General features: G+C 38.1%; 5 protein-coding genes across 6 annotated transcripts in view; 3 read left to right on the top strand and 2 right to left on the bottom strand.

Annotated features, from left to right (window-relative positions):
* The window catches only part of kpna6 (karyopherin alpha 6 (importin alpha 7)), a 15,688-nt gene extending 1,137 nt beyond the window's left edge, over nt 1-14,551 (top strand). Inside the window, 15 exon segments of the mRNA XM_059350286.1 lie at nt 1-41; nt 4,287-4,419; nt 4,557-4,649; nt 4,829-4,928; nt 5,017-5,111; nt 5,850-5,981; nt 6,077-6,165; nt 6,285-6,333; nt 6,335-6,385; nt 7,848-8,011; nt 8,106-8,184; nt 9,611-9,736; nt 10,934-11,061; nt 12,456-12,640; nt 13,627-14,551. The exon segment at nt 1-41 is cut by the window's left edge and continues 106 nt beyond it. Of these exon segments, the coding sequence (XP_059206269.1) occupies nt 1-41; nt 4,287-4,419; nt 4,557-4,649; nt 4,829-4,928; nt 5,017-5,111; nt 5,850-5,981; nt 6,077-6,165; nt 6,285-6,333; nt 6,335-6,385; nt 7,848-8,011; nt 8,106-8,184; nt 9,611-9,736; nt 10,934-11,061; nt 12,456-12,640; nt 13,627-13,814 (1,653 nt within the window). The 3' untranslated portion in view covers nt 13,815-14,551.
* Nucleotides 14,552-22,178: 7,627 nt separating this feature from the next.
* On the top strand, nt 22,179-36,094 carry txlna (taxilin alpha). 2 transcript variants are annotated; one of them, XM_059350436.1, is made up of 11 exons: nt 22,179-22,265; nt 23,678-23,942; nt 24,702-24,956; nt 25,114-25,205; nt 28,088-28,258; nt 29,947-30,141; nt 30,793-30,912; nt 31,040-31,114; nt 31,222-31,314; nt 32,122-32,217; nt 33,276-36,094. In XM_059350436.1, the coding sequence occupies exons 1-11, from the start codon at nt 22,179-22,181 to the stop codon at nt 33,603-33,605; spliced, it is 1,779 nt and encodes a 592-aa protein (XP_059206419.1). In that variant the 3' UTR covers nt 33,606-36,094. The 2 variants fall into 2 exon arrangements, with proteins under 2 accessions (XP_059206419.1, XP_059206418.1); XM_059350435.1 differs by having other exon boundaries at nt 22,196-22,265; nt 23,663-23,942.
* A 1,422-nt stretch (nt 36,095-37,516) lies between these two features.
* Nucleotides 37,517-45,474, top strand: eif3i (eukaryotic translation initiation factor 3, subunit I). The gene is made up of 11 exons (XM_059349948.1): nt 37,517-37,652; nt 39,795-39,887; nt 40,001-40,088; nt 40,221-40,286; nt 40,376-40,525; nt 41,827-41,954; nt 42,174-42,284; nt 43,153-43,242; nt 43,333-43,406; nt 44,530-44,622; nt 45,042-45,474. The coding sequence occupies exons 1-11, from the start codon at nt 37,650-37,652 to the stop codon at nt 45,121-45,123; spliced, it is 978 nt and encodes a 325-aa protein (XP_059205931.1). The 5' UTR covers nt 37,517-37,649; the 3' UTR covers nt 45,124-45,474.
* Nucleotides 45,475-46,109: 635 nt separating this feature from the next.
* Nucleotides 46,110-56,045, bottom strand: LOC131985414 (probable histone deacetylase 1-B). The gene is made up of 12 exons (XM_059350485.1): nt 55,948-56,045; nt 53,793-53,905; nt 52,983-53,100; nt 52,821-52,895; nt 51,012-51,150; nt 49,831-49,972; nt 49,654-49,746; nt 48,981-49,089; nt 48,511-48,891; nt 48,060-48,215; nt 47,932-47,977; nt 46,110-47,029 (listed from the first exon to the last, which is right to left on the bottom strand). Exons 1-12 carry the CDS (start codon nt 55,994-55,996, stop codon nt 47,002-47,004), a joined length of 1,449 nt encoding a protein of 482 aa, XP_059206468.1. The 5' UTR covers nt 55,997-56,045; the 3' UTR covers nt 46,110-47,001.
* Nucleotides 56,046-63,980: 7,935 nt separating this feature from the next.
* On the bottom strand, nt 63,981-66,678 carry marcksl1b (MARCKS-like 1b). Its single transcript, XM_059349128.1, has 2 exons — nt 66,372-66,678; nt 63,981-65,386 (listed from the first exon to the last, which is right to left on the bottom strand). The coding sequence occupies exons 1-2, from the start codon at nt 66,456-66,458 to the stop codon at nt 64,829-64,831; spliced, it is 645 nt and encodes a 214-aa protein (XP_059205111.1). The 5' UTR covers nt 66,459-66,678; the 3' UTR covers nt 63,981-64,828.
* Between the last annotated feature and the right edge of the window lie 4,809 nt (nt 66,679-71,487).

The raw sequence follows: 71,487 nt of genomic DNA, 5'->3' as shown, positions 1-71,487 counted from the left end.
CTTCACGACTTGATACACCCAAGCGACATAAGACATAATGGGTAAGCTGTTCGGCAAACTTAGAGTCCAGATGTGGTATGAGGCGGTGAAAGGATCGGGCTGTGTCATGGTTATAAAACCCTCATCCTGTCACTGTTGTTCAGCTAACTAGGTAGCTACGTTGTTAGCTAGCTAGGTAGCTAACTCTGCGTAGTACCGCAGGATGAGGAGCTATTTTAGGCTAGTTTACTTAGCGTCACAGAAAGCGGTCTACTTTTAGGATAGTGTTTCTTCTGATATCAGATGTCATTCGAGGTGTAATTGTGTAATTCCAGCGTTAGAAAGGAGCCAATGCTAGCTGTTAGCCAACTTAAGGAAACTTGGCTAACAGCTAACTAAGCTAGCACCGCGCTGTACCGCTACAGTCTTTCTGAGGTGGGAAGACACGTATACTTTAATGTATTAAGGTGTTATCAATTTCAAAATATCATTTGCCAGTTTCTCATGTGACTCCCGTGTTTCTGTACATGTATTGTGAGCGGTGCCGTTAGCTGTTGAGGTGAAAATAACACGCTAGTGCTGCTCAGTGGAGGTTTCTAACGTTATGTAGCATTAGCTGTGTGTCGGTCACGGTGGTATTTGGTGGCTACGTTCACTAAAACACGATCCTAACTTGTCAGTAGATTTCCAACGATTCAGAAAGGCTTTAAGGCATCACTTGTGCGATGACACTATTTACTAGTCATATGTAATAGGTGTGTGTGCGCAGTGGCTAGCGCTAACCTTAGCTTAGCTATGTTAGCTTGAAGCATTACACCTTGTTCTTTTTTTCCTTTTTTTTTTTTACAATGCTTTATTGAAAATTACACAAATAAACATTTCTGGCACGTATTTCACAGTACATACCTTGCATAAGTGTTGAAAGAGTGCTAGGTGAACATCAATCAACAGTAAAAACCTATAATAATAACATCAATATTGTAAATTCAGAGCAGTTGAAATAAAATACATAAATACAAAAAAAATGCATATAAAACAGTCTAAATGTTTGTAACCTTGTTCTTCAGCACCCTACAGTGACACTGTAGTTTTAATGCTTATATTATATTATAGGGCTGCACGATTATGGACAAAATGATAATCACGATTATCTATAGTAAAAAATACATACACACAAAACCCATTCTGTAGGGAATTGGGGTGGGGGGGAGGCATTGGATTTTTAGAAATATGCTATTTTTCAGCAGTTTACAGACCAGATGTGCTTGCCATACAATCCAATTTTTAAACATCACAACATTAATTTTTCCATGGTGTTCCAAGGATCTTGGTGTGTTGATGTACAGTGGCAAAAATAAGTATGTGCACCCTTAGGAAATACCCATTTTCTGTTGTAATTGGTCATAATATGTGGTTTAAGTCACATATATAGAGGAACACAATGTGCTTAGTCTAATACCACAGCAACAATTATAATACAATAAACATTCACAGTGCTGGTGGGAAAAAAAGTAAGTGAACAATATATTCCTAGTTGTTCTTCTTTTGAAGATTTTGACAATACAGTAAAAAAAAAAAGTGAGATAGTGATTTTCATGTGAAAGGAAAAGATGGAACATTTTTGACAGCTTGCTAACATCAGTAAGCACAATTATTCGACATATTCAACATTAAAGTGTACACTAGAATGTGCATGTGCCAGGGGTCCCCCATTGTTTCCAGACTGTTCCTGCACAGGATTTTGTTTAGGGTCGCTTTGTTTGTTATACCTTCACATTTTTCATTTACAGTGACATTACTGGTTCATTGTATTAATACAAAATAGTGTACAAACTGTCCAAAACAATCTCATGTTATTGTACATGGAAATATAACACACAGAAATCAGGCTGGACCAAAACATCTGGTCATAATAATAATTATTCATACTGTAGCAAGAATCGTATTGCCCCGCCCTTGGGTTACATTAGTTGTTAACATTAGAGTGTCCTAGACTTGAATCACCCTGGGTGCTTGATTTGTCACAAACAGACTTTAATTAAATTTCATGATTATTTCATAGGGACTACAGTATACATAGAGCGTGGCACAGTAATTGTTTGTTGTGCCGAACTTGGTCAGACAAAATTTAATCGGGTGGATTTGATTTAGCAAATAACACACAAAATAAATGATGCAGTATAGCCATTCAGGTAGTTTGTTTGAGATGTGTTTGAAGATATTATGATACATCTGCTATTGTGATTTCTGCAACCACCATATAAACAGAGGGTTTCAATTCCACGGCCTTTGTTTTGGGGACGTTAGCAGTAATCTCTGTAGCATCTAACACAAAACCTCAGCAAATAAAACTCAATCTATCAGTGTGGCCAGATATTCGGAACATAATTTTTAAAACTTTTTTAAACTCATGCCATACTGCTTTCTTTCCTCAAGACACTCCTTGCTTGGTATGTTCTCCTCTGAAATGCCAATGCAGACGTGTCCTCTGCAGGGCTATTTCTGTGCCATCCAGCCCAAACGACAAACAGTCAGCGCAGTTCACATACAGCAGCTAATCAAACTAACAGTACAGAAATTAGAGCATCCAGCCGCAACCTGTGCTCGTGTGACGTCCACGCCTGTGGCTTTACCATCTGGACACATTACACACATGCATAAGCTTTTTATGAGGCTGGTTGTGCTCATGCCCTCAAACCATAACATGACCTCAATTTTCGCCACTTGTTCCGATATTAACCTCGGAAACTCCCGCTGTTACAATGGAGGGATTTTGGCACAGAAGGTTGGCACCACCTTGTGTTGGTGGCAGGTTTCAGTGTTGTCTCTACACCTCTCTCTCTCTCTCTCTCTCTCTCTCTCTCTCTCTCTCTCTCTCTCTCTCTCTCTCTCTCTCTCTCCTCTCTCTCTCTCTCTCTCTCTCTCTCTCTCTCTCTCTCTCTCTCTCTCTCTCTCTCCCTCCCCCCCCTGTAGCCCCCGGGTGACTCAGGGATCTGCCCAGTGCCCTGTTCTGGTGGCATGACTGCACAAATGCTGAGAATGGCAGTTTGTCCTGTGTGGGCACCAATTTATGCTAACTCTGCGATTTAACTCTACTGAATAAATACGTTTGTTCTGTCCGCCAGCTGACCAGTTGATGAATAGCTTAGCTCTCTGTGTGTGTGTGTGTGTGTGTGTGTGTGCGTGTGTATTTATAGGCTGTGTTGTCCAGTTTCTATGAGCTTGTTTATACTGGGCCTTTTTATATATAGACCTGTGTACATGCTGTGTCATCATCATGACTCTGAGATTAGAGAGGAGATGTCAGGGGGAAACAAATGCAAATTTTGTCTGTCACATGTTCACTTACTCGTCCTTACACATGGTGTGCTTGCAAAGTTCAACTAAGATGAATCCAACGGGGCAGATATGCAATAGCCAGCTCTGGGTGGTCAAAAGGAATGTCACCTTGTAGAGAAAATGAACAGGATTTGCACATCATTACATTCTATTTTTATTAATAACAATATATTATGAAGTAGCATGCTTTCTGGAAATTCAATAATGAAAAGGTATTTTTGAAATTACCACACGGTAAAGCCTATTTTTGTATGTTCTGTACTCTTAAGTTGGCAAAAAAGTGCAAAGTCACTGTTGAAAACATTTAAATATTCCTGTAATGCAGTTCAGTTTCTTGTTTTTCAACATCATAATAGAAACATTGCAGACAAAAAAACATCTTTATATCATTTGATAAGATTGCCAAGCCCTAATTAATTACCGATTATAGTGTCTGTTATGAATTCAGAGTATACATGACAACTCTCATCACAGTGGTGGCTGAGACAACGGCTAGCAGCTAATGGTGCTAATGTCACCACGAACAGTCCAAAAACTGGCAACAGTGAATAGGCAGGTAGCCATTATGTTTCTGTGACAACGCTGTGGGCATTATCAGAGCAGTATCATATCAGCCATATGAGAGCAGTGTAGAGCGGCAGCGCCTGGGAAAAACACAAGGACTCGCATTCACAAACATTCACGCATGGCCGGACTAGCTTCCACAAAAATTTGTTGTTGACAAAGAAAGGAGAAGGTCAGATTAAAATGCATACAAAGTGAACTTGACTTTTCCGGTCAGGATGCCATTACTCTGCTATATATTTACATAGTACGTTATATTTAAAAAGTATTATAATGAAATAGCCTGCCTGACCTAAATATATATTCACTGGCACGCATGTAAGCTCTGAGCAAATGGTGCGCAACTTAGTTCCTGCCTTTTTTGGTTTTACTCATGATGTCTACCTATGTCTGTTGCCCATCAGAGCCGTCAGCCAGTCCGCCAAAGATAACTACAGGATGAACCGCTACAAGAACAAAGCACTGAACCCAGAGGAGATGAGGCGCAGGAGAGAGGAGGAGGGCATCCAACTCAGGAAACAGAAACGAGAACAACAGGTATTACACCATACCTGTCAATCCCACTCTTCAGATCCCTTATCTCTGTGTTTCTCTGTCGGCATGTAGCCCAAGTATATTGAACATAATCTGCTTTAACTGTGTCTCTGTGGGCTCTGATAATCTTTTAATCACAGCTTTTCAAGAGGAGGAACGTGGATGTTCTCAATGAAGAGGAGGCCATGTTTGAGAGTCCACTGGTGGACTCGTACCTAAGCTCTCCAGTAACAGTAAGTGTCTGTTTTTACAAATACCACTCACACAAGATAGACAAAGAGAGGTTCACACAGGAATATTATTTTTTTTTGTTCATGTCTAGCCACTTTTTCAGCCTGCAGTTGTGAGAATAATTAGAATAGTGTGGGCCGAGGAGATCAAGGGTTGAGTGTTTGTGCATGCATTGTTGCAGGAAGGAGTCATCACCAGAGACATGGTGGAGATGCTTTTCTCGGAGGATCCAGAGCTTCAGCTCGCCACAACACAAAAGTTCAGAAAACTACTTTCCAAAGGTATGTATTGTGTTCTTGCGGTGTTGAGGTCACCATGGACCAAGCAAAAAAAAAAAACCTACATCGATTTTACTTCTGTTAATTTCAGAGCCCAACCCACCAATTGATGAAGTTATAAACACGCCTGGAGTAGTGGAGAGGTTTGTGGAGTTCTTGAAGAAGAGTGTCAACTGCACACTACAGGTCAGTCTGTACAAGCTCACTTGCAGTTTGCACTGTGCATTAAAAGCACAATCTTCTTCTTCTATCAGGTCTATATTTAATATTTCAAGTGACAAATGCCTGTAAACTGACAAATGCCTGTGTCATCTGGCATGCTAGCTGGTAACATTATCATACAACTTTAAATGCATTTCATCCAAGTAAATAAACAAGCTGCATTAGATATTTGTGTTTTAAACCACTGTACACTGATGATAAGCAAGACAATAGCTTGACATTAAACAACTTCCTGATTGGCTATCATTTTTGCAGCTCTGTACAAAGCATTGTATAAACTTTTATCATCAATCATAGACCATGTAAAATAATTAGATGTTGTCACCGTGACATCACCCATTCAGTTGTAAAATGTTGTTTTGAAGCCCTAAGATGTGCATTTTGGCAATCACCGTCATACTCTTTTGGGGCCGGAAGTGAACTGGGAAGGAGGATGCTAAGTTATCAGCTAATGGCTCGGTTAGCAAGACGCATCAGTTATTCAAAACATTTGACTCCTGAGAGTTTAGTTCAACCGAGTGCTGAACAAAAAATTTTAGGTGACCAGAATGATGCAGTTAACTACGATGAAGTGAAAACCCACTTTGAAAGTGTCAAAGTTTTAAAATGATTTTGTTCTCATAGAAAAGTAGGTTGCTGCTTAAAAGATGTTAAATGATGTAAAATGCCCCTTTTCCCCGATGACATTTTGTGCCCTTGCAGTTTGAAGCAGCTTGGGCACTGACCAACATAGCATCAGGCACGTCCATGCAGACAAAGACAGTGATTGAGGCTGGAGCAGTGCCAATTTTCATTGAACTTCTTAACTCAGACTTTGAGGACGTTCAAGAACAGGTAAGACAAAGCGGGTTTGGCATGATGACATGATGTTTGTTAGTCTTACTCCGGTCCCCAATGTCTATTGATAACAAAGTTTGTTTTTTCTGCAGGCTGTGTGGGCCTTGGGTAATATTGCAGGGGATAGTGCGGTGTGCAGGGACTATGTGCTGAACTGCAACATCCTCCCACCATTATTAATGTAAGTCCTTCTTCTTTGCCTCTGTAGAAGGAACACTTACTGAGGCCTTTAGCTGTCCTACCTATAATAACAGTTTTTGATACTCTCATGTATTAAGTTGCCTTTCTTTATCATTTCAGGCTTCTGACCAAATCCACTAGATTGACCATGACTAGGAATGCAGTTTGGGGCTCTGTCTAATCTCTGTAGAGGAAAAAACCCTCCACCTGCTTTTGAAAAGGTACCACTTGTCCTCATCAAGTCAAAACCAAAGATTTTAAGATCAGACCTGCTAACTTTCCCAAATTTCAATATCTTGCTATGGAAGTGTGGCAATGCATGTATAATGGTTAATACAGATTGGACACACAGTCGGGTGCAGAATAAAGCCTGTCAGGATTTAACTCACTGTCCTCGCCATTCATGCAATACCCAAGTCTACAACAATAGTTATTACTAAATCATAGAAGATATAGAGATATTTGCAAAACCTGGTTGTCGACTCCCAGCTCAACTGAGCGGTTGCTGCAATATTTACACTGGAGATCGAATGTCACAGGAAAAGTATTCAAACCGTATAAGATTTATTTTCTTAACTCGGTCTCTTTGTGAAAAGATAATTCAATAACCTACACCCTACAGTTAGGTTAAACAATCTCTGAGCAGCAGTTCTGGTTGATGGGGCCAGAAAGCAGGGCTAATATTTACTCCTGATTAACTTTATAGCAGCCATATGGATATGTTATAGCCATCATTAAAGACCTGTGTTAACTTGATTAAATCAAAGCCATTCAGTGTGAGACGCATGTAAGAACCTGGTCAGGTCCATTCAAACCAACAGTAAATGCTGGTTGACCCCAGGTCATGTCTGCAGTGTGTGAAAACAAAATAATAATGGTCATAGTTGTGTATATTTAAATACTCTTACTAGGGAAATTCATACATAATTTGTTATGCACCTCAGTTTTGGGGCACTGTTCGGTATGTTTTTGGTACCACAGGGAAATCAAAACTAGAGCTGCAACAATTATTCGATTAATCGAACAATAATCGATTATTAAATTAATCGTCAACTATTTTGATAATCACATAATTGGTTTTGAGCAGTTTTTTAAAGGCAATAAGTCCAAATTCTCAGATTTCAGCTTCTTCAATGTGAATATTTCTGGTTTCTTTGTTCCTTTATGACAACGAACTGAATATCTCTTTTGGTTTGTGGACAAAACAAGAGATTTGAGGGTGTCATCTTGTGTTTTGGGAAACAGTAATTGATATTTTTATACATTTTATTGACCAAACAAGTAATCGATTAATCGTTTAAATAATCGACAGGTTAATCGATAATGAAAATAATAGTTAGTTGCAGCCCTAATCAAAACCATTTAACAATGGCTCATTGGCAGCAATAAACACGCATAGCATTAGCTACTATAAAATTATAATAATGTACAACTTTGGCATGGTTTGAATCTGCAGTGAGAAGCTGTGTGACAAGATTGAGATAATGTTCCTCTGAAGGGTGTCAAACATGTTGTTGTGAAATCTTTAGTTTCCTGTTTTTTATTTCAGTTACCTTGAAAAAACAACACTCTTTTCCTTCAATCTTCTGAAAAGTTTCACTTAAAAAAGTTTCTGTTTGGGCATTGTTGAATTCATGTTTCCCCCCCCCCATCATAAATATGTATTACGTCTGTGCTGTCTAGGTGTCACCCTGTCTGCCAGTTCTGTCCAGGCTTTTATTTAGCAGTGACCCAGACTTGCTGGCAGACGCCTGCTGGGCCCTGTCCTACCTCTCAGACGGCCCCAATGACAAGATCCAGGCTGTCATCGACTCTGGCGTTTGCAGGCGCCTTGTAGAGCTACTCATGTACGTCCAGCCATACTCTCAGGTGTCTCTGTCACAGTAAACATGACCTGTAAATACTTAAAATTCTCTCTCCAACATACCTCATTTTCTGCAGGCACACAGACTATAAGGTGGCCTCCCCTGCCTTGAGAGCTGTAGGAAACATTGTCACTGGAGATGACATCCAAACACAGGTCAGTGTATATTCAGTTTACTGTGTATATACTGATTGTATATTCAACTGAGGTTTCAGGCGCACAACTTGGTGAAACCATAATGTATGAAGGAGCCATACTGTTGCTTTAAATAGGATACACTCCGTTAGAGATTAGTTAATTCCATTTTTTTCATTCATTTTGGAATGGGGCTGCACCATTCTGGAAAAAATGTGAATTACAATTTTTTTGCTTAGAATTGAGATCACCATTCTCTGGCAAGATTTTTTTCACAAAATGTTTATTGCACTGATGAACTTTGACAAAACAAAAAATACAGTGCTTATGGCAAGGGCATAGTAGTAGTTATATCATTGGAATACAAAATAAAAATTGAGACATGCGGCTGATAACAACTTCCTCCTATCATCATATGTATATCAAACAGTCTGATTTCCTTAGAACGTAGAGTGTATGGCCCTGAACACAGCACTTCAGAACTGGCTTAAAGATTCCTGGCCAGAAACACAAGTCTGTCAACATGTTGAGGCTTCAGTGACGAACGGTGACATGTCACAATGTTCCCACCTGTACTGAACAGCTGTTCAGAAGGAGAGCTTGTCGCAGGAATACACAGGTATTTCCTCGCTAGCACAGACAGACGTGGTGGATATTGACCCTTATTTTGCCCCCACCAGATTAAGGGGTCATCTTCACTGTCGATGTTGCTTGTCAGAAGAATTGACGCAAGCTCTGAGGACACTGCTTGTTTTAGGTTGTCAGAATCAGATTTAAGGTGATTGTAGAGATTTGGGGTGTTGCCTTGCGGTGCTGCAACGAGGGCAAAACACACTTTACAATGCACCTGACACTGTTTGTCATCGTCTGGCTTAAACCCGAAATACTTCCACACCGCAGAAAGCGAACCTTTTTTGGGCACACAAGGTCGGTTCGGGTCGGCTTTTCGTCGCCATCCATTCAACCAGTCCCGCTTTAACTCACTCGTTCCAAACACTCAACTGCAGGCGGGCTTCCTCCGCTGAATCACGTGTTAACGTAAAGACTCTTTACCATTGGTTGAGGGAGGGCGCAGCGGCAATGCTGCGTTTAGGGGCGCTGGAAAAAATCCGGGAGGAAATGGGAGCACTTGTTCCTGATGCAACTCGAGATATAAAATGCTTCAGAATCAATGTGTGTAGAAATGAAATCACGTGTATGTGCGACTCGAGATCGCGATTTTTTTCCCCGATTTATCGTGCAGCCCTATTTTGGAACATCTAGTTTGTGGTATTGTTGGATCGACAGGTGTTTCTATCATTGAATTCCCAGGTACTGTTTATATATCTTTTCCAAGATTAATTTATCGTTTTTTGTTTAGTTTTACTAACAATTAGGGAAACTTTAGTGTGACCCTTTTCTTCTCATAATCATAATGTTTTTGACCCGCCTGTGTTGCTGTGTGTAGGTGGTGTTGAACTGCTCAGCCCTGCCCTGTCTGCTGCACCTTCTCAGCAGTGCTAAAGAGTCCATCCGCAAAGAGGCATGCTGGACCATCTCAAACATCACAGCAGGAAACAGAGCACAAATTCAGGTGATGCGTGCACACTGAGCTTATAACTCACCACACTATGTGACATTTATACAAATAAATTGCACTGGGAAAAAAAGTTTTTTTTTGAAAGGAGCACAATTATTTTAAGCATCTATTTAACTTAACGTGTTGAAATGTGAGCACCATACAGTATTTCTGACCTTACATAATCACAGGTAGTGTTATTTATTCTGTCTGTGTTTTTTTTCTAGTTTTTTTTCCATAACTCTGAATCATACTGCTTTTTACTATTGCAAAGAGAAACTTTTTTTTCTTGTATATCAGTGTTGTAATTTTTAATCATCTAATCTGAGTCATTGCCCAACACAAGAACAATCTGCTGTAACCCCCAAGATGATTAGTCAACCTTTGAATACTGTGGCGAGGACTAACAAGTGCTAAAAGTCGCCAGATGATGTCATACGTGCATTTGCATATTGGTGACTGGATCAAGCATCATTTGCAACAAACTTAGTGGTTGGCTGACCACCTTCCTGTTTGTGCATGGTGTAAGAAGAGAGACTCATGTTGTAGACAGAAGAGCAGCAACACTCTGAGCAGCCTGCATGGGAATTTATTACAATATAATACTTGTTTTTTTTCTGTGATGATCTGAAAAAGTTGCTAAATTTGTCGCTCGTCGATTTTTAGAAAAAAGGTTTGTTACAGTCCTTCTGCACCCAAGACACAGTAGCACTTCTGTCAGATAATGCACCACTTCTCCCAGAAAATTGTTGCAATTACAAATGCTTTGGTATACACATGTTTATTGCAACACAAAAAAGCAGCAAAAAAAGCCAAATCTCATATCATTCTACACAGAACTCCAAAAATGGACAAAATTGGTACTTTTCAAAATTGTTAGAAATAATTGTTTTTCAAGCATGTGGTGCTCCTTTAATTTGTATTTAAACTCACCTGTGGCAAGTAACAGGTGCTGGCAATGTAGAAATCACACTTGCAGCCAGTTAAAATTGAGAAAAGTTGATTCAACATTTGTATTGTGTGTCTATGTATACCACACTGAGCATGGAGAACATGTGAATACCAGTATGTGCAATTACAATAATTTTCTGGGAGAAGTGGTGCATTGTCTGGCAGAACTGCAGGGGTAATATTTTTGGCCTTGACTGCAACTACATTGAAGCTGCTTTTTGAGACACGCCCCTGATTTTATATCTTGTCGTTCCCCCACAGACGGTAATTGATGCCAACATCTTCCCCGTGCTGATCGACATTCTACAGAAAGCAGAGTTCAGGACTAGGAAGGAGGCGGCCTGGGCCATCACTAACGCCACCTCTGGAGGAACACCAGAACAGATCAGGTCAGACTTACAGTATATAAACTACAGTATATCACATGACAACATTTGGATGAGATTATTGTTTCTGTTTGTTTAGTCAGCCAAGTCCTGTCAGTACCAAGGTTATTATAGTTAACGAAAACTAACGAAATAACAAAAACTAGAATCTAAAAAACATTTTCATTAACTGAAACAAAAATAGAAACGAGGGTTTTTTTTGTTTGTTTTTTAAACTAACTGAAACTGTATTGTGTGGTTACAAAACTAACTAAAATTATAGTGAAAATGTCCTTAGTTTTCGTCTTTGTCAACTTTTCGCATACGTAAACCTTTTTGGTTGAAATGAAATCAATTTCATATATTTGGTTTTATGACTTAATAAACTTATTGGAGCGGAGATGGATAAGACAAGGGATATAAAGGCAACATTTATTGTGACTTTTTTTAAAATCTGGCACCCAAAAACTAAACTAAAACTAAGCATTTTTAATTAAAACTAACTGGGAAACAAAAAATCACAACGAAATTAAAACTAATGAAGAAATCCCAAACTAACCTTGGTCAGTACCAAGTTCTTTACATGTATTGTAGTATTTGTTAATGAATTATCAGATTTTTATCTGACAATGACAGACTGACACAATAAAGAAATTTAATTTGGATTTACCTACTTATTCCCACGGAGTAATCGTGATTTGAAAAGTGAATAGTCACGCAGCATTATGCACAAGGAGGTGTCATGGTGCTGAGCATTCTGGGCTAAATAAGATTGAACCATGAAGATATATTATCTTAAATGAACTAAAATACATTTGATTAATTAGAAGACATTTGTACTTCATTCAATCTGTACAGTATAATCAAATCTAATGTCGCTGTGTGAAAAGCACCTGAACCATATTGATGGGATGGTCTGAGTGTTTTAAACAAATAATAACAATGCAACACACACACACACACACACACACACACACACACACACTGTTGATAGTTTTTCGCTCCAATTGTGCAGGATAATAAAGCTCTAACCCTCAATTCATTAATTCGGAAGCTTTGGGGATCCAGACAGGTAGTACACAGTAATGTTGTGAGGCAGTTACCTCGCTGTTGGCTACAACTTGAGTCCTATTTTTTTTATCCTATATTTGTTTTCAAAATTGTATGCAAAATTACCTTTTTTTCGATCCCTGTTTACAATGTAAACAATGCATATAATGTAGAGATGACTATCACTGAATAACTGATACTGAAAGAAAACTCTTCTCAAACAAGTTGTGCATTTAGAATGAGCGTCCTTTTTCTGACTTCTAAGCTGATTAATGGTAGTTTATTTGTGATGTAGAGCGAGGGCGGTGTAAACATTAAGGGTCAGATCTGAAAATGCGTTGTATCTGTGTGTGTGTGTGTCCATACAGATATCTGGTGAACCTGGGCTGCATTAAGCCCCTGTGTGACCTGCTGACAGTGATGGACTCTAAGATCGTTCAGGTGGCTCTCAACGGGCTGGAGAACATCCTGAGGCTGGGGGAGCAGGAGGCCAAGCAGGAGAACAACGGCAGTGGAGTTAATCCTTACTGCAGCCTCATTGAAGAAGCCTATGGTAGGAAACTCATTACCAGTGACACATGTAGCAGTGATGTTCTTTTAATGTTGTGTACAAAAATTGTATTATATTACATTGTGTACTGCTCCCATTGTCTATACACCCATGGTCCTCAGGGGTCTAAAAGGACCACATGACATTTGACTGGTTTTAGGACATGTGGAAAAAAAATTACCAACTTTTTTTTTCACCTGTTAAGGCAACTCATGACTCACACATTGATATATCATTTTCTTTCTTTTTTCCATTGTTATTGGTCCATTTTAGTCAAAAAAAATATAAAATTAGGCCTCATTTCAAGAGAAAAAAAAGTAATAAAACCTGATTTTTTTTTTTCAGTAGTAATAGTGGGGGAAAAAATGTCTTGATGGGAATGCACAGTAGTAGTAGGTTATGACAACTTTTAGTGAAAATTATGTTTTGAAAACATTGTACATTTTTAGATGACAGCAAAATATAAAAATGTATAATGTATAAAAATGAAGAAAGATTACATTTATAAGCAATTCTATGAAAGTTAACCTATATTAATCGTATGTTGAAAATGATTTGAGGTCAAAAAAGGACCCCTGACCAGAACTGACCAGTGTCAGTTGGTGTAACCAGTATTTCCCCCCCCCATAAAAATCTGATTATACACAGGGAAATAAATGTGAACTAAAATGAGAAAAAATACATTCCACGTTTACATTGCAACATTATGATATATAACAAATTTTACATAATTTGTCTAAACTTTTGGAAGAGATGGTTGTATTTAGAATATGTTCTGCTCAATACTGACAAAATGTGTAAATGTAGAAATAATTTAAAAAAAAAAGTTAATATGATGTTTTTTTTTAAATTAAGTAATTATATGTATAAGTCCACTTAAATACACTGTAGGTGGATGAAGAATGTAATATTTATCATTTTTTTGTGGTTACACCATTTGACATCTTGCCAACCTTTATTTGTCACTGACCCATAAATTGTTTTTCCAGGTCTCGACAAGATCGAGTTCCTCCAGAGCCACGACAACCAGGAGATCTACCAGAAGGCTTTCGATCTAATCGAGCACTACTTTGGGGTGGAGGACGAGGACAACAGCCTAGCCCCTCAGGTGGACCAGGCCAACCAGCAGTACCTTTTCCCCCAGCAGGAGGCGCCCATGGAGGGTTTCCAGCTATAAGTCGGCACCCCTCTCCCCTAAAATGCACCCCCTCCATACCTCCTCATCCCATGGAGGACCCCTAGATGCCTGAGTCAAACTTTAATGCCCGCTTCCCTGATCTGCCACTACCCCCCCTGACGTCTACCATCTCAAACACACACAGACACCCCCACCCTTTGGAGGAAAGCTAAAACTGTCCCGCTCTCCAGCCGAAAAAAAATCTCCCATCTCTCCCAAACCGGTGGAGTGACTTCTTACAGGGCCATGTGTTTTCTGGCCAAGGGGAGAGCGCCACACAAACTCCGTTACACTTAGAAGAGGAAGCCCAAAGTGTGAGTCTGCCCTGGCTTCAAAATGCACACACAGACATGTTCCTGCCCTTTGATAGCTCTCATTGGCAGTAACGATGGTTTGTTGGTTAATATCTTTATATACATTTTCATTTCTTTTTCCAATGGGACATTTCCTGTTTTCAGGATTACCCATGCATCCTCATGCAAAGTCCAGACACCGGGATGCATGAGGTGAGATATGCCTAGCTCTTGATGTCAGTCTGACTTTCAAAGAAAAAAAAACCCTAGCAACATGATCCCTTTTTTTGTTTTATGATTTATGATTTTCCCTAACACTTATTTATCTGCACCTTTTTTGTGCTTGTGATTTTTTTTTCTTTTTCTACACATAGTAGAAAAAACTCTGCCCCCTTGCTTAGAAGTGATTTTTTTTCTTTTCTTTTTTTCTTTCATTGTATTAACTTTTTTTTTTTTTAGTGGGGCAAATTTCAGGGGGGGGGGGGGAGATGGGGAAAAGTGTAAAAAAAAAAAAAAAAAAGAAGAAAAAAAAATGTAGAAAATTATCTGAACTTAGGAAGGGCTCTGGATGGGATATTGGAAAAGGGTTTTTTTTTTGTTTTGTTTTTTTTAGAGGATATGTTTAAAGATCTAGAAAAAAAATCCAGTTTTTGAGGGTGGTATAGTTAGAGATCCAATGTTCGTTGTGTGCTGTGTTATTAATAACAATACATTTGAATTATGAAGTGATCTAACTATTAAACAAGGCACAGCTGGGGATTTAAGGGGGAACTGTGCCGGCAGCAGCACCAACTTATTTTTATATTTAAATAGATTAAAGAAGTTTAAAATAGGGTGAAATGCCACTCGTGGTTAAGACACATTTCTAGTTTAGTCTGATTTCATTGAAGCCCGGTGTAAACATGTTGCTGCTGGTTAGAGAGGCTCCGTACTCCCCCTCCCCAGCTGTATGTGGTAGGGTTTTTGCATGGTGTTCTATAACCCTGCGTACAGTCACTGAGTATCCCTGGCCAAACACAGACAGTTGGCTAGGAGAGTTATAAAGCAGGAAGGGGGCCACAGCTAATTGGTTTGGTGGTGTTAACAGTGATAGTGTAGTGAAGATGGTGGTGTTTTGTTTAGTGGTAGAGTTGATATATAACCTATGGCATTCGTTATCACTATCAGCGAGGAATTGGAATGACGGCTGTTGATGATTTTGCATGGGTCCATTGTGATATTGATGTAAATAGCCTCTCATCTGCCTGGCAAGGAAAGTCCGCCGCTTCTTTGTCCCCCGTGGGTCTAATAACATCCCCAGTTTGGCTAGGGATACTGTATATCTCAGACAAGTGACGAGCCTAACTGCAACCACAAATTCAAGTATAAATATATATTTGAATTTTGATGTATTTGCATTATATAAATATATATATTTGCGCACACTTCATGCACACTTGCACACAACACCAGCAGACACTGTACACACACCTCTCACAGATGAGTGGCTAGTAGCAAGTAAAATAGTTTCCGTAGTCTTTGGAGTGGAAAAAGTAGCTATTTCATTTTAGTTTTTATTTTATTTTTGCTTTTCTCCACAGTGTGAAAATTGCTATTTTGGCTGTTTTTTTGGTTTCAGAGCGCTTATTTTTGTTTATTTATATATATTAAAAAAAAAAAGTTGACCTTTGTTTGGTTTTAACTAAGATTTAAAATTTCTGTTTTAATTGAGACAATGAAAAGAGTTTTTCTCTGTGCACACGCAGGTCTCATGGAAACTTTTTTGTTGTTTCTAGCCACGTGACTTATGATGGTTTAAAACCAGCCCTGTAAACCCTGACCTCGGATCAGCTCAGAGGCTGATCTTGGATCAGGGTTTCAGGCTTTGTGGATGGAGAAGAACTGTGGTCGTGTGATGTTTGACTGACAGGCACTGTGTGAGGAAGAGGTTGATTGACTCTATGACTATGTCCCTATCTGAGTCTGGGAGCCGCTGTTCTGAGGATTACTGAAGCAGCACTAACATGAAATCATGGAACTGTGAACACACTATGTTACTCTCAACACAAATGTTATGGATTAGTCTGTTGAATATATATTTGTTTTTGCAACCAAAAACAAATTTCCTTTTATACGATAGGACGTCTCGTTTAGAGCCTGACCGATACTGTGTTTTTGGAGCCGATATTAGAAAGTAAAAAATTCCAATACATCAGCCGATAGTGTGTACGTACACATGCAACATTACTGTTGATCTTTTAATTTGTTAGAACCTAAAGGCAGAATGGGCTGAGTAGTTCAAGTTTGCTGTTTTGTGATCCGAAATGCAAAGGTCACTTTTCTTGAAGCTAGCTGTATTTTGCTGCAGTGACACAAAGCTCTTGTCCCATGTGTTGAGTGACATTATAGGGTCAACAGGAGGTCAGAAAATAGTTTTCATATGTGCATATCAGACAACATTCATGCCGATAGCTTAATGTCAGCGGATAGAATCGTCGTCGGTCGGGTTCTAATCTTTTTGGATAGACGGGCTTGGATATTGTCCATTTTTTTTGTTTGTGTTACATTTTTACGCAAGCATTTAACTTCCGTAATTTATCATTCGAAAAATGTCAGAAAATGCTGTTTCGGCCTCTCAGACACAGAGCTTTCCTGCCTTTCTCTGTTTTATATCACATTAAATTGAATGTCTTTGGGTTTTGAAATGACAAACCAAGATGTTTTAGAGACATCACCTTGGGATTTAAGAAACTGGGATGGACATTTATTTTTTACTATTTTCTGACATTTTATAAACCAAACGATAAATTGAGAAAATAATTGGCAAATTGTTCGACAGTGAAAATAATAGTAAGTTGCAGCCCTCGAGCAGAACATTACAGTGTAGTGGGCCTGTTTTACATGCTAGAGTTGAAGCATTTGAGAAGATGTTGAGATGTTATCCACAGAACACACGTGCTCCCTTTAGACATAAGAGTTGAAATCATGAATAATTGAGCATCAAGAACTTGTCTCTACATGACAGATGTGTAGAGCAGCATTTACAACTGAAGTCTTTGATTTCATGGCCGATTCTGTGCTTGGACTGCAAACAATGCCAGACTTGCAATGTTAAAAAAAAAAAAAATCAGTGCATCGACCAGGAAAAAATATTTATATTTCTGAAAAATGAAAATGCACTCCTATTCACAAAAGTGCCAATCCGACCAACAAAGACTTGAGGTTCTTATGTATCTGTCTTTGACTTATAGAATTTTTTTCTTTATATCTTTTATTTACTTGAATGTGCACACATTTTGTGCAGAACATTGCTGCTCTATTTTCCTTATCTTTAAAGTTACATAATTTGCCATTGTTTCTTTGGAAAAGTGGCATACATGACTGTGGGCGCCTAAATAACAAATTCAATTAAGGCAGAGTAATTGTCTGGAGGGGGGGGGGGGGAGATTACTTTAGTAATTGCATAAAACTGGTCTTTCCAGCTACTTATTGTCCATTGGTGTGATGATCCCCCACTATTACAGTCTTCTAATGGTTTTCACTGTGCACAGGTAAGCTGCAGATGTTTTGGAATGAAACAGTTGACTTCATGCAGTGGAAACAGTAGAGTATAATAATAGGCGTTTCTTGAGGTCGTGGCCAGTTGCCAGTCCCTCTTTCGACAAAAAGAAACTCTGCGCTGATAGAAACCACAGCCTGTTTATAAAGATGGACGACACGTCTTCACTTCCTCCCGCTGTACAAAAATGAAGGCCGAATATCCTGCTGTAGGTACCAGATGGGCTCGGCCAGTCAGATCTTCACGGGGTCACGCATTTACAGCTGACACACGTCATGACCGGCTAACGTTATTACCACTACGGTAACGATAGAAAACAGTACAAGGAGAAAAATAATTGGCCGAATGTATCATACCAACTTAATTCAACCTTTTTCAGAAGTTCATGTGTAAAATGAAGCATGGATTTGTTACTAATTTAATTCCTGGCTGGTTAATTATCTTTTTAGTTTGCTAGCAAGGAGGTGAATGAAACATTAATTTGTTAGCAGCTGGCTACGTGGTAAGCTAACAGCTAATTCCAGCGTGCTTTCATGCTTTAAGTTGTTAAATTTTAACTTAAAAGTAATTTAGCAGGTGGTTAGCTTAGCCTGCTAGCAACGGTTATTAGCCTTTTAAATAGCAATAGTACTAGCCAATAGCAGTGGGGAGGGACAAGGCAGATACTTATTTCTGAGATACAGGCAAGCATAGCGCACTTTCCAACGTACAGCCAATCATAATGTGCAACGTCATCTGTAATCGCAGAACCAGGAGCAGATCTGGTACCTACACCATCTAGTCCTGGTGACCTCATTATGAGCCAGATTCTGTACAGGAGATGGTTGGGGTTGCAGAATGGAGGTCCTGGCCATACCAATCACAGCCTGACCAATCACAGGTCAATCACAGCTGTCAACCGTGACATCACACCTCTTTTTAATAGCATCAAATAACTGCTAAAAACAAACTTATCAGAAAATTCAACACTTGAACAAACACCAACATAGTTAGAACTACCTAAATTGAAAAAAAAAAAACATCTTAAAAAAACGTTTTGACTAGCTGCAGCCACCAGGGGGCTTCACTTGATGCTCGATCCCGAACACTAACAGTAGCTTTTGTTTTTCTTCAGTAGACGAAGGCATGACCCACCTTACTCTCTCTGATTGGCCTACCCTGATACTCTAGCCCTGTCCTTAACTAGTCTCACTCCTTATGCCGAAACTTAACAAACCCACATATGTTCGCTGGTTGGGATCTACCATCTACCCTTTTGGGCTGTCATGTCCTCCATCTCTATTACACAGTCTATGACCGAAATATGTGATACTTCGAAGGGGCACATGGTGCAAATTGTGGAAACTTAAGCGACTATCATAGCAGACAATTGCAGGTACTAACCTTATTGTCATAGTTTACCAAAGTTTTGTCATCCTGAAGGCTGAAAAGAAATGATTTACTTGATGTCTTGTTTTCAATACTCAATCTCTGTAATTGGCTTGTGTTGACCCAGTCAGTATGACTGAGAGATTGCTTCAGGCCATTTAAAAAATTGCTTCTTTTCATTAGAAGCTGCAATAGCTCAGTCCCTCTCTTCTGTTTTTTTTTTTTTTCACAAGTTCAAGTACTGTTTAGGGAGTTGGAAAATTTGCTGAAGACTGCAATAAATATTGTCCAAAATCAGGCACCCCAGAGGCAAAGATCCACCTACAAACTGCTCTCAAAGGTGACACTCCTTCCACTGGGTGGAGCTAACAGAGGCAACTACTTGACATTTTTTCTAAGATAAAAATCTGGGATTCAGAAATTGTGCAGTGATTTACATTAAAAAGTATTATAAGTTAAACTATGTATGTTCTGATACATTGACAGGGATTCAGATGCAATTCTAATCACTTCTGAGAAGTGGAGAAAAAGCCTCATTAGAACACGTCACAGGAAAAAAAGAAAATAAAACAGGAGGTGAGGATTCAAGCCTTTTCTGCTTTTCTTGGTCTTTTTCCTGATCAGGATATTCTGGGCTATATTTTTGGATAATTGTGTTTAGAGTAAAAGTTTGTCCTAGTCAGGCTGCATGATCAGGAACCTTGTTATCTATAGGGGAATGAACAGACATCACTAAATATCTCAAATCTGACTTGTCTTCCGTCCTAGAAGCTGTTCATGTCTTTATCAAAATCTAAAGCCATGCTTGGCTTGGTCAAGTAATGTTGTCTATGCTACAAATGTTTACAATGCTACATGTTTGTAAAATACTTTTCATATGCCATCACTGACCAGTCCTGATGTATTCTCTGCTCTGGTCCTCTCATTTCTTTTACATGTATTTATTTTCTCTATTCTTGTTTATGATTTTCCATTTGCTCAAAATTACCCATCTTAAACTGTGACCTGACTTGACTTTACCGACGGTATGAATGAGTGACGAGAAACTTATACACTTCAACTGAACATGACACACAAACATGAACATGAAAAAAAATTACATACAGGAAACGGCAACAATATTAAAAATGTAAAGGAAAATATATGAATTTAAAATTGTTCAGTGGAAATACTGTACAAAACAAATAAAGTTATGTTGCAACCCTTTAATGAAAATGTTTCTTCTTTCATCACTGCCATGCAATGTACAAGAATTACAATTACAATATCAACAGCACTGGGTGACTTGGGAACCAGGGGCCGGATTCACAAAACATTCTTACGAAAAAGTGCTTCTTAAGTGCCACTTTTTTCTTAACTTTGCTCTTGAGACAAAATTTAAGAAGATTTGGTATTCATGAAGAAATTCTTATCTTTTCCTTAGTTTTTTTCTTAACTTTCTAATTATTTTTATCCTAGATAGAACTTGAGAACAAATGAGATTCTTGAAAACAAAGTTCTTAGATTTCTTCACATCTTTAAGAGAAACCATCAGCAGTCTTAAAGCAGCTACAGTGAGAAGGTAAGTCTTTGTTTTCAATGTAATGTATTTACTTAAACACATTTGTATGACATGTATTTGATTTCTTTAATATTTAGTTTAGCCCTAGACAATGTGTTGACAAATTGTGTTCACTGAAGTTGGTCAGAGTAGTTTTTTTTTGTGAATGTATCACATAAATATTATTTTGGCAATTGACATATAATTGAAAAGTCCTTTCAGTCTGTTACATGTAGGCCTGTTCCTAGATTACACTACAATGTACTCGTAGTAAATCACAGAGGCAGTTGTTGTATTTGATACTACTTAATTAATGATCTAGTGATCTTAAGTTAAAAATCTAACAACTTCCTAAATCAGAAAACTAAGAAGTTCCTAAGACATACGACAATTCTTAAAAAAAAAATGGTGAATAACATTTAAGAACATTTTTAGGAAACTCCTATTTTTTTCTTAAGAATTTTCTTAAGTTTTATCTTAAGAACACTTTTGTGAATCCAGCCCCTGCTTTGTGGAATGATTTTACTTATTGTACGTTTTATAGGATATATGGCCTTAAAAGCAGCATGTCAAAAATACGTAGTTAGACGATTCAGACCAACAGTATAATTTTTTTATTCTGTCATTTCATCAGAGGAAAATTACACATTAAATAAGACTACAAATGCTACATATCGTGTTTGTTACATTACTAAATATTTTAGTCCGAATCTGCATTGCACTATTTTAGACTTAATATTATAAAGTAATGTTATATTTTAGTCTTAATATAATTTTATCTCACTTTTTTTTTTACTTAATCACTATCTAGATAATAATTTCTCTTTCAAATAAACTGATAATTTCTATTATTTTTATCTTTAAATTAGTATATATATCCAAAGCAGACCGTGGTAAGTGCAATTACTGCTTGGTTTTGAGTTGGATTTTGTGGTTTTTATATAATCATTTCTCAGAAATAAAACAAAATTGAAATCTAAAACTTTGTCACAATATAAAACAGACATCAAGGAGTTCATTTTTGGTTATAACTCAAGTGCGACCAAAAATGTACTGTTAGGCTTTGTAGGGCAGTGTTGGTCCTGCTCAGATCACCACCACACCTTTATTAGCACTTATCATTACACTACTCACCATAGCTTTTATATAATCTTGATCTGTATTTATATTTTGCATTTTTCATTCAATCTAATATTTATTATTATTATTTATTTATTTATTTATTATTTATCTGCTGTTTTTGTGTGTATTAATGGTTACAAAAAAAAAAGGTACTTTTCTGGAGACACCTGTGTCTTTTGTTTGTATTTTCGGTTCCTGGCAGCTTTATACTTTTTTATTTAAAATAAAACGAAAAATCTGACTGACAGGAAAGTTTGTGTCCAGAAAAAGGAGCCATACCACATATATATATATATATATATTATGCTTATATATATATATATATATATATATATATATATATATATATATATATATTATGCTTATATATATATATATATATTCATTTATTATGTTACCTACGTACATGTTCTATTGGAGAGTTCCCAATAGATGGCGGTAAAGCAACAGGCTTGGATGTAATCTACCGTTAAAACTAAAACGAAGAAGAAAAATCCAAAGTTATGACCGGAAGTCTTTTTTTTTGGCTCACGCTGTTGAGGAACCTGCAGTTCACAGACACATTAGCTATTTCCTCCTTGAGTCTGAAGGTAAACAATTCCCTAATATCACAGAAAACGGCTTGTGATTTGGAGACCACAGCATGTATAGTGTGGCCATGTTTATAGAGCTTTGTGACCTGTAAACTCGAGCCATCGTCTGATCTCTGCTGGTCGTGGAAGCTAATTTAGCCGCAGCTTGTGGCTAGCGAGCGTTAGCAGGTGCTAGCTAACGTTATGTGTGAAACGAAAGCTAGTGAAGACAGGACGCACTGGATAGAAAATCTAGCTTAATCTCGCTGTGACGTTTGTTAGTACTTATGCCAAGCTAAAACTAGTTTTAATAATGTATGTACACGTGTTGTTTTAGTAACGAGAAGGTTAATCAGGTGACTGACTAACGTTGATGTACCTTTAACCTGCATAATATAAGTTAGCTACTAGTCTTGTGGGTAAACGTTTCTATTCAAGATATTTTGCGATTTATTAACTCTCAGGTTTCAGTCCAGCTTTGAACTATTACAAAGCAGCTATTAACTAGATTTTTTAAAACGCGGATTAATTTAAAGGTCTAAAAAGATTCAGATGCTATTATCCGAGAGCCAGTATTGGGACTAGAAAATACATATCTATATATTTTTTAAACTGTTAAAAGTATTCCATATTTCATCGCTGTGGACAGGCACCCGCCTCATTGACGCATATGTTTTGGACTTGTCCAAGTATCACCACCTATTGGGTTAATCTATTTCAAAGTTTATCTGAGATTTTCCACAAACATAATAAACCAGACCCAGATCTTGCAGTGTTTGGGGTTGGGTCAGCTGCCATGGAGATCTCTTTATCAAACAACCGGAAGAATGTGATTTGTTTTGTGACACTGTTAGCGAGAAGAATAATTCTGCTGAACTGGAAACATAAAAATCCTCCAGTCTATCAAGCTTTAATGAATGATGTAATGAAACATTTTCAGTTAGAAAAAATAAAATTCACCCTGAGAGGTAAGATAAATACCTTTTACACAATGTGGCAGCCATTTATGGACTATTATACCAAATATAATCCCATAAAAAATTAACAACTGTAAATTTTAGAACACTTGACATCTTCCAAGTTGTATTATTACTATTTAAATCTCTTTCTTTTATTTGTAAACCTTATTATTATTATTATTATTATTGTTTTGGTATTTGACTTGACTCCACCTAGGTTTTTGTTTGCTTGTTGTTGTTGTTTTTTTTTATTGCTTTTATTTTTCTACTATCATTCTGTTCTTTCATGTTGATTTGAAGCATGCATTAACATGTGTCTTCTTTATTTTTGTATGTGAACGAAAGAAAAAAAAAACCCAATAAAGAGAAGTTGGAAAAAAAAGTTCTGAAATATCTCAAGTGTAAACATGTCCCGCCAGGTGTCATTTTAAAATTGTATCTTGTTGTCATTACCAGATTGCCTTGTAATAGATATCAGAGATGAAAAAACAAGACGCGGAAGAGTCTGCCACCCAGAGCAGCGAGGATGCTCCACCTACTGCAGGAGAGATGGAGTCACCTGCAGCTGCTAAAGACAGCTTGGACAGCAACAGCCCCAAAGAGTCTGAGCCACAGACGCCACAGACGGACACACCTCCACAGACGGACACACCTCCACAGACGGACACACCTCAACAGATGGACACACCGCCACCGACAGACACGCCTCCACAAGACGAGGAGGCAGGAAGTGAAGGTAAGCTATTGAATTATTTACATTTAAATTGTATGTTGTTGACAGAACTGCCTCTGTTGCATGAGAAGCTTTGTATCACAGCCAGTAAGCAGCAGGCTTTGTTGTCAGCCTGGCACTGTGGTTGACAAATCCTGACAAGGTACATTGATGTTTGATTCGAATGGATATTTTGTCATAGTTTATCCAATATCGACAATGACATCAGTGCCGAACTGTACACAAAACTCCTGCCATTTTAATGTGACGCTTATTATTGTTTACTTGTCAGGGTTCCAACACATCCCGGAAAACCTGGGGATTTATAGCCTAGTTTTCCAGTCATGGAAATACCTGTACATTGGTTAAAATTACAGCTGCAACAATTCGATTAATCGATGATTCAATTAATCGTCAACTATTTTGATAATCGAATAATTGGTTTGAGCAGTTTTTTAAAGACAAGAAGTCCAAGTTCTCTGATTTCAGCTTCTTCAAGGTGAATATTTCTGGTTTCTTTGTTCCTTTATGACAATAAACTGAATATTTCTTTGGTTTGTGGACAAAACAAGAGATTTGAGGATGTCATATTGTGGTTTGGGAAACACTGATTGATACTTTTCAACATTTTGTTGACCAAACAATTAATCGATTAATCGTTTAAATAAACGACAGATTAATCGATAATGAAAATAATCGTTAGTTGCAGCCCTAATTAAAATGACCACATATCCTGGAATTAATCTATTAATCTCTTTTTCTCCCCACTTCACTGGGTCATAGTCGCAGAGGCAGCACTTTCTCAATGTGACATGGCTGAGGAGCTGAGTCGGCAGCTGGAAGACATCCTCAGTACCTACTGTCGGGAAAGTATGTCAGACGACGGCAGCGCTGTGCCCAACGGCCAATCACACAGCCCGGAGCTCAACGGCCTGACCAATGAGAGGGGGGACGGCAAGCCAGAGGGCAAAGTCAATGGAGCTGGAGTGGAGAAAGAGCAGAAGAAGACTCAGGAGAAGAAGAAAGTGAAGGGCCTGGGTACAGATAAATATAAACGTTTACTTTATACACATACAAAAACTTTTGAGAGTATGTCATCTTTTAAACTGTTTGGAGCTAGTTTGCTCAATAAACAAATGACTAGCTCTATTCTGTTTTCTAATAGGCTCTCTGACTCTGGTTTCCTTGTTTTCAGGCAAAGAGATCACTCTCCTCATGCAGACTCTGAACACACTGAGCACCCCAGAGGAGAAGCTGGGAGGCCTCTGTAAGAAGTACGCTGAACTGGTAAGTGTTTCCTGCAAATGACATTCCTTTTTTCTGAAGTCTAGCCTGCAGCACCACACTCTGCTTCTTTTTTTAATGGACTATAAAACATAAATGATCACATCTTTGTGTGTGTGCACATACAATTTCAGTCCATGACAAATCACTTTTTTAGAGGTGAAATGAGGTGTTTTGTCAGTTAGGTCAGAAGATGCATCCCAGACAGGTGAAGGTGCTACCAAGTAAGTACTAGGGCTGGGTGATATGGACCAAAAGTCCTATCACGATATATTTAGGCTGAATATCGATATACGACATATATCCCGATATTTTTGCCAATCTAAGCCAAATATGTCATGTCACAAGTAGTTTTATTGAAACTGTTTATTTAAGTGAACATAAATACTGTATAACAGGAGTACCTTTTTTAAAATCAAAGCTCCATAAAGTGCACATTTAAATAAAATTTAAAAATCTTAAATAAAAATAGCCTACAAAATAAAACAGACCAATCTTTTTCTGAGATAAATGTGTTTATATGAGAAAAAAATAACAAACATTAAAAATCAATCAATCAATCAATCAATCAGACTTTATTTGTATAGCACTTTTCATACAAGAGAGATGCAACACAAAGCGATTTACATAAAAAAAAAAAGGAGAAAATAATAATAAAAAGATGACAAACCCTATTAAGGGCAGCATTTATATATAAAAGAATATTTTTTCAACTATATCAATATATGCGATATGGTCTAATTCCATATCACATTTAAAAATATATAGATATATTTTTTATCGATATATCGCCCAGCCCTACTAGGTATTATCCACAACTTTTGGAAGCGAGCATTCCATGCATTGAAAATTGAATTCAGTTGTCTATATAGAAATGTCCAAAATTTGCATTTCAATACTGAATTTTCTAAAATGGGTGACCTAAATAAACTTTGTCTCAGGTTGTGAATGAATGTGTCCAGTGTCACAGCAGATTTAAAAATGTTAAGTTCCTGTTAAAACATGAAGAGTAAATGCTTTTCAGGACACCGAGTCGGTCAGGGGGACTTGTATGCAAACAAGTAGTGTACTTGAAGGTGATGCAGCGATCCTGAGCAGACAGACAGAGTGGTGCAATGCAGAGCCCGGTCCCACGACCTCAGTCTGTGCTCGGGTGTTGTGTTGCATTCGGCAGCTCTAATGAGGGCCTGAAATGATCTCCTGGAGCTGTGTGTGCTGTCGGAAGTGTTTCATATCCACTGTGTGTTTGTGTCTGTACATTTGTAAGACGGATCATGTTTTCGAATGTGTGTGAGCTTGTGAATGCTGATGGGTGTGCTTTGGCAGTGTGTCAGAGCAGATGAAACAAGCTTAGTCTGGTGTGTTGTTGTTTGAAGGTATAACCCTGATCCAAAGAAGTTTCGATGTTGCAAATATAACAGAATGCGATCATTTGGTAATCCTTTGTTATAGGGGTGGGCGATATGGCCCTAAAAGATTATCACGATATTTCACGAGTATTTTTGCGATAACGATATTCTTGACGATATTAAAAAATACTGAAAAATACATAGAAAATTATTTTTTAGTCTGTATAAATAAATAAAAATTGTACAACAAAATACAAATCAATCATAAATCTAAATGTAGTGCAAATTGCAAATCTCAACAGTTGCCAAATACAAAAAAATGACTTACTTGAGTATTAGCAAATAATAATAAAAAATAACCTTCTATGGGGTCTGTACATTTTATAGTACAATGTGATCAATCTCGTCCACTTTGAGAGCTAAATGTGAGCAAACACCTCACAAACACATAATTGCCTATTTTAATTAATTATTGTGAAGGAGAATAAAGGTTCTTCTATGTTTTATTTAAGGCATCTTATTTTGACAGTCTTCTTGTAATTTCTGTGGTGGATTCTGTGCTCTTATTTTGAAAGCTGCATTTGTATAGCGACAGGAAGTAATAGTAGCTTTTTGTGATTAAAACAATTTAATTGTTAGCTAATGTTAGCTCGCGGCTAACGAACGGCACAATGCAACAGTGTGTTTGGACCGTTTGGACCTCTGACAGGACAGGTTGATAGTATTTAGATCGGCTCACGCTCACGCACACGCAGACGCACAGAGAGAGTGGGGACGGGACTGATACATTACAGACAGGTAGGTCCTTGTTTTGAAGCGCAGTGGGAGGGCAGCTTGCATATTCAGTACGTGTGTGTGAGAATGCGTGCGCATGTCTCGGAGGAGGACAGAGAGGAGGGTCGGGGTTTTGACTGACTGACGGGTGACAGACACTGCTGAGCAGAGACACAACGCAAAATAACTTTATATTATAAATAGTGTAGCCTAGATATACTTTCAGCAGCTTGAAATGTGATGTTAGCGCAGCACAAGAGACTCTGGCGGGCCGCCATGGTCTAGGTAATTAATAGGAAACCCTTATGCCACTATGTCAAGAAGTAGGGCATGTTGCCAATATCGTGATATGCATTTTTTTTACCCATAAAAAAAAATATACCGGTATAATCGTAAACGATACGATATGGCACACCCCTACTTTGTTACCTATATTATATTAAAAACGGGACAACAACGGTATATTTTCTGTTCAAACGGATCCAATGGGTCAGATTAAAGTGCATTTTTGAGCAGGTTTTTAGAAAACAGAGCAGTTTCCTAAATATAATATTAGTAATGACACATTTCAACTTAACAATTTAATTTATTTGTCACATGAAATCATATAGGGTACAATAATCAGCCTCACAGCATCACAACACATGATGAGACTGCGTTTCAATCATCCTGTTTTTAATAATGGGGAAATATCAGCCACTGATGTAGATGTTGAATCTTGACAGTGGAACACTTCAAAATGCATCTGTGTGTTTGTGACAGCTGGAGGAGCACCGTAACACCCAGAAGCAGATGCGAGTCCTGCAGAAGAAACAGAACCAGCTGGTTCAGGAGAAAGACAACCTGAGGAACGAACACAGCAAGGCCATCCTGGCTCGCAGCAAGCTGGAGAGTCTCTGCAGGGAGCTACAGAGACACAACCGCACACTCAAGGTACACACACACACACCACCAATATCATGAATACAGACTCCTAACTGCTGCAGGATCAAGCTCCTCTATATTTATCAGCTTGTTTAAATGTGGTGTTGGATCTCAGACCCCTCAGATCAGCTGCAGGTCATCTATTTTTTTAATTAATTTGTTTTGAACTGCTTTTTGCCACACTGTTCATGAAGGTGCATCACAAGAGTGTTACAAATGTTACCAATATTAGAAAAAATTGGGGGCTCCACACGCTATACATACTAAACTATTTACATTTTTACAACCTCTTTTGTCCTCTCCTCTCCGATCTGTGTAAAGAGTCTGCAATTCAGTTTCACATAATGTTTGTCATGTGACTTTTGCTCTCAGCCCTGTCATTTAACTCTTCCTAGTTGCTTTAAGGCATGCAGAATTTTTTTTTTTTTTTTTTTTTTTTTTTTACAGAATCTGGTTAGTGCAAACAGTTTTGGCAATTTGAAATGAGACATGGAGCAAAATGAAATATCAATAATTAACCTGAGATTTGGTCATGTTTTCTAACTGAAGAACTTGACAAATAAGATTAATTCAGGGATCATCGGAAATGTGAAAATCTGACGGTAAATTTTGTTTGTACACTTTTTTAATTAATTTCTTTATTTTTGAAAGAAAACATGCCATGGCATAATTTTGAGGTGAACCCTCTTTAGAAGGTGGAAACAGGCATATTATTATCTGTTTGCACACTAGTACACATCGATTAAAGTTCTCCGTCGCTACGACAGATTTCCGTCATTTGGAGTTCAGAGGCCACTTATGAGATCAATAGCTGTGTTTCCTTTAGGAGAAAGAGTGGCTGCTGGGAAAGTCTCAGGCCACGCCCTCTCTAATGGACGCTCACACTGCATGTCTCCATTACAAAAAAAGGCCCCCAGAGGGATTAACCAGACACCGGATGTGACGTATGGTTTTCGATCGTCGTGTTATCGCGTAGCCACAGTTTCAACTGTGATCACATACGCGATGGATTAAACACAGGAGAAGCAACTGTTGCAAAACAAAAGCAGCATGGCTAATTATGCACAGAGTCTCCGCTGATCATAAACATCGTGATCGTGAATTAACCGGCATCGCTAACTGTGCACAGAGTGTCCGGTGCTTGTTGTAAACAAACAGAGATCGCTCAGTTGGTGTTGTTTGTTTGATGCTTGTTCTGTTTGTTGTTAATTTTTTTAAAACAAAACAAAGCACTATAGAGAATTTGCACCCATTGTTATTTAATCCTGGGGCTGTTTGTTGATGTATTTTTTTTATTTCTATATTCTTGTATATAAAAGGTTTATTTGAAATATTAAGGAAAATAAAAACATGTAATAAAAAGTTATGTAGATGCTTGATTATTTTCGAGGGTAAAGACAAGCTTTGCAAAAAAAAAAAAATAATAATTGAAAAGACAAAAAAAAGTGCAATAGATGCAATAGAACAGCTGTTTAAAATCCTCCTCCTGTAAAACAGTTTTGGTTGAGCATTTAAATGTGATGGCTGCATTTGGTGCTGAATTCTTATGCATTAATATTTCTTAAGCAGGTGTCAAGTAACCTGGATCATGTTTCAAACACTGCACGTGACTTGGCTGTAGCGCAAATACAATTTCAGTCAGAAGATATTTTTTAACTTTAATCCATGAGTATAACTTCCACTTCTGTTGTGTGCAGGAGGAAGGGATGCAAAGAACGCGCCTGGAGGAAGAGAAAAGGAAGGAAGTGACCTCCCATTTCCAGGTGACGCTGAACGACATCCAGGCTCAGATGGAGCAGCACAACGAGAGGAACGCCAGCCTCCGACAAGAGAACACGGAGCTGGCCGAGAAGCTGAAGAAGCTCTATGAGCAGTACAAACTACGAGAAGAGGTGTGTGTGCACTTTGCTCAACAACTGCGTCTTTAAGGGCATTATAAAGTTATGTTTGAAGCAAGGTTATTATAGTTGACGAAATAACTCAAACTAGAATAGAAAAAGCATTTTCGTTAACTGAAATAAAAATAAAAACAAGAGTTTTTTAAAAAACGATAACTAAATGAAACTTTATTTTGTGGTTACAAAACTAACTAAAGCTAACTAAAATTCTAGTTAAAATTGCCTTTGTTTTTGTCTTTATCAATTTTTTTCATACGTAAACCTTTTTGGTTGATTTGAAATCTATTTCATCTATCTGGTTTTATGACTTAATAAACTTATTGAGGCTGGGATGGATCAGACAAAGGAAATAAAGGCAACATTTATTGTGACTTTTTTGAAAATCTCGCACCCAACCAATACCCCATTACAAAAAACTAACACTAAAACTAATAAAAACTAAACTAAAACTAAGCATTTTCCAAAAAATACAAACTAATTAAAACTAGCAAACTCACTCCAAAAACTAATTAAAACGAGCTGAATTTGAAAACAAAAAATCACAACGAAATTAAAACTAAAACTAATGAAAAATCCAAAACTATTACAACCTTGGTTTGAAGTGTTAATCATTTTACTGGATGTGTGAATGTGTTATTTCACCAGCACATAGACAAAGTGGTGAAACACAAAGACCTGCAGCAGCAGCTGGTGGACGCCAAGCTGCAGCAGGCTCAGGAGCTGCTGAAGGAGTCGGAGGAACGCCACGACAGAGAGAAACACTTTGTTAGTATCCACCCAACACACACACACACACACAATTACACAATTCAAGAAAACACAAGCTTGTGTTAAGTCTTATTTTTACTCATAAATGTTACCATTTTTGTCTTTTTCTGTCATCTTTCCTCAGCTGCTGAAAGAAGCAGTGGAGTCTCAAAGGATGTGTGAGCTGATGAAGCAGCAGGAAGTTCACCTCAAACAGCAGGTTTCCCATCACTCTTTGTTCTTCGTCTTTAAAGCTCCACTGTGGTTGACTGTTCTTTGAAAAAGTTTGCCTCCTTCTAAGATGAAACCTGCTGTGCTGTCTTCCAGCTGTCACTGTACACAGAGAAGTTTGAAGAGTTTCAGACCACTTTGTCCAAAAGCAACGAGGTCTTCACCACATTCAAACAGGAGATGGAGAAGGTGAGGTTCCTGTTGTGCTGTGAGATAGGGCTGCACCATTATGGCCAAAATGATAATCACGATTATTTTGATCAATATTGTAATCACTATTATTGATCAAGATTATTCATCGTGTTAGGGAAAACATCTGTATTTTTGTTGCACTACTTTTAAACAAACAATAGGAACAGTTTTTAGTGTCCAAACAGAGATCGCTAAGTGAACACCTCCTGCAGCAGCAGCACATACACACTGTACTGCTACAGAGCTAACTGTTAGCCTATTAGCAAATTGCAGACTGGACGCTAAGGGGTTAACATCCCCTCCGGCTCTGCAGCTGGGAAAGACTGCTGCAGGAGGACTGGGCCGCCTCGACTCGTTCTTACTCTTTTTAACGTTAAGAATTAAACAAGTCTCCAAAAACAGCAGAAAAAGCCGCTAAGGGGGTCTGAAAAGTCGCTAAATATAGCAACAAAGTCGCTAAGTTGGCAACACTGCTTCGTCGACTTTTACAAATGGCTCGTGTTGTTGAGTACTACGTCACATTCTGCTTATCGCTCACTCGTTATTTATTTAGGCAGCCACATGAAACCTTAACTATGCGTTCACCCCCTGGTGGTTGGTGACTACTGGTGTAGAAAGTGCTTGATTAGATATGCAGGAGAGCTGCATTTTAAAATGAAATTATCGCCGACAATCAGGTTAATTTATTCATGGCGGCCAAAATCGTGATCTCGATTAAAATTTGATTTATTGTGCAGCCCTAGTGTGAGACATAGAGGAGGAGGGATCGTAGTCAGTGACAGTCTTGTTTCTTTTGTGTTACAGATGACTAAAAAGATCAAGAAGCTGGAGAAGGAGACGGCCATGTATCGATCCAGGTGGGAGAGCAGTAACAAGGCTCTGCTGGAGATGGCAGAGGAGGTGAAGCAGCTTTTATTCTCATGCTCTGACTGAACAAAACTGTCTGCTTTAGTATTTTTTGAAGCACTTTGATTCTGCTCGACCAGTGTCAAGGATCTCATGGATTGGATGTTTTGAAGTGGGCTCGTATGAGTTGATTAACTATAGCTACAGTAGATGGATGATGCAACATGTACTTTAGCCAGCTCAAAAGATAATCCCAGTTTAAGTGAATGCTTTTTTTTTTTTAGAAAGTTTTCCCTACTGTACCTTGCACTCAGACAGCCCTATCTGACTAGGAACTGAAGGCTTTTTCTGTGCTCTCTTCAAAGCCACCAGACTCCATTGACAAATATAGTCATTTTACCTTGCAGAGCACAGAAGCCGGTGGTCTACGACTGCCTCCATCAGTTAGTTTGTTTCTGTTAGTATAACAACATAAACTCCTGTGTTCTGCAAGGTATGTTGTTAAATTACTGTTTGTCACTTGAGTCTGGTGGCTTTGAAGAGAGAAGTCCCCCCACCTCTATTATACACTGACTATGGATAAGTACCTCATATTAGCATTATTTACTTAAAGGACAAGTCTGTAGGCTTTATGTTTGTCATTTAAATATTATTACAATTAGTTTTCTGCACACACACCTTCCTTTTAAACAAAGTCAGGTAGTGGTTTTAACCCACCTGCATTTGAGCTTGAAGTTCACAATTATTGATACAATATGGATTCATGGGTAATTTAATAAAGTTTAAAAAAAAAAAGCAAATGATTTATATGTAATTGGCCTCGTACAGGGATAGGCAAAAAAAGTTTTTAAATTTAAGTCAACTAAAATGCTTACGAAAGTCTATCCTATAAATCCTATTAGGTCATAACCTAATAGCTAATTTAGACTAAATAGGCCATTTTATCTTCATTGTAAGGCTGAAAATTAAGGTTTGTGGCTCCAGTGTGGCTTTTTTTTCTCTTTTTTTGTCCAACAGTGGCTCTTTTGCCCATAAAGGTTGCCGACCCCTGGCCTAGTGGAAAGGATGGATATGTGATGATAATATAACAATTGTGTGTGTGTTGTCTGCAGAAATCTGTGCGGGACCGAGAGTTCGAGGCCCTTCAGAGTAAAGTCCAGCGGCTCGAGAAGCTGCGCCGGGCACTTAAAGTGGAACGCAACGAGCTCAACAAGAAGGTCCAGAACCTCAACGGTCAGGACAGCGGCACGACGGGAGCCCCCGCCTCCGACCCAGGGACCGACTCCCCCTCTCCCCCACCCACAGACTCTCTGCTGGAGCCCAGCAGCCACCCCGCCCCAGACCCCGCCCCCTGCTCCCAGTCCTGCCACTGTGACCCACAACTGGACACAGACAGCCTACTAAAAGCGGCAAAGGCTCTCCCCGTCGCCGCACAGGAATGAAGCAACGCTGCTGACAGCCTCCTCTTCCTCCTCCCCCTCCAGCAACAAGCCACATAACAAAAAGCCACCAGCCTGCAAGCCACTAGCCCTCAGCTGGATGAGGTAGATCACATAGCAAGGTTAGCTTGTGTCCTCCCAGCATGCTCTGCAGGCTTTATAACACTGCTGAGAAGATTGTGCCTCGTCTGCCAGTACATTTACATGCGCACCAGTTACTGTGAATAATCTCATTAAGATGACAGCTCTATTAAAGTATTTAATCGGTTCACAATAACCTCATTTCCCCCAATAATCACATGATCATGATTCATTCATTAGTCGGGTTAATTTGCGCGCACAAAGTGGTGTTTCTTTTTTGAATTGTTTTATAAATTAATTTGTTATTCGTAAAAAAATACCCCATTTTTGGTGACACCCCAAAACGTGTTACACATGCTGCTATTTGTTTAAAAACACAGCTTTCGTTCCACAACCTGCACTGAATCAAAAGATTGAAGGAAATCAGACACAAGGGGAAATACAAATCGCAGTGATTAAAGAGAGAAGAGACAGGTCATGCTTCCTCCAACTCAAACCTCAAAGTCCACCCACACTCAAAAACATGTTTATATTACTTCCATCTCCCCTAAAGTGTCTGACCTTAACGATACTGACTTGTATCTGAGCAACGTTGGTCACTAGAGAGGTGTTTTCACATTCCTCAACTGGAGAGAGATGCCTGTGCACTTCCTTAAAATCTGAGATTTAAATGTACACCAGGCCAGATAGATTGGTAGTTTACTCCACTACTTCCAAAAGCCAGAAAATAAACCTGAGCCCTTCTGCACAGAGCGGGCTTGTCAGTACATAGAGCAAGAACAGCAACAATATAAACAAGCTAAAAGATGCTTCCCACACTCACCATTCTGATAGATCTGCTGGGCTCCTCATCATCTGAGGAGGAGGAGGCACTCCTCAACTAGTTTTCTTTACTTTAACTCATCAAATACAATATGAATCATAGCAGAATATTTTTGCATACTTTAAACCATGTCTGGAGGGGACTTTAACTTGACTAAAACAACCCTGCGTATATGACAGCTGCAACAATGTGTACTAATCTAATTAGTGTGCATGTAAATGCACAGGGTGCCTCTGTGTTGTGCTGTTTTACTACACATTCCGTTTTGACTCAAACTCACAACCGCTCGGCAAGATAAGTAACAGTGCTGCGTGGGATGACACAAGACAAGAGGAGTCATCGTGTGTGTGTGTTGTGTGTTGTGTGTGATGTGTGTGTGTGATGGATTCACAGCTTGCATCGTTTTCAAAGCCACTTCTAGTAATTTAACATTTTTCTTTCAGGTGAAGTCTTGACAGGGATGTGAAGTAAATAATATCTTTAGCAGATCCAATTCTTACTTACATAGAAATAATATTGAATACTACATAATTATTGAAGGAAATTTCTTATTCTGATTTTTTTCCTAATTTTTCCGTTCTTGCCTGTAGAAGATTGTTGAGAAATGTTATCGATGTTATTGTTTCCTTGATTGCATCACACCGCTTCATTTGTGCAGATTTTGTGGTCTGTATTTATTGTTTCAGGCATAATCGCTGATATTGAAATATATATTTTTAGAACATTTATAAAGGTGTTACTTTCATGACCAATTCTTCATTCCTAAACTTTCTGAGTTGAGTTGTTAGCTTCATTATTTCTACATGTTTTTCAGTCTGCTTATAACCTTGTAATGATGACCACTTGAAACTTGTTTTTGAGCATTGGTGTGTATGGGGTGTGTGTGTGTGTGTGTGTGTGTGTGTGTGTGTGTGGCGTGGCGATGATTGTCTCCTCCCAGTAATTGCAGTAGCTTGTAATCAGGTTTTAACTAGAGAATGTTCAAGGACCTCTATGCAACGCTTGCCTCTTGGTTTTTATTCTGTGGCAGTCTCAACTGACAAGCACTTAGCTGAGAATGTATATTCATTAACTCCACTGTCCTGCATGGATGTATTGTATAAACAGACAACATATCTCACAGCAGAACTTTATTTTTGCTTAGGTTCGAACCTTGTTAATTGCCTCTTAAATAATGGTTGACATTGAACGTAACATAGTGCATCTCCCAGATGCTTTCACAAGGTGCAGAGACTGAGCCGGGTAGGAATAAGGAGGGAAAATAAGAGGAAATGTTATTGGACTTCTGAATTGTAATTTGACTCCGAAACATGCCCATTTCTCTTCAGACATTCTTATGTACTACTTAATATGTAGCATTGGTATCAACTTATAGAGTCATTTTCAACATCAAAAGAAATGTCAACCACCTAATTTCTTCCATTGTCCCACTGGACGGATTCATTGAGCCTCTGCTCCCGTGGTGGATGTGGAGGTTCATTGACCACGAGAAGGAACCAAAGATGTTTCCTTTTTTTTTGTCTTTTGCAGTACTTTTATCTGGCCCTGTATATTTTGTTTCTTGTTAAATAAAATATGTAACAGTGTACTTTTGAGTAGTTGGTTGATTTACTTTGTTGGCTTGTTTAGGCTAAATTTCAATATGAGAAAAATGTATGTAAATACAGGAACCTACAGGTTTCAGACTGATGATGATATAAGAGGGAAAAAAGTTCACCAATAAATATGGCAAGAATAATAATGGACCTTTCCATTTTTATTTGTGCACCGATGTGAATATTTCAACATTATATACAAAACATTAACAACACCAATTCTAGAAATAAAAACTGAGAAAATAAACAATGAATGACTAAATAGATGGCTTAATATAATTACTGTATGTTCAGTATTCGTCAATTGCTGTCTGTTTAATTAAGGAATATATCCATTAAATTAGTAGCTTACACCCTTTCTAAATCACCCCAGTTGTTTTTTGCATTATATGTTCTGCACAAACAACTACAAATTGATAACGATATGGCTGTGACAGGCCAACATTAGCTCTCCAAAATATTGGTAGGACTCTTTTATAGACAATAAATACCCCCTTTAAAATCCATTAAAACAACTTATACCTAAAAATCTTTTAAAATGTATTATTTAAACTATACTGCCCTTCAAAGTCAAACTGCAGTAACTATGCAAAGGGTAAAAATGAGAAAAACTGCTTTAAAGTTTTTTAAGGTTTTTTTTTTCAACTGGCCAGCCAAATGGGTTATAGGTAGGTAAGTGATATGACACTTATTTCTACATGTATTGATGATGTAATTCTTATGCTCAAAAATCATGATGATTTATTTGATCGTTAACCCCAAAAATGTAGTTACTGCACTTTTGCATATCTGTAAAAGGTTCTAATAGTAATGTACAAACAAACAACCTTTTATATTTTGTTTTCAGTGAATAAACATTTTCAAATTGATTTTGTTATAGGTGTATTATAAAATGTGTAACAGCTCTATTCAAAGATTTGTGTATTTTAGACTTAATATTATAAAGTAATGTTATATTTTAGTCTTAATATAATTTTATCTCACTTTTTTTTTTACTTAATCTCTATCTAGATAATTTCCCTATCAAATAAAATTATAAATTCTAATATGTGTCTGTCTTGTCTTCACTATTCAACACAATGAAGAAATTCAAGGCTACACTGTATCAGACAGTGGTAAGTGCAATCACTGCGGTCTGCTTTGATTTTGAGTTTGATTTTGTAATTACTGAATTTTTTATGTCATTATTTCTCTGAAATAAAGCAAAAAATTGAAATTTAAAATTTTGACACAAGATAAAACAGACATCAAGGAGTTCATTTTTAGTTATAACTCAATTTCGACCAAAAATGTAGTTACTGCAGTTAGACTTTGTAGGGCAGAATAAAGATGAGGTGACATGGTGACTTGTATACTACATGCTAGACTGGAGTATTACAGCAGGGGGCGCACTAACACTAATTGCAAGCTTGCCTTTTTGCACCGGAAGTACGTCACCTTCCTCTTCCGCCGCGGCTCCGGCGCCTGAAACACGAGTGTTCATCTTTTCTCTCATTACGGGAGGCGCAGTGAATAAACTGGACCGAGTGGCGACACAAAGCTGACAGAATGGTTCGTATATTCATTTGTGACCGTATGCTACAAATTATATCTCGGCCAGAATAATGCCCATCCTCATACGACGAGAGTTTGCTCCGGTTTAGCTAGCACTCCTAGCTACCCCTGCTATCGTTAGCTTAGCTTTTAACATGAATGATAGCCACTGTTAGCTGCATGATGCTGATGAAACAAGAGTCACTGTCCCCCGACAGCTGCTATAGCTAGACTGATGTACATTATGTTAAGATAAATAAGCAACACTGACATTTATAGCTAGTTAGTGAGCACATGCAACAGCCCTAGTATGTTTCTCTGTCAGAAAACATCAGCACACTGAATTGAAATGACTGGCTGTGTCAGCTCAGGTTGACTAGAGCAGCTATTCTCAACCTTGGGGTCGGGACCCCAATTGGGGTCGCGAGATGATTTCTGGGGGTCGCCAAATCATTTTGGAAGTCAGCTCTGTCTCCACTGTGTTAAAGTGTTCATGTGTTAATGTGTTATAGTCTTTTTGGTCACTTAATGTCTTCTTTTTGGGTCATTTTGTGTGTGTTTTTTGTGATTTTGTGTGTTTTTTGGTCATTTTGTTTTGTTCTTTTATTATTTTGTGGTCAATTTGTGATTTTTTTGGTCATTTTGTTTCTTTTTTTGGTCATTTTGTGTCTTTTTTTAGTCATTTTGTGTCTTTTTGGTCTTTTTGTGTCTTTTTTGGTCATTTTGTGTCTTTTTTTAGTCATTTTGTGTCTTTATTGGTCATTTTGTGTCTTTTTTTAGTCATTTTGTGTCTTTTTTTGGTCATTTTGTGTCTTTTTTTGGTAATTTTGTGTCTTTTTTTGGTCATTTTGTTTCCTTTTTTTAATCATTTTGTTTCTTTTTTGGGTGATCTGAACTGTACGTGTGAGATTGTGTTCAGTGAGCGGGGGTCGTGGACAACATGCATGTTAAATTGGGGGTCACGACTCAAAAAGGTTGAGAACTACTGGACTAGAGGCTGACTGATGGTGGACTTTATGGGACAGATGCCAATTTCGATATATTGACTAATATTTCTGAATCTATATTTACGTAACGTTACCATTACAGACCTTTTCATCTCAACTCAACTTTATTTCTAGGACACTTTAAAAACAAACACAGCCACAACAAAGTGCTGTACATAAACAAACAAAACAAGAACAATAAAATAGTTTCGTTGCTTTTTAAAAAAAACAGTAAATATGTCTCATGCATGCATTTGTTGCTGTTTTTAACCCTATAAAGCCAAGTATATCATATTTGATACATACGTTTTTGAGACCTCTACATCATCAGTGTGATATTTTTTTTCCTGAACAACCTGATGAATACATGAATTGATGATTAAAAAAACTGAGCAACAAATTTCACAAAAATACCAGATGTAACAAAAATGATTTGCTGGTTCCACTGGTGGATCTGTCATTGCTGCGTGAAAACTTCATATCAGCAGATGTATGATGTTGTTTTATATGGAAAAAAATATTTTGTATGTTTGAGGAAAATGTTAAAAGGAAAGTCAAAGTTTTATTTGGTTAAAAATATTAGGTTTTATATGATTATGTGAGTTCAAGAAAAGCAAATTGTGAGCAACAAATTGCACAAAAAGACCTGACGTATCAAATATGATCCAAATTAAATTCATATATGAAAATTGATATTGAATTAAAAAAAATTTTAGCCGGTTCAACAAACATTCCAGTTTTGAAAATTTAGAATTTTCTGGCAATTATTTCACGGTTCAGGCTTTATAGGGTTAACATTGTCGTTCATTGTGGTCTGTGTTGGTGATTGTATTTTTTCTGCTGGTTTCTGGTTTAGCTCCTATGTTGAATGAACGAACCATTACCCCTAATAAGATAGCTTGTTATTAGGGGTAATTACTAGTTAGTCTATTAACTAGTCCTTCTTAATATATATTTAATTGAAAGCTACACAAAGACAATATAAATATTCAATTCAGAATTTGATACATCAGGTTTTTATTTATATTTTGCATGTTGTATGTGGTATCTGTTTTTTGTGTGGCATTATATCGATGATTAGAGAATATCAGTATGTGATGTTGAGCTCTAAACCACTTAAGGTCTTTTTCTAATTGTTAAGAAGGCTCATATCCTGATGTTCACTCCTCCACAGAAACCCATCCTGCTCCAGGGCCATGAGAGGTCCATCACTCAAATCAAGTACAACAGAGAAGGAGACCTGCTCTTCTCTGTAGCTAAAGACACGGTGAGATGACGATGGTATTTAAAAAATACTGTGAAGTTGTCATATTATTCTTCCTGATAGTTTGATTGGTATTAAATTATTTGGTATTTCCATCGCAATGTCTCCCACTGTAGGTCGCCAACGTGTGGTACTCTGTCAATGGCGAGAGGCTCGGCACCTACAATGGACACACAGGAGCTGTGTGGTGTGTTGACTGTGACTGTATCCTTTCTCAAGAAATACTCTTGTTTATGTCAGTTTATGTCAACCACACATAATATTATACTCTTGTATTCATGTGATGCTGTGCTAGCTGTTGACATACATGTTGGGCTCCCTAACGTCCTCTCTCAGGGGACACTAAGAACGTATTGACAGGATCAGCAGACAACAGCTGTAGACTGTGGGACTGTGAGACTGGTATGTAGAAAAAGGAGCTTCGGCCAAAGATTAAAGAGTGTCTGTTGACCTGAAATCAACCAACCCCCGTGTCTCTCTGTGCCACGCAGGTAAACAGCTGGCCCTGCTCAACACCAACTCTGCTGTCAGGACGTGCGGCTTCGACTTCAGCGGCAACATCATCATGTTCTCCACAGACAAGCAGATGGGTTACCAGTGCTTCTTGAACTTCTTTGACCTGAGAGATCCACAGCAGATTGGTACGCACAACACAATACACACCAGGGTTGAAATGGTACAAGTCACAGTTTGGTTCATACCCTGGTTAACCCATTTAGACCTAAAACGCCTGGGAAAAGTGCCTGGAAAACCTCTGGGCGATTTTGAAAGAACCCCCTAAAACCTGAAGTTTTTCTGGATATTCAATAGAAGATTTTTCAGCCTTTGTAGCAGTTAGAAATGAAATTCAAAAAGTATTTGAGAGCGTATACCTGTGGCTTTCATGAGAAGTTGAGTTTATTTGTCCAAACCTTCAATAAAGTTTTTTTTCAAAATCAACAAACTCAGTAAATGTTACATTTGACTGAATACAAATCCTATGCATAATACTAATACATGCCCATTAGCAAGATGCAAACATGATATGACCATTGGAAGAAATATGTCGTCTAAAAACGTATTCCTCATCCATAAATCCCTGGTTTTAATGGTACAAATGCGGTAATGCTTTCCCAGCTTAAATGGGTTAAGGAGTCACGTTTCAATGCTGTGCATGAGGTAACATTTTACCCACTGTCAACTCTGTTTTCTTTATAAACATAATTCAAACACATCTGCATTATTGATTGATTGATAATTTTATTTCGAACATGTAAAAGTCGACAAAACACTAAAAATAAGATGAAATAAAAGTGAAATGAAAAGAAATATACAATGAGAGAGAAAAAAGAAAACGAGAACAGGTCAAACCTGTACATGCAACAGCTCAGTTGTTCATTTCTCTTAACAGATTAAATTAAATCATACATGTTCAAAGGGGAGTAGGAAGTCTACACTTATAAATCCCAACCCTTCTCCTCTGCTTATTATATTATTATTAATGCTATTACTGATATTATAATTTATAGACTATCTTTATATTGTTTGTATTAAAATATCTTTACATATACATAATCTCTCATTTCATTATATTCAAATACATACATGCCTATTCTACATACCCAAGTTAACCATACATATTTGTGATCATCATCCTAAATCTGAGAAACAAATTTAAATCACTGTCCTTCCACATTGTTATACCTCTGGAAAATATTGTTTTTGTAAATCTTCTTGAATTGAAGAATATTAGTACTCTGTTTAAGTTCAGTGTCCAAATTATTCCACAGTTTAACCCCACATATTGACACTGTAGGAACACTAAACAAACGGCATTCATAAAAAAAATTGAGTCACTTGTACTTATCTTCTAACAGTTCCACTTTTATAGCTTATATTGATGAAGAGTAATACAACTCTTCTTAGTGTAATAATAGGTGCATCTGTCCCTGTGTCTCTGCAGAAGACAACCAGCCCTACCTGTCCATACCCTGCAGTGACCACAAGATCACCAGTGCTGTGTGGGGACCCCTGGGAGAGTTTGTCATTGCTGGCCATGAGAACGGAGAGATCAACCAGTTCAGCGCCAAGGTGTGATAAACTGTGTTCATGTTATGGAGTTCATGTTTAGTTCTGGAACCTCAAAACTATAAATTAACGACAATCTGAATACCTTTTTAGTTTGCCAGCAAATATGTTTAAATATCTTGCAGTGGTTAAGAATATGAAGCATGAAAATGCGAGGTTAAAGAGGCTAAAAGAGACCACATTTTTAAATATTGAATGTTGTAATGTTTTTTTTCTGGTCAGTCTGGAGAGATCCTGAAGAAAGCCAAGGAGCACACCAAACAGATCAACGACATCCAGACGTCAGTGGATCTCACCATGTTCATCACTGCCTCCAAAGACAACAGTGCTAAGGTAAGACGCCGTCTGCTCTCCAGAACCAGAACCACACAGCCTGTCCAGTGCTGTGTTCCAATACCCATACTTCCCGTACTTATACTTAGTTTGAGTACGCAGGGTGTTCCGATTCCGATCATGGTGAAAAGAAGTGTACCTAAAGGACCCGGATGTTGCCCTCATAACGGTCAAAACGCGTACGCCTACGTAGCGGAAGAGGCGGAGCCAGGCAGAGCCGCTCAGCTCGAAAAAAATGTTATGTAATGGTGGCCGAAACAACAGCGGAGCATTGTCTGTCAACATCAGGAGGAGTAGGTAACGTTGCTGACTACGCTGACGCGTTCTCCACATTTGCAATATGGCTCCACTAATGGAGCCATATTGCCGGATTGTAGAAGTAAAGATTAAACAACACAAAGGGTAATTTTTTCGGCGTTCAAATCGGGAAGTTTTTCGCGGTTGACGAGCCGCCACAGCTGTCGCGAGCGTAATTTCCAGTAAGTGCACCACGGAGTATTAGATTTGGAACAACACTCACCTGCTGAAATCTGCGTACTTAGTAAGTGGGGATAGTGTGTACTCATGGAAGTATGGGTATTGGAACACAGCACAGATGTGGTTCTGGTTTTAATTATAATGCCAGCGCTGCAGCGCACACAAAGCGCCAAGAAGAAACTCTGTGTTCAGAACCACCTTCATGGTACCTGTAATCTCTGATCAGGGCTCCAGACTTTGTTGAGCTCACACAAAGAAACCCTGGCTCTGTTGAAGTTGTTTCATGGTGCAGCCCTCAGGAGTTATTTAGTGTACATACATAATGCATGTTTTAGTGATCTGATGTCTATGCTGCTGTTTGACATGGTTCTTCCTCTGTCTTTCCTTTCAGCTGTTTGACTCTGCTTCTCTGGATCACATCAAGACCTTCAAGACAGAGAGACCCGTCAACTCCGCCGCCATCTCTCCCATCATGGACCATGTGAGTGAAGACTTGCGTTATCATGTAGACATGTGTTTGATAGTGAGTGCTTTGTTTGTCAGAAGGCTAACTGTATCTGGTTACTATCAGGTGGTGATGGGAGGTGGACAGGAGGCCATGGAGGTCACCACTACCTCCACCAGGATCGGCAAGTTCGAGGCCAGGTGAGTTCAATGTGCCAGAGATTCACTACAGAACCCCTCCCCACATCAGTTGAATCCTCATCTCTAGGTATATTTCTGGCCTTTTAACCCATTTAGGCATAAAACGCCTGGAGAAAAAAAACCTGTAAAACCTCTGGCAGTGTCAACGCCTACTAAATAATAGATTTTTCAGCCTCTTTAGCAAATAAAAGTGAAATTCAAAAAGTCTTTGAGAGCTTATAGCTGTTATAGCTGAGCTCCCTCCGCTATAGTCGTCTTCCGCCATGATTTCAAAGTTCTGGAAAAGTCCCATGTTGCATTGCGACTCTCCCACGTGTATTCTGATGCATTTCATTGGTCAAGAGACCGAAAATAGGTGGGGAAAAAACTACAAATAATACAAAACTACGTATCCGCTTTAATGGTAGAATAACGCAAGGTGGCTCCCGGTTTTAATGGTAGAAATGCGATAATGCTTTCCCGGCTTAAATGGGTTAATTTTTCAATCATTTTGACTTTGATGATACATATCGGCAGGGGTGTGAGTTTTTTTATTTTTTTTTTTCTTATACAATTTGGAAGTTGAACCTCAGCACCTATAATAAGTCTATAATAAACTGTCTATCCACACTACAAGCAATACAAGTCTGTTGTCTTGTGTTTGCCCTATGGGTCCAATACAGGCTATTTTGGAGCACTGTGGAGAAGAGATGAGAAGTTTCGTTTTGAAACAAAAATTTTGAACTGAGCCATGTTGGTTTTGAAAAAGCTGACTCTTCAGAATGAAACAGTGCTTCCAACAGTCTAATGTTGCTAATCACTGGCATATCCCAGACTGTGAAACCCCCCACTAGCATTCAGTTTACAGAAAATAATAAAATATTTTTGTATTTTTGTATTGTGCATGTAAACACTGGCATTTCAAGTGTTAAAATTCAGAAAATGAAGGAAACTTTGACAGTGTTGATCATGAGTTGGTATTAAGGTTACATTTTTTAACATAATTGTTAATCTATAATTTTATGGCCGTTGTTTTTTGTGATGCAGACATTTTTCCCCCTGTAAGGACTTTAGAGCACCTTTCCCATTAGGCTCGGCACCGTGCCAACTGAGACACTAACCTGGTTTTCTCCTCTACCCTCAGGTTCTTCCATGCTGCCTATGAAGAGGAGTTTGGCAGGGTCAAAGGTCATTTCGGCCCCATCAACTGTGTGGCATTCCACCCGGATGGCAAGAGGTAAGAGACCAACCTGCTGCAGTCTAATGTAGTCTGTTTTACTTGGGAAGGGACCAAGAAGTATCGAGGTGTCAGTCTAAATTTAAATGTTTCCTTTAGCAGAGGACACGCTGGACCATCGTTTACAAGGAAATAATGTCCCACAATTCTTTGCCACAACAACATTTTAACACTACGCATCATTTGGCCTTTTATTATCAGCATGTTAAGTAAAACACGCTGATGAACAAGCACATTCTCTTACATCCCAGGTTCCCAAAAAGTTGGGACATAAATTCATAATTGAGCGAATATAGGATAATGCATAGGAAATCAATATTGGTCCCCAGCCCTGGAAACACTGAGCTTGAATGTAAAGTAGTCTGGTCAGAAGTTGTTTGTGAATCATTGCTTACATAGGTCTCGTTTGCTGTTTACAGTTACAGCAGTGGAGGAGAGGACGGATACACCAGGATTCATTACTTTGACCCACAGTACTTTGATTTTGAACTGGAGGCATAAACACTCAGCTCCCTCAACACACGGCTTCAGCTAACCGGCTACTGACGGCAGCCTCGCCTCCTTCCCTTCATCTGATCTCTAATCAGTTTTACTTCAGGTAAAGATAAAGAGGTGACACAAGGGTTTCTGGTCTTTTTTTTCCTAAAAGTCATTTTTCTAACATCACCCGGACACCATCTCGGTGGGATCAGAGGCAGTTTTTGTACCCTGGATGTGGAGCCAATATGACTGGACTTCAAAACCCACAATCCCCAAGTCTATTTAATCTGCTTTTACAAATAAGTAGAATTGAAGTTGATATATTTCCTGTTGCCATTCCACCACAAGTCACCATAAAATTATTGAATTCAAGTTGTGTCTGTGTGATCTATGCAACTCAATAATTGCATTAGTGTTTTGCTTTCCCTAGGCATTATAAAATTTGACAATTTTTTGACAAATTGATATACCGGTACTATAGTATGACTTTTTCAGTTTTTTTGGACATCCCATAATGTGTTTTTCTGGCAAAATCATGCATCAACAGACGATAATTGACCCAGTTGAAGCATTTTAGGCTTTTAAATCTGACCATTTTTGACAAATCGTATTACTTTTTTGAGGGGGTCATTTTTGGACAGCCCATATTGTTTGTCCTTTCTGGCTATATTATGCTCCATGTATCAACAGACCATAATCGGCCCATTTTTTAGGCATCACTTTTTTTGACAAATCGACATACTAGTATGACTTTTTTTGAGGGCGTCATTTTTTTACATCCCATATGGAGTTTTCTTGCTATACTTCCACATGTATCAGAGTATAATAGACCAATTTCTAGCATTTTTAAAATTTGATCGTTTTTACAAATAAGAATTGAAGTTGACACATTTTCCTTTTGTCATAAAAGTCTTGAATTCAAGTGATCTATGAAACTCAATAATTGCGTTAGTGTTTTGGTTTTCCTGCTCAGGTTGTAGAAATGACTTCAGTAATGAAAAAGTGAATCAGTTTTCTTTATTTTTTATTACAAAGTTATGATAATGCACATTTCACAAGGATAAAACTCCAAACAACCAGATGTAAAGAGGCCATCTAACCCACTCACTCCACCTTTATGTATAATGGTACAAAATATCTAAAACACTTCCAAACATAAGCCTCTGAAGAGGTTCACATCCATTCATACTTCAACATTCAAACGATGCAGGAAGAAAAAAAAAATCAACACTGAGCAGATATTCAGAGGAAGATGGGCTCAAGGGACTGACTGTGTTCATGATGTAAAATAAGTTACTGAGCAGAGATCTGTCTGGACAAAGGGAGCACTATGTACATGCTTAACATGCATTCACTGATAAATTAACACAGCACGTTGAATGCTGGTTATTCTAACAGTATCATAAATAGATGTTTGAAAACTAACAAAGCCTTTCTGCATGTGCGCACTACACTTAGAAATCATCTACATCTCTGCAGGAATTTTAACAGGAGCCCCATAAACATATTTAAATCTGAAACGCCATGATAGGAAATGTAATCATGTGAGTGCTTTTCTTCACATTTAAGCAGACCTGGTTCACACAGCAGCTGAAAAAGGAATTGTGGCATTTGTTTTATACTAAATGAAGCTCCAGCTGGGCTGAGTTTACACTCAGCATAAGGTCAAGTTTTCAGTCACTAATAGATGCTTACTTGATCAGATAAGCACGCACTACACTGGTGCTTCACTGAGGTTGGAAACAAATGTAAATAATACAGTGTAAACCAGGTTTGCCCATAAAAATGCATAATAAAACAGGAATACAAAAGAGGTCCTATCGCTGCAGCAGGAGAATAAAGGAATCAGTGGGGCTCAAGGACAACAGTACGACCAACCATTTCTCCTCCTGCCAGACTTCAGGTTGACTTCACCTCTTCTTTTGGACTGAAACACAAACAGTTAAAGAGTTTAAGCAATAAAATACCCACTCACAGTCTAACTTCTAACGGCTTTGGCTTAATTTATTCAGTAGTGTGTATTTATTACGGAGTAAAACAGAAAAACTTAGACTTGAAAACTGTTAATATGCACGAGTTTTCACTTTACCAGGTTACCTATTCTAAGAAAGCTTAATGCATTAAGACCTAAGTAAGCCTAAAAACACCCTCTAAAACCACAGCATTGTTTCAAAACAACCTCCCGAAACCAGAGGGTTTTCTGGAAAACTGCACAAAATATCAAAGTTTACTAGTTAATCTATTTCTCATCCTTTGTAGCACATACAAATATGAAATTAAAACCATCTGAAAGCTTAAACCCTTGGCTTTAACTGTAAATCATCACCTTGTCCTAAAAAATATCAAATGAAAACTGTATTACACTGTGTGGCACATAAAGATAAAGGTAAGAGTCATATTTTCAATAAAGCAAACTGTCAGTAGTTGTGAAATATCTTTAAGACAGTTTGTTCACAGTGTAGCTGTGATAGTGTAGATTATCATCCAATTGTAACTGCAGATATCAATGCGTGGGTCTGTGTGCACATTAGTCTGGGTCATTGTCAGATTTATTGTCAATAATGAAGTTGGCTTCTATGTCGTTCCCTCATCAGTCATCGTCCATCAAAGAAGACACGTGTGTTTTGGATGATCTCGTCTCTTCTGTCAATTATTCCGTGTGGAGGCGTGGAATAATATTTTCTTTGTTTAGTTTTCCCCCTTTCGTTTTCCACGCGTGTAGGGAATTGCATTTTAGCGATTCAGGTCTTAAAAAAGACAAGATCATCCAAAACACCCAGATGTAGCATCCGGTCTAAAGGGGTCAATCAGAAGGAGCAGATCTCTTACCCTGATGTGTCCATCTTCTCCTCCTCCTTCTCCTCCTCTTTCACTTCTAGGAGAAAACAAAAACAAGGATGGTTATTACAATTTTTGACCATCTACAAATAGCAACTGGACATGTGATTAAGTCTTACCTTTCTTTTCCTCTCCTTCCTTCTCTTCCTCTTTCTTCACTCGTTTTGCCTTCTTGTGGTTGGCTGCGTTCCTGCGGCCTCCTCCCTGCCCCTCCGCCTCGTCCTCAGAGTCTGAGAACTCCTCCTCGCAGGCTATCCTCTTGTCGTGGGCCCGAACTGAAACACAGAACACACACCATATTAACCCATTGAGGCCTGAAAAATCGCTGGGCGATTTTAAAATAAGCCTCTAATTTTCTGGAAATTCTGGAAAAAAAAAGTGTCAACTCTTCTACTAAATAATAGATTTTTCAGCCTCTGTAGCAGATAGAAATGAAATTCAAAAAGGTATTTGAGAGCTTATACAAATACTACAAAACGACGTATCCGCTTTCCAGGCGTCAATGGGTTAATATCCCTTTAACGCCAAATGCAGACTAGATCTGGGCCACGGTGTCCTTCTGTCACTTACTAGAGACGCGTTTGTCGGGGTCCTCCTCCTCCTCGTCTCCGCTGTCTGGGTGGGGAGCGTCCTCGGGGATCGCCTGCATCTGGACGCCAGGGGCGTGAGGCAGCATGCGGAGGTTTTCAAACAGACGCTGTTTGATCTTCTCCAGGTATTCGTTGGTGTTCTGGTTGGTCATATTGGACGGGCTGATGTGCAGCTTGAAGTCGGGCCCGAAGTACTCAAAGTAATCGTTGTAGGGCAGCTCGTTGGGGATGGAGCAGTCCAAGGCCACGGCCGTTTCGTACGTCCAGCAGCGGGCCACGTTGCGAATGGTGTAACCTCCTCCACCCAGCATCAGCAGGGGCAGGTTGAAACTTTTGATGTACTCCACGCATTTGGCATGGCCTAAAGGAACACACACCTTTAAAATTCTCTGAAGTAGAAAAGCACTGAATATTGTCTTGGGAGAGTGAATTTTTTTTAATCTTTTTTACCTTTGATGGTGAGGTTGAAGCAGCCCAGTCTGTCTCCAGACAGAGAATCAGCTCCACACTGGAGGACAACAGCACTCGGCTGGTACATCTCCATGACTTTAGCCATGATCTAACACACACAAACGCATATTAACAACCCTGCATGGAAAAACGTGATCACGCAGAACCTTGACAAGACTGTTATAAAAATTTGTATTAATCTGGGGTTTTTCCAACGTTTTAATCATATTACGCAAATGTGATCCTGTCTGCTGCATGTAGAGGCACTGGCTTTGGGTTACATCAGACCAGTGTTTCTGCTAAAAGCTGGCAGGCTAGATAAGGTTAACTATATGTTTAGATAAAGGGAAGTACACATGACAGGGGGAGTCAGACACGGTCAGACGTATTTCTGCTGACCGTACCTTTGACTTTGGGGAACTGATAATAACAGCATCTGTGTCAGACAGGTCAACTAGGCGTTGGAAACCTCCCACTATAGGAGGCATATAAGCCAACAGTTTTGACTATCATGTGAGCCTTTTTCTCTGTAACCTTACTCACTGTGTTGCATGATTTAAACGCTCCTCTTGTACAAGACCTTAATTAAATTCAACTTAAACTTTGATACTCTGAATCCAACTGTCTTTATTGAAGGGTCACTCTGAAAAATTCTTATAACAAAAACACTTACAGGTTTGAAGATGGCTTCGTAGGACTCATCATCGATACCGTCTCTGAGTGGGTAGTTTACAGCGTAGTACTTGCCCTTCCCAGCTCCGATGTCCTGCACACACAGAGATACCACTGAATTAATGGCCACACATGCACAAGATGATCCTCAAAGTGAAATGTGAGCAAGGAGACTAACCCTCAGGTCTCCAGTGCCGGGGAAGTATTCCCCATACTTGTGGAAAGAGACAGTCATGACCCTGTCTGTGGTGTAGAAGGCCTCCTCCACTCCATCACCGTGGTGGATGTCAATGTCTATGTATAACACCCTCTGGTGGTACCTGCAGAGGAGACACAGCTCAGTGAAGGACTTCTCAAGAGCCGTTTAAATAACGTCGATCAATTATATGAAACAGGGTAGAACACAGGCACCAGGAATCATGATATAGTGTGTTTTCTGGTAATTCAATGAAGAGACACACGGTAAAGCCTGTTTTATGTACTCCTGTGTGAATATAAATACATGAAAAATGAAGTAGTATTGAAATTAAGCACTTTAAGTATTTTAACATGTTTTTCAATGGTTTGAAGTTAGGAATTTCTGTGTGTTTTCTGTCACAGTGCATGTTTAAAAAAAGGAAACAAACCAAAATACTTTATGAATAACTTTTTTTTCCCCCTTTACATAAATCCTTATAAAAACACATTTTCTACAGTTTATACTGTATTTTAACACATACTACACTGACATTTTATAGCATATTTCAAGACCTACTATACTATGACATTTTTCTGCATATTTAAAGGCATACTATACTATGACATATATATGGCATATTTTAAGACATACTATACGATGACATATTTATGGCATATTTTAAGACATACTATACTATGACATATATATAGCATATTTTAAGACATACCATACTATGACATATTTTAAGACATACTATACTATGACATATTTTAAGACATACTATACTATGACATATTTATGGCATATTTTAAGACATACTATACTATGACATTATTTCTGCATATTTAAAGGCATACTACACTATGACATTTTAAGGCAAAGTATACTTGGACTGCATACCATACTATGACATTTTATGATTATATTTCTGTATAATATAGAATGGCCTTTTTTATGGCATAAGTATGAAAAATGTTAAAGGCAGCAATCTAGTGTTTGGCAGGTTAAGAAGCCTTGTTTGATTATGTGCATTGGTAATGAAGCAGGTGTAGATCTAATCCAGCTAAACCTATCAAACATGTATGTGCCAGATTTCTTTGGGGACCCAAATTAATTGAAATCTGACAGATGGGTGGAAAAGCAGGATGATTACATTTTCAAAAAGGAAGGCAGCAGCTTACTTGAGCAGCTCGAGGATGGCCAGGACGATGTCGTTAACGTAGCAGAAACCTGAGGCCTCTGACTTCTTGGCATGGTGGAGTCCACCAGCCCAGTTGATGGCGATATCTGTCTGCTGCTTGTTCAACTTCAACGCCCCGGCTGGAAGAATGAATGAACAGAGTAAGAAAACACAATATGAAATTAATGGACTTTGGTGTGTTGATCCAAATATGTTATCTTATATTAACCATCTGAAGCCCAAGCAGTGTCAGGGCTTCTTTTGATCCTGTCACATGAACTCACTGCTGCCTCATTTTTTAACTGTAATATAATAAGTAAGTCCTTCACCTCTATGGAAACAGCCAAACATGGCTTGAAGTAGGGAGAACAGACTTCTGGTTTAGCAAATGAGTGGATAGACTTTAAAACATCGAAAAAGCCAAAATTCAAACGCACAACCAGAGAGGGGATGAGTTCTAACTTAATTTGATATTTTCAGGTGAGGGATTATTATTTAAAGGAAGTAAAGTTAGAAGAACGCAAATAACTGAACATGATTATTAAAATAATGATAAATGCATATGAAGGGAGTATTCTCAGCTCCATACCAAGCTCTAGGTGCCAGTGGGGGTAATTCAACTGTCTATATTAAAGAAAAATGGGGAAAAGAGCTTGGAATAGAAATAACAGAAGATGACTGGTATAATGTGTGCAAGGTTCAACCCTCAGCCACTAGCTTTAGGATATGGTGAGCATTTGGGTGGAAGAACATTATAAGGTTTTTCATAACACCTAAGGGGAGATGCACACCAGATCAGAAATCATGTTGGAGGTTGTGTGGTCAAGCGGAGGCTTGTGTTTTGGAAATGTCAAAAGATGGAGGGATGTTGGGAGGGAGCCTGGAGTGTGCTGAGGGAGATACTGGGATATGAGATACCAAAGACTTGTCTGGTATTATATCTGGGGGACATTCCACAAGAGGAGGTACAAGGAGGAGATAAATACCTGGTGAATGTATTATTGGTGGCTAGCAGGAAAGCAATTAGGCCAGGGCCAGGTATAAGGTAGACCCCCTACTAGAGAACAGTGGCTGAGTATTATGGAGGAGATTTATGATATGGAGAGGTTCAAACATACCTTGATAATGTGGGAGGAACGGTTTGAAGGGAAATGGGAATGGGGAATTATTACAGAAGGGGTGAGGGTGACACCACTAGTAATTATAGTAATGACAACAGAGCAGGACAGAATTGTTGCATTGTGGCTGAATGGAAGGACCTATAAGCTGCTAATGGAAGTGGTTTTCTTTTGTTGTTAGTTTGTGTGTTATTGTATTCAAATGAAAAAAATCCAAATAAAAATGAAAGTTAAAAAAAAAAAAAAAAAAAAGAAGAAGTAGGGAGAACAGTTGATTTCTGTTTATGACAGTCCAGTCCAGTGTACAAGCTTAAACCGGATTTTTTGCAGTGTTTTACACACAGACTATATATTTAAAGCTGCCAAAGTATATCTGGCGACACAAATTCACATTTTCTGCCAATTCTGTGTCGGAAAATGACTTGAATGATTAATCTATGATCTAAAAAGTTGCTGATTATTATTCTGCTGATCAACTAATCATTCAGTCTATTTATCAGTTCTCTATAATAAATTATAGATTTTCAAAGCACCCTTTGAACAGTGCTGTGGCGTATACTCCCTGGAGAGGACTACCACAGGAACTTGTTTCTATACACTTCAGATTTATTCCATGGACCGATCGAAATGTCTCTCTTGTTTGACGATGGTACACTACAGTTATTATGCAAAGTGTGGTTGGAATAACTTACCGACAGATCCGCCCGTTGAGAGCTGGCAAAACTCAAACAGTCCATCAAACACAGGACAGTCCTCTCCCACATTGACTGTGAGGAAGAACAAGACAGAAAGATTTAACACATGTGGACAGTAAAAATACTTCAGCGTGCATTGAGAGAAAGGCTGACACTCACATCTCTGCATCTGTTTGCTGTACTCAGACATGTTGTCAGGTCTGATGGACCGCAGGAACTTAATGTAGTCATCACTGTGGTACTTTGTCATCTCTTCACCACTGGCTTTGTGTGGTCTCTGTAAACATGCAGAAACAGCATGAGGAAGACAGTGACAGCTCACTATTCAACATTTGTCAGCCTCTCTGCTCTAATGATGAACTAAAGAATCTATAGGCACCAACCATGTTGTGAATCTTATTGGCAAGGGGGCAAAATAATAATCAAAGTTATGTTACTGACCTGTTGTAACCTTAAGAATAATCACAGCCTCGTGAAACCTTAAATCCACAAACTAGAGACGTAGCAAATTCAGAGGAAGTATGACTTCTGAAGTATATTGACAATAAGGGGGTTTCTCAGTAGTTTCCAGAAAAAAATCTCCAAAATGTCAAAAGTTTTTTAAACCAAAACAGCTGTGCTGTTCCTCAAAGTCATGGTGTTTTAATGTGGTATTTTTGACATTCTTTTTATCAGTTCTCAAGCAAAAAAAAGGCAAAATATAGCACCAAAATTGCAACTAATGAGACATAATTTACCATGGGAATGGATGTACTTCCTATACTTAAATCATAATGTTCCAAGCCTTGAGGCACTCTAAAACTTTCCAAATTTAAGTAGATAAAAAAAAAAAGTTTATTATTGAGTGCTGATTATAGTGTGCTGTACAGCATCTCAAATTTGTTTCATTTACAATTTATTCGATGAAGTTTACAATATAAACATAATGTCACAGAGTCTGGGGGAGTTGTGCTGAGTGATATAACTCACATAGATCTCCATTTTCCTGTACAGTCCATAGTTGAGAAGCAGGTTGTGGGTCATGCGGATCCTGTGGGGTTTCATGGGATGGCCCTGACCATAGTAGTAGTTCCCCACGTCCCCTTGGAAAGGAAAAATGATCCAGAAGAAGTATGTATTACAACATTTGCTTGAGAAACTTGGGCTACAATGCATCTTGGCTGTCAAAACAACGTCATGCCAAACTAGATCTTGCTGATTAATCTAACTTAATTTTCAATTTTCAATAATGAAAACATGATAAAATGATAATGTTGGCACATTTGTATCACAGTGATGCTCTTGTTTTTGTCTCGTCTTAAATGCAATGTTCGTTATTCTTTTCTTATATAAATATATTTATTTCAGAAAAAGATTGGCCTATTCTATTTCATAAGCTATTTTTATTTAAATGTGCACTTTGCGGAGCTTAGATTTTAAAAAAGCTACTCCTGTTGTTATACAGTAATTATGTTCACTTAAATAAACGGTTTCAATAAAACTATTACAGGTCATATTTAGCTTTGACTTTGACTGAACATTTGCTCTCACTTTGTGATAAAAATATGGGGATATATATTGTATATCGATATTCAGCCTAAATATATAATCGGGATATGACTTTTGGTCCATATCGCCCAGCCCTACCATGGATGAATAAAGTCTAAGGCTCTAATTTTTGCCAACATCAAGCCTAGTTTTGAGTTTTTCCTTCAATTCCAGTCTCTCATTTGCACTTGGGTCCTGGCTGCATTCTGACAAAATCATACTAATAAATGCTCATTATTGTTAAAAGAATCGTGATTAGCTGTCACCCAAATGGGACGAGCTAGTCTTCCTGGGGTCCAAAAAAATAATAAAAATATGTCACTTAACGATAATGTAAAAAAACAATGAAACATTGTAGACATCATTCAAAATCATCAGAAATTATTCAAATAAGTTATTAAATTCACAAGTATTACATTCATTATTACATTCTAGGGCTGCAACTAACGATTATTTTTATTATCAATTAATCTGTCGATTATTTAAACGATTAATCAATTAGTTGTTTGGTCAAAAAAATGCTGAAAAATATCAATCAGTGTTTCCCAAACCACAAGATCACATCCTCAAATCTCTTGTTTTGTCCACAAACCAAAGAGATATTCAGTTTATAGTCACAAAGGAACAAAGAAACCAGAAATATCCACATTGAAGAAGCTCAAATCAGAGAATTTGGACTAATTGTATTTGAAAAAACTGCTCAAACCAATTATTCGATTATCAAAGTAGTTGACGATTAATTTAATAATCAATTATTGCTTGATTAATCAAATCATTGTTGCAGCTCTAAAAAACAATGACCAATGTAGACAGCATTAAAAATCATCAGAAATTATTCAAATAAGTTATTAAGTATTACATTCATTATCACATTCATATAGTCCATTCCCTACTCACAAATTTAAATACTGCATTCTCAAATGGTACTTGATAGATATTGAGCTATTCAGCTTATGTATATTCAGTACATTATGACCCATTAATATCATGGGTGGGTTCATTTAGACTCAGTAGGCTGTATCATCTTCATAGTGAGGCTCAAAATAAGGTATGCGGCTCCATTATGATATTTTCCTCTTGTTTTGGCTCTTTGGTTAGTAAAGGTTGCAGACCCCTGTATTAGAACAACCATAGATATCTATGAGAACAACCACTCGCTGAATAAGTGACACCCGGTGCACCGGTCGGTACCCACTTCTCGGAAGTTGATAGCAATTTGGGGGGACATTGATGAAATTAGCGGCGGGTAGATTCATGGCTCATCTGTCCCATTGATGACCAGATTACCGTTTATAAACACATCACAATACAATAAAAGGTTTGAATAAATTAAGGGAATTGTCCGGTTTGTGGGGTAACTCCAAACGGAGGTGAACACCGGATGACACACTGCGTGCAGCAAGCTAACAGCTAGCTTAGCATAGCATGTAGCCTAAAGAGGCTTGTTAGCAAACCGAACAAGCTAACGTTAGCTCGCTAGCTAGCATGCTCGTGCTGCACACTTTTAAAAAATACATGTGAAATTTCCTAAACATAAACACGCCGACAAGACCGCTTCAATACTGGAGGAACTAAGATGCACAAGTTGGATATTTACCGTCATAGTAATAGCAAACTTTTTTCTTTGTTCCTTGAGACAGCGCCATTTTACACCAATTACCCCACTGTTTCGTGCAAACCGGCTTCTCTCTTGCACCACCAGGGAACTAGCGCTGAGCTGCTCCACCAATCACAGAGGCCGCCCCGCCCGGCTGGGAGGCGCCGCTATTACAAACCAAGGAGCGCCGAGGCTGCAGCAGCTCATCCAGACAGTGTCTAGACTGGCACAGACACACAGCACAAGTCTTTCATTGATTCATGGAGAGGAGAGCTCATTTGCAATGTTCAGAAATTTCTAATCTCCACCAACTTTGTAGTATAACAGTCATTACAATGAATGCAAACACATAGAACTTTTGGGCATCAAACAGTAATGGAGCAGGTATGACCCACTTTCTATAGAGCAGTGGTTCTCAACCTTTTTTTCAGTGATGTACCCCCTGTGAAATGTTTTTTCAGCCAAGTACCCTCTAACCAGGGCAAAGCATTTTTGGTTGAAAAAAAAAGAGACTTAAAAACAGAATGCTGTGCAATTTCAAACATTTTAAATGTTAATAATAATTGATTACATTTATTGCAAATATTTCTCATCACTAAAATGTAGTGATTCAAACTAATGTAGTAAAAACAGTGACCATATAACCATTTAAAACTATAATGACTCCATCTTTGAGTTTTCAAGTGATTGACAGGTGATGCCAGGTGGCATATGACAGGTTGGGTCCAACCATCCTGGTATGGGGGACACTCTGGGTTCTTAGGATAAAGACATTGAATAGCCTACTGAAGATAACATTTATTTTATGAACTTATACTTATATTTTTCTAAAATTTGTATGAAATTATTTTTAAAGGATTTTTGCATGGATGCTACTTTTTAAATGTATATTTTAAAATCTCAAGTACCCCCTGGAGGGCATTTCATTCCATATAACATCAGCTAATAAGCTACAGTTATTTTCAATTCTATTGAAGCATATGAACACCATTCCTTATTCCCTATAAATCTGAAAGACTCTAAATGTTTCTTAAATTAAATCCTGAATGGTTCAAACAATGAGTGAACTTCGCTTAATGGATGAACATTTTCATTTTCAAGTAAAATAAGACAGTTTGCTGAATTTTCTGTTTTTTGTTTTCATGATATTACTGCAATATCGTGTAACCTGCAGGTTGAAATCAGGAACAGCATCATTTGATTGATTTCTTGTTTTTATAATTATTTTAGAAATATTTCAATTAATGATGTGGTGACTTAAAAAGCCTGCATCAGTTTCATGCTGTCTGTCATGCCTGATATAAATAATTTCCCTGATAAACCTTTATGTCAGCCTTAAAAGATTAATATAGTGTTTGAAGATAAGTTTCCTCTCCATTTGTTGATGGTTTAATGATCTAGTTTAATTTTAAATTGCATGTATCTAAGCTTGGATCTTTCCATCTGAAATCAATATGCCCATCTACAAATTAGTTAATTTGCAAAAACTGATATCTCTGCTTTGATTTATTATTTATTTATTTATTTTTGTTCAGTCTGCAGTTGGGTTATTACAATGAGATATCTGAAAAAAATATCTTCTTAAATCATGTATTTTTTTATTGTGCAATCAAGGAAAGATCAGTCAAAATTGTGTTGGTTTATTCATTTTAACAATGGGTTTGATCTGTCTTTTGTATAATCTTCATATTGCCTCCATTGTCTCAGCTAAATTTATAACAAGAACAAGACAAAAAGAAGCCAAGTCCACTTCATCTGTAGACCTTTACAATCTGAATATACTGCATTTCATATACATGTTTTCTGACGACATATTTCTACAATTATTTTATTTCAATAGCTTGACAGAGACACTTCACTTTGATCAAAAAGAAAAATGGTGAATTAATTAAACATCAATGTTCATTCCAGATGTTAGGTCAGCCCCCTAAAATAAAATAAAATGGCATTTGCAAGCAGGTCATGTGTTTTGGCCATTCAAATGTTGCAAACAATTCTGGACAGGAACATGTACAAATGCATATTCTTTCCTGTTTCTGTACATTTAAAACACGGCTACACTGTAAAAATGTTTGTAGAAATTACAGTAAAACACTGTCAAATTACATCAGAAATAGGTCGTAAAATTAAACATTGTACATCACTCTAGTAGATACTTTTAATTACTGTAAATCAAAGAACAGCATAAAACTTTAAATTCGACTGTCATAAACTGTAGGAAACACAGATTTGCTGTAAAAATATTTTAAAAATCAAGTCAAATTAATGGAAAAATAGCATTATGACACAATTATCCTAATAGTAATGGGATTATTCAATATAAATGACAGTTTTTGCTGATATTGACATTTACATACGCTCACTGTATTTTTTATGGTGAATTTCTGGCAACCACAGCTGCTGGTATTTTACCCTAAATTTAACAGATTTTTTTTACAGTGTATGAAGATAATTTGAAGAACGCATGAAATGTATTTTTCTCATGTCCCTGTATCATAGTGTAGTGTGAACTGAGACTGATTATGCATATTGATGGAGGATGACAGATTGGGAAACCATACAATAGGTGACCAGCTTTGCTGCATTCCACACAATGGCCACCAGGTGTCAGTGTGAACCCACATGGTTTTGACTGTTACTTCCAAATCTCTGCAGACTGTCATCGCTGAAAGAGAAATGCAGAACCCCTGAGCGGATCATGTATAGCATGCAATGCAAACAAAACAGCGATATAGAAGATAAACAGAACACTGGAGATATTAACTCCTTGTGGAGCAGCCATGAATAATGTACAACTTACTGTACCTGCTGCAAGTGTAAAGATGTGAAAAATGTACACAATTCACTGTTGAGCTGAGATGATTTTTCTTAGAGACTCTTGTAATAAAATACTGTTTGAACTCAATCGTCTGCATCTAGAGGCAGAGTATCGATGTGGAGCTACTGCTTGCTTTAAATAATTCATAATTGTTTGAAGGCTTGGTACAAATGTAGCTCAGATCTCAACTAATCATATCACCATGTGAACTAGGTCAGTTTATCCAGAGCAGGACTGCTGTGTTCAGTTAACCACAGTCAGGATGGAAGAAAAACTGTAGATGTGAAGGAGAGGAGTGAGTGGGGGGCAGAGGTAATGGTGCTGATCTCAGGGCTGTAACGCTAATAGAGGGCCGGGGGTCATTGGTGCTAACATGGTGGTGGTGGTGGGTTCAATTATCTCCAAACCAATCAGCTCCACACATGTGGGTGTTTCTTGATTCATAGAGAATAGCAGAATAACCCATGTGGTGTGGTGGGTTGAGTGAGAGTTTCTTTGTTGTGAGATTATTGATTATTCTTTATTATAAGGACTAGAGTCTTAAAGTCTTGGCTGATTTTATCAGTTGATATTTTGGCCTATTACAGACAAATCACACTGTAAAAAATGTCTGTAGATTTAAGGGTGAAAAACTGCTAAACCATGACAGTAAAAGACTGTTAAATGATAAATGGATTCATTCAGTTTCAGTAACAATGAAACACTGTAAATGTATATATCAGCCAAAACAGTATTTTTTACATTTAAAAAAATTAATAAAAACACATTACTCCACTGCAAAATACACTGGCACCGTGTTTGTAGCACAAAATATACTGTAATATATATACAAGCCATCATTTTTGCATTCATTTTTTGTAAAAATACTTTTTCTCACTGTTAAATGTACTAAACACCACATCTCTAACTTGAATTCATGCAGCATTTGAATTCATGCAGCATTTTTAAAGTATTTTCTTGTCAATTATATTGCAGAACAGCTAATATAATTTTACCGTAATATTACAAAAAGTTACATCGTATTTATTACGGTAAAGTTCTGGCAACCACAGCTGCCCTTTTTTTCCCCGTAAAAACAACAGGGTTGTTTGTTTTTTTTACCGTGCAGACTCTACTTGCGTATGTGTTCTCCAATATGCCCAGATATGAAAACAGTTTTTACAGAACCTATAACACAAAAAATGATAGTTGGGGTGATTCAGAGATGGTGTTAGCTTTATATATTTTTATTTTATTTATTCTTTATTTAAATTGTCAGCAATTGCCTAATACTCATAAACTCATAATACATGGTTTATTACATTTTATTTCATTCATTCTTTAATTTCCCAATATTCATTCCTAGAACTGGTTGACAATGTGATCGATTGTATGTGTCATGTATAATAATATTAAATATCCTTTACTAAAGTTCTTTTTTAAAGAAATAAGCCTTCTGAGTACCTTTGCAAGGTTATGTCAATGCAAAATCAGAGCACAATCTTTATAGAAAAGGTATTTTTTCCTTTCAGGACTGGTGATTTTTCTGTCTGTCTGTGTCTGTCAAATCCCGTATCAGTAGAACTCTATTCAGGACAGAGGTTGATTTGTGATATTGGGCTATATAACTCAAACTGACTTGACGTATTTACTTGAAGCTTGGCCAGAGTGAGTGACAATCCCATACTGGCTAATAATTACAAAAATAAAAATAAAACTTTATTGATGTCATAGTTACTCATTTAAATGTTTTGGCATAGCCTAATGAACCTTAGCACCCTGACTGTAATGTGCATGAGCTGTGAACACAACATCTAGCTACATTATATGCTACTGGTTTTACCGGAATAAGACTGTAAGAGTAAAACCCCTGAGTGGGTTATACTGAGAAATGATGTATTTTATTGTTTATGAATTCAAGCCCTTACCATTCCACCCCTTTTTTTTAGAGGGCTGGATAATCTCATATCATAATCTGAAAACTGGGAACATGACGATTAATTTGATTTGCTGTGTGTCAAATTGCTTTCGTTATTGATTACGAATACAATAAAAATTGTAAAACTGTATTAGAGTTAAGAACATTCCCCATGCTCGAGTCTCATAAGTTGTTGAAACCATTTTGGGTGTTGATACAATCTATAACACATATTAAGTGCTAAATGGATTCATTTTTGACCACTCCAGAACTGATCAAAAAATGGACAATGGATAACAAAAACTTTTGACGGTTTGCAATTGAATGTCAAGCATTTCTCTTCCTAGAAAGTACTCAAAAAATCCCCGAAGTATACAATATACGTCGGAAAGTACGTAAAAAAACATCCTCTGAATATAATTTCATGAGGCTATGGTTATCCTAAAGGTCACAGCAGGTCATGTTATACAGGGAGCTCATGTTTCAGTAAATGGTTTCACTCCAATTAAATGTTTTTTATTATATTTTATGGAGGCTTACATCATCCCACATGAATTAGATTGGGCTCATTCAATATTTCAGTCTCAGCTTTGTAAGCAGAACTATTCAAATACAAATGGCGAAAAAAAACGAGTACATCATGAGAACAACTTTTTGGTTTCTGTTCCAATTGCATGAGATTAGTGGGCGTGTCTGTACAGGGGACTTGTGGCTACCTATTTTCATTCAGATTTCTTGAGGTCAGAGGTTAAGGGACCCCTTTGAAAACGGCCATGCCAGGGTTTTTTTTGTATAATAATATTGAATATTCTTTACTAAAGTTCTTTTTTAAAGAACTAAGCCTTCTGAGTACCTTTGCAAGATTATATCAATGCAAAATCGGTGCACAATCTTTATAGAAAAGGTCTTTTTTCATTTCAGCTCAATATTTGACTACATCAGGACTGGTGATTTTTCCCTCCTAAAATCTATATCAGTACCGATTATGGTGTCTGTATCTGTCAAATCCCGTATCAGTAGAACTCTATTAAGGACAGAGGTTGATTTGTAATATTGGGCGATATAAATCAAACTGACTTGACGTGTTTATTCGAAGCCTGGCCAGAGTGACAGTTTAGTAATTGAATGTCAAGCACTTCTGTTCTAGAAAGTACTCAAAAAATCCCTGAAGTACATATACAATATACGTCGGAAAGTACGTAAAATACTTCCTCTGAATACCCGAGCTCTTTAGTTTATGGTTGTGAAGTTTCATGAGGCTGTGGTTATCCTAAAGGTCACATCAGGTCATGTTATACAGGGAGCTCATGTTTCAGTAAATGGTTTCACTCCAATTAAATGTTTTTTATTATTTTTTATGGAGGCTTACATCATCCCACATGAATAAGATTGGGCTCATTGAATATTTTGAGTCTCAGCTTTGTAAGCAGAACTATTCAAATACAAATGGCAAAAAAAATGAGTACATCATGAGAACAACTTTTTGGTTTCTGTTCCAATTGCATGAGATTAGTGGGCGTGTCTGTACAGGGGGACTTGTGGCTACCTATTTTCATTCAGATTTCGTGAGGTCAGAGGTTAAGGGACCCCTTTGAAAACGGCCATGCCAGTTTTTTTTGTATAATAATATTAAGTATTCTTTACTAAAGTTCTTTTTTAAAGAACTAAGCCTTCTGAGTACCTTTGCAAGATTATATCAATGCAAAATCGCTGCACAATCTTTATAGAAAAGGTCTTTTTTCATTTCAGCTCAATATTTGACTACATCAGGACTGGTGATTTTTCCCTCCTAAAATCTATATCAGTACCGATATTGGTGTCTGTATCTGTCAAATCCCGTATCAGCAGAACTCTATTAAGGACAGAGGTTGATTTGTAATATTGGGCGATATAAATCAAACTGACTTGACGTGTTTATTCGAAACCTGGCCAGAGTGACAGTTTAGTAATTGAATGTCAAGCACTTCTGTTCTAGAAAGTACTCAAAAAATCCCTGAAGTATACAATATACGTCGGAAAGTACTTAAAAATACTTCCTCTGAATACCCGAGCTCTTTAGTTTATGGTTGTGAAGTTTCATGAGGCTGTGGTTATCCTAAAGGTCACAGCAGGTCATGTTATACAGGGAGCTCATGTTTCAGTAAATGGTTTCACTCCAATGAAATGTTTTTATTATCTTTTATGGAGGCTAACATCATCCCACATGAATAAGATTGGGCTCATTGAATATTTCAGTCTCAGCTTTGTAAGCAGATATATTCAAATACAAATGGCGAAAAAAATTGTACATCACGAGAACAACTTTTTGGTTTCTGTTCCAATTGCATGAGATTAGTGGGCGTGTCTGTACAGGGGGACTTGTGGCTACCCATTTTCATTCAGATTTCTTGAGGTCAAAGGTTAAGGGAGCCCTTTGAAAACGGCCATGCCAGGTTTTTTTTTTGTTTAAATGTATCCTAGCGTTGGAGCATTTTCACCTGTTTCTTGACAAGATATCATGACATGGTTGGTACCAATGCATTCTCAGGTCTTCTGGTTTCATATGATATCTGGTATTGGCTCAGAGCCCCCTACAGCGCCTTAGAGCTAAATATGGTAAGAAATGGTATAGCTGCTATAGTTTAATTTGTTTTATATGCAGGAACCAAAGGAATTTAAAATGTCAGAGTCAATGAAGTTGTGTCCTTTTGGTTTTAATTGTTACAATAAGTGGATGAATTAAAATTCTGTAACCCTAATACTTACGTTATTGCCAATCGGTGTTTGTCGACGCTAGAGTCATATAAAAACCTTTAATATGATGAACAGGCTGCAGAAACAATCATTAAACTACTTTTTAAATACATTTACTCAAATTTTGCATTTTATTTAATGAAAGACTGCACAAAGACAATTCATTTTTATGTATAAACTGATACTTTTTTTTTGTATATATACACTCTGAATTTAATTATTTCCAATTTTTTTTACTTTTCACACAGCATCCCAACTTTTTGGGGAATTTTGGTTGTAATAAATGATTATGTATTATTATAGGTTAAGCTACCCAGTAGTATATAAACCCAGTACAATTAGACCCACCTTCACCAGCTGCAGCATTACAATGATGCTGAGACATTAATACATTACTAATTAAAATCTAGTAATAAATGATTATGTAATGGGTCACTCTGTTTGATGAGTAATCTTACTTTGGGTGCCTTAAGTGAAATCTGTATAGCTACTTTTATTTGCGTAAACGATTGAAATACTTCTTCCACCTGTGTTACTTTGTAACAAATGTAATGCATGATGTAAATGACCATAAAGACACATAAATGGGCAGGTAACCAACATTTATTTACCATTATCAACTTTACAATAAAACCAGTAACATCTGTCAACATTAGCAAAATAAAGAACAGAAATCAATCCAATGTATTTACAGAGACAAAGCTGATTCAGGCTCACATACGACAGATAAACAACTCTGCTTCATATCAAACCGCAACAGTGAACATAGCAAGCTTAAGTGTTCTTTTTTCATAGTAAGGTAAAAATCAAAGTTGTCTATTTTTTTTTCTTTAAACAAACAAGTAATAGCTTCTCTGAATCTTTAAGATGGTTCTCTATAATACACCACAAAATACTTCAAATTTGGGTTAAAATATAGGAATGTAAAAAGTTGGCGAGTCTCTTAATTTTCTGATTTCATTTTTTTTTTTTGCTCTATTCAACAGTCATTTCAAGTGGTGGTGGTGTCCTAGTAGCTTATCTAGCTTCATTCCTTCAGCGAGGAGGCATCTTGATCTGCAGATTTTTAGGGAAAAGATGCTTTGACTCCATCCATCCTTCATGCTGTCAATTGCTCGCGTTCTAGCCATTAAAATCCAATTTCCACATCGCGACCAACCCACAGCCTCAAACTCAGTCCAGGTCCAGATGTCGAGCAGTAACCAGGGAAGTGATCTAGTGAATCTAGTCTGTCGTCTTGTTATCATGACGAAAAGTGGCACGTCGAAGGAGTCTCTCACATACATGTGTATATATTTACATATACATATATCCATATACATATGTATACATATACACATATATATATAAATATATATATATACTCTTAAATTTTCTCTTTCTTTCTCTCTTGAAAAACAGTTCACCCAGTTCATTGTGAGCTTAAGGTACAATCACTCTTTCTTTTCAGACGGAGCGGGGGTCGAGCTGCTCTCCTCTGTTGGTTTCGTGGCCTCGGGGGCCGGAGCAGCCGCTTCCTTGGCCTCTTCCTTGGGGGCCTCCTCTTTAGCCGGGGCCTCCTCTGCCTTTGGGGCCTCGGCCGCAGCCGCAGCGGCAGGTTCAGCGGCTGCCTCCTCCTTCACCACCTCCTCCTTCTTCTCCTCAGCGGGAGCAGCGGCTCCGTTCTCGGCGGGCTTCTCCTCGGCGGGGGCGGCGGCGGCAGCTGCTTCCTCTTTGACGGCCTCGCTCTTCTTGCTCTTCTTCAGATTCAGCTTGAAGTTGAAGGACTTCTTCAGGGAGAACTTCTTCTTCTTCTTCTTGGGGGTCTCCTTAGCTGCAGCCTCGCCTTCAGGTTTGGCTGCCTCCCCATCTGCAGCTGGCGCCGGCTCAATAGCGTCTCCTCCGGCGCCAGCTTCGGGCTCCTTGGCTGCCTCGGCTGAGCCGTTGGTGGCGGCAGCATCCCCATCAGGCTTTGTGGAGACGTCCCCATTGGTTTTCACATGTCCATTCTCCTGAAAAATGGTTGACACAGAATAAGTCATCTGTCTCAAAAACTGACACACAAAATCATGTTTACATTCAAAAAGCCTCTCTGAACATGCATGAAAAACACAGGGGAGCGATTTTACATGTACATTTCTCATTTCTTTTCAAAGCATCGTCGTGCTCATCAATTAACCACCGTGTCGCCTGGCTCAGAGGCGACGCCTTGCAGTACCCTAATCAGGCGATAGGCGGCGGTAGCGCCTCACAGACCGCCTAAGGTACCAGACAGACATCGGCCCAACAAAGACGAGACTGGAGCTCAATGATGGAAGAATGAAAACACTTCCAATTGATGATTTATTTATTTATTTATTTATTTTTAAAACCAAAATAACGAGGCTGAAATGCAAACTGCTCAAATAATACAAAAATAACGTAGCCTATATTTTTAGTGAATTAATCATTTATAGCAATTTTCATTCATAATGATCTAATAACGGTCTCAAGTATCATATGTATGACTCAATATGACTCTTCGCACTAATATCTTTTTTTTTAAAAAGTCCCAATTTGCAAAATAAGGAGTCCAGACGACAGCCAGTGTTTTAAACAGGGAGGAGTAGTGCCTACGTGCGCTCGAGCCCCCCTCCCCCTTTAATGCCTGCCACTATCAAACACGTTGTGCGGATTTTGGGTTAGACTTCAGCTACAAATAAACACATAGTTACTCAACATACGTCAACTTCACGAGTCAACGGAGATAAATATAAACACACTGGCTATTTTTTTTTTTTTTTAAGTTTTTGGGGTGCTCTGTGAGCAAGCCATCAGCACGAGACAACGATGCTTAAAGCCCCACCTGACTTGCCCCAAAATGTCCCCACATTCAAGTTTTATCGACTAAAAATGTTAGATCTGTTGTTTTCGTGTGAGAAATTCAACTTAAATATATCTCTACTCATCCCCTCCATTGAAAAAAAGAGAAATAGTGGTCCGGGTGAGTGTAATTACCTGTCCGTTGGTTTTGACAGCTGCACCATCAGCGGCAGCAGCGTTCGCCTCCGCGGCCACATCTCCCTTGGATGACTGGGAACCCATTGTCTTCGGTGAGGTTTTCGTTTCTTCTAAAGCAAATTAAAAAGAAAAACTAAAAAAGAGTGGTTATAAGTTAATCCAACCCCAGGTCGAGTTATGTATCCAGTGGTGAAAGGATAAAAAGTGTGCGTTTTTTTCTTCAAACAGCAGCTACTTCCCCTGTTGGCTCCTGTGGTCGGACTTGTCACCCCGGTAGAGAGAGACCCTCTAAACTCAACACTGGTTGAACGCAACGCTTCAACATACAGCAAGTTCAAGGCACCACCCATAGGCGGGACCTGCTGAGGTCTGACCAATCATCTCACAGACTGAGGGCAAGTCTAGACAGCTCTGGCCAATCACCCCTCACTCTCTAATTGTCCCCGCCCATCCAGAGGACCCCCAGCATTGAAATCAATTTAGTTCAGCTATAGTCTGTATTTTATAGGCTTGAAAGTAGAAAACAACATGGTATCAAGATGAAAGATCTTTTTCTTCTCCATGAAATCATTTTCTCTTCTTTTATCGGTGTGTCTGTTTGTTCAGTTCCTATGATGATTTATTATTCAGTCAAAAATGGGAAATATCTATTTAACTCAGACCTCGACCTCTTGCTAGTATTAAGACCAGAAGGAGGGCTATTTAATGGTTTATTATTACAGTATTTTCATGTGTGGGTATGCAAGTGTGTGTTAAAGTGCCCAGACCATTACCCTACTACACTACACTGGTGTAAACATAACAAGCCTCTCTTAGGAATGACTGAATGAGTGTGTCTATCTTAATCAATTTTGTCTATAATTGTCAAAAAATAGAGAAAATGCCTATTCATTTTGTATATGTATGTATACAAATTGCTTGTGTTGTCCAAGTAACATTCTCAAACTAAAAAATATCTAAAATTTATCATTAAAGATAAGGACAATCAGCAAACAGCAAGCTATTTTCATTCATAATAAATCAGTTAACATGTTGCGGATGAATTTTCTGTGTATCGATTGATCAGCTGATGGTTTCAGTTCTGATTCCTCTGATTGTCTCATGATTTAATGCACTCCACTGAAACAGTTTCACTTTGGAATATTACTTAAGCAAGCAGGGATGTTACTGAGAGTGTCTCTTTTGGTTTCAGTATCACTAAAGATGCTCCCAGAGCTTAAATTACAATCTGATTCAGCTGTTACAGTTTCAGTCAAATATAACAGGTGTTGCCAGAAGCATATTTTTGTCAGATATGATTCAGGATCCTGTTATGCAATGACAAGATGATGAGAAGATATTGACATATAACCAGTAATATGTAAGTGTCATATGTTCTTTTTCCAGAACATAAAAATCCCCAAATGTTGATTTCATATACCCTAAAAATAAACACACAATTATGCACAGAAATAGAGCACTGTTTCTGCAATGCATCAAAATAAGTAAATTATAAAGGTCACGAGATCTTGGTCACAGTTTCCCAGAAGTAAGTGCAAAATATCTGACAGGTGGCCTGATGTAGGGCAAATGTTCCCAAATGTAAAGGTGAAAAGTTCAGTAGGAAAATGTGTATTTTAAATGTCACTTTGAGCTTTCCCCTCTCACCAGGCGCGCCCTTCTCCTCTCTCTCTATCCGTCTCTGCCAGTCAGAGCAGCTGAATAGTAAAATGGACCTACTTTTGTTATACAATGGTGAATACGGGTTTAATCCATTGTTCGATGTTGTGTTCTCATTATGGACATGGGGACATGGTGATCTGCCTGCAGAACAGGATCAGCGTTAGGACTAACAGCATGTCACGCTGTCTCCTCATGGCTCCATGACTAGATCTGTTGTTCACTTCCGCTTGTCAACAACATACCAAGAGCAAAATATGTCAATGTGATGATCATGCACATTCCACCTGATCATTTTCTCCCACACACATTCCTCGCAACAGCTGTTAAAGCTACAAATCTCAGACTGGGGAGGAAAAGACTTCAGTGTTCAATGTCACAAATGATCTTTGCTGCGACCAATCAGCCTAATTGATTTTGCAAGACTTGAGAACATTGGAATGCGTGTCAGCAGCCCATCGTGATGCTAAGTCCACCAGCTGTCCACGTCACATGTAAGTTAACGCACATTTTGGCCACATTACATAATTATAAATAATGCTGTTAAGAGAGTTATGTAAGTATGCTACTGTCTATGCAAACATTCTATAAATGAGGTAAATACCGGGATCACTCTATGAGGTGAAGTTGTTGTTGAAGGTGAAGTTCTCTCAGTTTTATCCAGACCAGTACTCTCAATAAACAGATATCTGTATATGAATGTAGAATCTGTAGGCAATAGGGCAAGATTTTGGTTTTGGAAGGGTTCTAGATTTCTGTTTGTAGTAGTATTATTGACCAGTCGTGTTTGAGCAGGCTTTCGTCACATGAAAGTAAAGAGTCCACTTGGAGAGCAAAATAGGTGGAACGTACTCGGCAAAATACAATCTATGAAGTGGTTTCCATACTTTTTCTGAAGGACACTATTTTTGTTATTTAATAAAAACATTTTCCAGCCACTCACCCTCAGGCAACCAACCAACAACACACAGTAATGAAGCCAATGGGTAACAAAGGCCTGCTAATATTTTCTCGTCATTGTAACATTTAGTGTCGATTTCACAAACCTGTCCACATTTTGCAGCGCAGAACTATGCTTCATTTTCTTTTTTTACTCCCAGCCCCCCTAGGGCTGTGGTTCTCAACCTTTTTTCAGTAATGTACCCCCTGTGAAATATTTTTTTCAGCCAAGTGCCCCCAACCAGGGCAAAGCATTTTTGGTTGAAAAAAAAAAAGGACCATCGAACCATCCTGGTATGGGGGACACTCTGGGTTTTTAGGATCAGGAAATTGAATAGCCTACAGAATATAAAATTCATTTTATGAACTTATACTTATATTTTCCTAAAATATTTATTAAATAATTATTTTTAAAGGATTTTTGCATGGATGCTTTTTAAATGTATAATTTAAAATCTCACGTTCTCATTTGAGAACCACTGCCCTAAGGGTCCCGCCCCCTTTTTGAGAATCATCACCTCACAATGTTTTAGCTATTCCTTAGCCTAACTACCTTCACTATACTGGCTCAATACCACTGCCTGTACACTGAATTTAGAGGTAAAGCGGCTACCTTAGTGTAGCATAAAGGCTTGAGGCATGCAGCCAGCCTGTCCCAAGCTGTTGCCTCAAAGATTAAAACCACACTACTGTCTAAAATATCATTGTATACTATGGCATCCTTATTTCCGTCATTGTACTAAGGCACCAAAAGACATTCACATTCTTATGTTGGTATATGTGGGTCCAGATTGGTCACTTTTTTAAATTGTGTTGAAGGTTTGCATATTTCCAGAATGTCATCATCCAAAAAATAGGTATAGGTCACCTTTTACAATCTATGTTATACATATTTGTTGTGTGGCGGCAACCCCTACGGGCTGTAGCTGTTATGATGGACGCAAAACATGAAGTCAGGTGGTGGGGAATATGTCAAACAAACACAGGGTTTTGACCCAGGATCCTGGTGATGTTGAGATGGTTATCAGAATAAAAATCATTAATACTTTATTGATCCCTGGAGGGATATTCGGTTAGCTCCACTTACTCTAACAAGAATAGAAAGTTTTGTGATGTCATGGAATGTAACATAGTCACAACTCCTTTCCTAAACCTAACCAAGTATTTTTTTTTGTCTAAACATAATTGTTCTATTCCACAATATTAATCACATAAAAAAGAGGCCATGTGACGTGATGCTCACATAATTAAAACTACTTCTGTGCAATTTCTCAACAGCATAATATATAGAGGTCATGTATGTCATTTTGAGGGAAAAACAACCTACTCTATTGTTTAGTATGAATATGTGTTGCATATTTCTGATGTGGAGGCTAAAGAGAAGTCGAATTTACTCTCTCTACTCTCTCTCTTCATTTAAGTAAGTAGCAGCACATCACTGGTGTAAACAGGATTATTATGGAGTGTTAAAGTGGTTTTATTGCTGTGTTTGCAGGCCTGGGTTGTTATATACATCCAAACGTGATAAAACATCCATCAAGCCTTTTCTTACTTTCCTTCCTGTGCTTGCTTCATAGCAGTCACACTGAGAGGACAACCTTTTCTCACACACACACACACATCACGCTGTATCTATCTAGCTGGCCTTGTAAATGTCATAATAATGTGTCCACTGTGTACTGTGGAATGCCTGGCACGCAGGCCCTCCCGTCTCCTCAAGCCATCTTCTCCTGTGAATGGGCTTCTTCAGCCAGCTTGAGGTAACTCAGCCCTGGGTGGGGGGAGCGGGAGGCCGCGAGAGAGACGCCATCATGGCTAACTTTTGCAGATGGAACTACATCAAGTGCTCCTTTCTTCTTCCTCTTCCATGTAAGCCCAGTCCCTGTGTGATGGTAGTGACGGCGGGCAGTGACGAGGCGCAGGCTCATCGTCTCCTCATCACCACACTTGACACTTTTGCTCTGTGTAATGTGTGTCTGTGTGTGTTTGCACATGTGCGTCTGTGTGTTATGTGCATATAAGGGAAGCATTGTCATGGGACCAGTGAGCGTCAGGGGGTGAAAGGCACAGAGAAGCAATCTTTCACACATAGACACGCATTATGCACCCGCACACACATACACACACACACACACATACAAAGCAAGGAGGGCATCAGCTGTGACAGAGTTCATATAGATGGGCCGGGGGTTGGAATGCAGAGAGGAGGGGGTTTGATCTGTATGATAGAGGCTGAGACCTTAGTTGGAAAGAAAGAAACTGTGGGGGAGAAAGAAGACAGCCAGAGGTAGCGTAGGTGCAGTCACATCATTTGTTTGTTTGGATATAACTGACAACAGACTGACGTACTGATAACTGAGTGATAGCATCTGGTAGGGTGAGGGAATATGATTAGAAGTCATCAATCAATCAATCAAACTTTATTTATATATATAGCGCTTTTCATACATATAAATGGAACACAAAGTGTTTTACAGAAAATAAGAATTAAAACAGACAATAAAAATGACAAAAC

The sequence above is a fragment of the Centropristis striata genome, chromosome 14 (assembly GCF_030273125.1).
Source record: "Centropristis striata isolate RG_2023a ecotype Rhode Island chromosome 14, C.striata_1.0, whole genome shotgun sequence".
NCBI lineage: Eukaryota > Metazoa > Chordata > Actinopteri > Perciformes > Serranidae > Centropristis > Centropristis striata.
The sequence above is the reverse complement of the archived record's forward strand: the minus strand, read 5'-3'. Positions and strand labels throughout refer to the sequence as shown.

What these genes read in the sequence shown, in the direction of transcription:
- txlna (XM_059350436.1), top strand. Translation starts at nt 22,179, where the DNA reads ATGACCGGAAGTCTTTTTTTTTGGCTCACGCTGTTGAGGAACCTGCAG. An exon ending in GACACAACCGCACACTCAAG is followed by an intron (nt 28,259 to 29,946) that starts GTACACACACAC and finishes TGTTGTGTGCAG; the next exon opens with GAGGAAGGGATGCAAAGAAC. An exon ending in AGTACAAACTACGAGAAGAG is followed by an intron (nt 30,142 to 30,792) that starts GTGTGTGTGCAC and finishes TTATTTCACCAG; the next exon opens with CACATAGACAAAGTGGTGAA.
- eif3i (XM_059349948.1), top strand. An exon ending in TCTCTGTAGCTAAAGACACG is followed by an intron (nt 39,888 to 40,000) that starts GTGAGATGACGA and finishes CTCCCACTGTAG; the next exon opens with GTCGCCAACGTGTGGTACTC. An exon ending in ATCGGCAAGTTCGAGGCCAG is followed by an intron (nt 43,407 to 44,529) that starts GTGAGTTCAATG and finishes CTCTACCCTCAG; the next exon opens with GTTCTTCCATGCTGCCTATG.
- LOC131985414 (XM_059350485.1), bottom strand. Translation starts at nt 55,996, where the DNA reads ATGGCGCTGTCTCAAGGAACAAAGAAAAAAGTTTGCTATTACTATGAC. An exon ending in AGTTTGCTATTACTATGACG is followed by an intron (nt 53,906 to 55,947) that starts GTAAATATCCAA and finishes TTCCTTTCCAAG; the next exon opens with GGGACGTGGGGAACTACTAC. An exon ending in GCCATCCTCGAGCTGCTCAA is followed by an intron (nt 49,973 to 51,011) that starts GTAAGCTGCTGC and finishes TCTCCTCTGCAG; the next exon opens with GTACCACCAGAGGGTGTTAT.
- marcksl1b (XM_059349128.1), bottom strand. Translation starts at nt 66,458, where the DNA reads ATGGGTTCCCAGTCATCCAAGGGAGATGTGGCCGCGGAGGCGAACGCT. An exon ending in CTGTCAAAACCAACGGACAG is followed by an intron (nt 65,387 to 66,371) that starts GTAATTACACTC and finishes ACCATTTTTCAG; the next exon opens with GAGAATGGACATGTGAAAAC.